The following is a 72,089-nucleotide window of genomic DNA, read 5'->3' on the forward strand; positions in this document are numbered from 1 at the left end:
GAAGGCAGAGGCACCTTCCTCTGATAGTGACCTTCACATTGAGGATTAACGCTGGTCCTGACCTCCAGACTAAAACACCATGATACCTGCGTCACATTCAACATGGCTAACACTAACCATGACCAGCAGACCAGAAACGAAACAGAAACGATGGGAAGGAGAGGGATGGTGAGAAATGGGTGATATACGACAGACCTCAATAAGAGGAAGAGAAAACGCTTAGATTCCAGCCAACTGCAAGAATTGACCTTTTAAAAAGCCACAAAAAAAATGCAGCTTGTTTGCTTCTCTCTGTCCCCTCCTCCGTCTCAAACCACTATCCACTTCCTCTGTGTCCTTTCCTCCTCTCTCCTCATCCTTCCATCAGTTTCTATTTTCCTTTGCGGTCTGCTCGGTTAAAACTCCTTCAAACCCGACAGAAATGATTCTCACCGCAGAATGAATAAGGAGCTAATGGTTGGATTGAGTTAAACACATACTGCAATGTTCAATTCTATTACATACGAAGAGCCTGGATTTCACACAGTCTGTTTTTCATCTTAAATAAGTAGTCGCTGCTGTACCCTTGAGTCATGCAGATCCCACCATCAGAGAGCTGAAAATGATCATTGTTAGGATTGTTTTGCATAATCTATTCAGCGTGACCGTGTACTGCACCATACAGTAGGTAAGATGTATGCTATGGGAGTGATGTATAGCATCAGTCATTCACACACAAGACTCCCATGATTAAAATGCTTGTTGATGTTTTTTACTTACCTGGATTACTGCACATCTACAGATCCAGAGATAGATACAAGGAATACATGCAGACTCACAAGGGCATACTGAAGACGCATGCACAAGAAGCAACCCGCAAACTAATTTAAAATGATATGTTTAAATACACACATATGGATATGCACAGCACATACGGTATATGCAAAGCAGGCCACTGGTTTTTAGCTATTCGTCTTCTCACACAAACACGCACCCTTGGGTTAGCCAGGAATTGTAACCCTGAGTCCGTAGCATTCAGAAGCTGACCCTTTGGCTAACCTCCAGTCCAGCTAGCACGAGAGCAGTGTATACCGCAGGCTAAAAACTGTGACACACACAGACTCACACACACACGACTCGCACACACACAGACTCACATATACACACACAGACAGATGTCAGGCGGGCGCAGGCGGTGGTCAGTCATTAGGGTCAAAATACACACCCCGCAGCCAGCCAGTCCACAGCCATACTGTAGTGTCAAATCAGCTTTAACACACTGACATAACACCTTGCCTTTTAAACACACACACACACACACACACGCACTATGGTAGACACACACACACAATGGTACACACTAAAAAAACACATGCACTCAAAAGGAAAACAACAAATATTTGACATATGCATTGAAGAATTACATAGTTCAAACAAAAAGCCCACACATATTTAAATCTTACATTTCAAATTTCTATACACTGAAATTATACACACACAATCAGATACAGCTGAAGCTGGAAGTTTACATACACCTTAGCCAAATACATTTAAACTCTGTTTTTCTACAATTCCTGACATTTAATCCTAGTAAAAATTCCCTGTCTTAGGTCAGTTTTATTTTAAGAATGTGAAATGTCAGAATAATAATAATAATAGTATTTCAGCTTTTATTTCTTTCATCACATTCCCAGTGGGTCAGAAGTTTACATACACTCAATTAGTATTTGGTAGCATTGCCTTTAAATGGTTTAACTTGGGTCAAACATTTTGGGTAGCCTTCCACAAGCTTTCCACAATAGGTTGGTTGAATTTTGTCCCATTCCTCCTGACAGAGCTGGTGTAATATGAGTCAGGTTTGTAGGCCTCCTTGCTCGCAACACGCTTTTTCAGCTCTGCCCACAAATTTTCTATAGGATTGAGATCAGGGCTTTGTGATGGCCACTCCAATACCTTGACTTTGTTGTCCTTAAGCCATTTTGCCACAACTTTGGAAGTTGTTTGTACTTTGCTTGAACTTTGCTTGTGGTCATTGTTCATTTGGAAGACACATTTGCGACCAAGCTTTAACTTCCTGACTGATGTCTTGAGATGTTGCTTCAATATATCCACATAATTTTCCTATCTCATGATGCCATCTATTTTGTGAAGTGCGCCAGTCCCTCCTGCAGCAAAGCACCCCCACAACATGATGCTACCACCCCCGTGCTTCAAGGTTGGGATGGTGTTCTTCGGCTTGCAAACCTCCCCCTTTTTCCTCCAAACATAACAACGGTCATTATGGCCAAACAGTTCTATTTTTGTTTCATCAGACCAGAGAACGTTTCTCCAAAAAGTATGACCGTTGTCCCCATGTGCAGTTGCAAACCGTAGTCTGGCTTTTTTTATGGCTGTTTTGGAGCAGTGGCTTCTTCCTCGCTGAGCAGCCTTTCAGGTTATGTTGATATAGAACTATGGATATAGATACTTTTGTACCTGTATCTTCACAAGGTCCTTTGCTGTTGTTCTGTGATTGATTTGCACTTTTCGCAGCAAAGTACGTTCATCTCTAGGAGACAGAACACATCTCCTTCCTGAGCGGTATGACGGCTGGGTGGTCCCATGGTGTTTATACTTGCGTACTAAGGACGAACCAGACCTGCAGGTCTTGGCTGTTTTATTTGGATTTTCCCATGATGTCAAGCAAAGAGGCACTGAGTTTGAAGTTAGGACTTGAAATACTTCCACATGTACACCTCCAATTGACTCAAATAATGTCAATTAGCCTATCAGAAGCTTCTAAAGCCATGAGATAATTTTCTGGAATTTTCCAAGCTGTTTAAAGGCACAGTCAACTTAGTGTATGTAAACTTCTGACCCACTGGAATTGTGATACAGTGAATTATAAGTTACATAATCTGTCTGTCAACAATTGTTTGAAAAATTACTTGTGTCATGCACAAAGTAGATGTCCTAAACGACTTACCAAAACTATAGTTTGTTAACAAGAAATTTGTGGAGTGGTTGAAAAACAAGTTTTAATGACTCCAACCTAAGTGTATGTAAACTTCCGACTTCAATTGTACTCTCTCTGAGACATTCAAACTTCACTTGTCACTCAAAATAACGACCAGCATCTCAATGGGGATTATGTGAAAAAACAATGTATTTTTTATTCCATAAATGTCTCAGTATGGCACATGAACAGAGGTTGAATGGTCTGAAAAAAGATTTGGCACGGAACCTTTAAGCAGAACAAATGACCCCTCCTCCACACACACGTGACATGTTTCCAGTGTTAATACACACACCCATGGTTAGAACAGGCTAGAACAGAGTCATAAGAAACAATCACGAGAACAACCATAGTCAATATTGCAGAAGAAAAGAAGAAGCGAACCAAAAGAGCAGATGGAGTCTATGTTTAATTAAACAGAGGGAAGGAAATATCTCAAGTGTTGGCTTGTTGTAGTGTTCATTTTCCCTTCTTTCCTGAGAGAGGGTTAGGGTTGAAGTAACGCATGTGTGTGTGTGTGTGTGTGTGTGTGTGTGTGTGTGTGAGACTCAGAGCAAGGCAGGGACAGGCAGGGACTGATGCTTTATCTACATTTCTGAGGGACAGGGTGAGAAAAGGGAGACAAGGAGAAAGGGGGTAAGTCAGCCATGCTCCTTCACTTCCTGTGGGTGAGGATTGGAGTCATCGGCCCTTCCAGCACTGGTTGACATATAAGCACCGCAGCGTTCCTCCTCATGTCCCTCTCTCTTCTTCACACACACACACACACACACACACACACACACACACACACACACACACACACACACACACACACACACACACTCTCTTACACACGCTGCACACACATCCTCTTATACCCAAGCACACCGCACACACTCATAAACACACAACTGTGCACAAGCACATGCATGCACACATATAGACAGGCACACACACTCGTACACACACAGATATACACAAATACAGTGTATATACACACAGATACAGTGTAGCATACCCAGGCCAGTACCCAGACAGGATAAGGAGTGACAGGAAGTCTCAGTGTCCTCTGACAATCAACCTCATCGCTCATTCCTCCTGCTTCTCTGTCTCTGTCTCTCTGTGAGAGGGAGTTGTCTGCCTGAGGGGAAAGGGTTGTTCTGTGGTGAGTGAGGTATACACTGTGGGTGACCATGTTGGATATATGAGGTAAAGCACAGGAAGTTGCTGAGGGGAGGACGACTCATAATAATGGCTGGAACGGAGCAAATGGAATGGCATCAAACACATGGAAACCACGTGTTTGATGTATTTGATACCAATTCCCTGATTCCGCTCCAGCCATTACCATGAGCCAGTCCTCCCCATTTAAGATGCCACCAACCTCCTGTGAGGTAAATGTATGGTAAACACGAGGTAAACGTGTTAAGTAACACCAGGGTTTGAGCGCATTAGAAGCCACACTCTGCCAGCTGGTGGCTGATGGTGTGGAGCGGGGTAAAAATAAAGGATCAAAGGGGGGGGTGTCAGAGACGGAGGTTGAAGGAGACCCGCCGGAATAAATACATCAGCACCAATGAGGACAGCAGCACACCTCCAAAACTGACAGGGGGAGACAATAAGGTTTTAAAAAATGTTAAAGTTAAAAGACAAAATCAATATCTCCAGTTAAAGGGCCTTATAAATTTATGTTGAAAGACCCCAAACACCAAATGACCTCAGGTTGCATCACTGATGATGTGTCCATGAGCATCAATAGATGTATTCATTCAATATACTGAGAGTGGTTATATTGCCTATGAATTTGAGAGTGGTTACATTGCCTATGAATTTGAGAGTGGTTACATTGCCTATGAATTTGAGAGTGGTTACATTGCCTATGAATTTGAGAGTGGTTACATTGCCTATGAATTTGAGAGTGGTTACATTGCCTATGAATTTGAGAGTGGTTACATTGCCTATGAATTTGAGAGTGGTTATATTGCCTATGAATTTGAGAGTGGTTACATTGCCTATGAATTTGAGAGTGGTTACATTGCCTATGAATTTGAGAGTGGTTACATTGCCCAATCCCTCCGCCTTTTACCGAAACAATGGCGGGGAGGTGCTTTGTTAGAACTGAGGGTTGCCCCATTAAACATGATTTCATATTGATGAATGTTTACTGCTACTCTGCCTCTCCCTTTCAAGTTGGTTCATTGTATTGATTCTGGAGGTAATATAATAGAACAATTCTGTGCCATTTAGCAAACGCTTTTAAGCGACTTAGTCAGGTCAGCCCTCAGAGCCCTGACTCCTCCTCCTGCTCTACTCTGCTGCCTGGCTGACTAGGGAGGTTCTGACCACCAGTGTTGGGGTATGGATTGAACTTGACCCTGCATCACACTGGGTTGCTGGCACCGCTCTATCCCCACACAAGGAAAGGACTATCAACACATGATCCCCTGGCTGCGTATTCCTCTCACACCGTGGTTATTCTACACTGGCCCTCCATAGGGTGCAGCGGAGCAGACCGCCATTTGCACTTCAAAGCTTTCGAATGTGCGCTATGGCCGCAGCCCAGCTTCAAACAAACATCCGACACAGTAGAGTGTGAATATGATGGCGAGCCAAGGCGCCCATAAACTGTAAATCTGTAGGCTGTGTTGCTGTGGAGGAGAGGAGAGCAGAGTAGCAGAGGGGGGTGAATGTGTGTTGCTGTTGAGACTTGACTGGGAGCTTGTCCTCTGAGAGGAGAGGAGCACAGCTGCTGGCTCAGCACATCCTTTAATAGTCGCCGATGGTTCAGGACATTCCGATATGAATCCAACAACTCCACAACACATCCCCGAACAACAGGGAAGGTTCCCGAGCATTGCAGGGGACGTCAGAGTGTTCTACAACATCTGTCATAAACGGTTCCAATTATCAAGTCTGGAACACTTTGGATTAGAGGAGTCAATTTCTCTAATCTAGAACTTCCAAAAACAAGGATCTTAATGTTCTAGAACCTTCAGAATGAAGTGTTCCATAATGTTCCTTCTCAGAACAGGGTGTTCAAAGACATGAAGAACAGTGTCCCAGCTGAATACCACAGCTACGGTGTGCTCAGGAAGGCCTAGCCTGATGACCAGATCCATTATGTTGGACCCCACAATTAGAGGCTTTTCAGCATGTCCCATTAGAGTTGGAGTAACAGTGATGGCTGCTCCATGTTAAAGGAGAATTTAGCTTTTTTGCCACCAAATCTCTATTTTTGATGTAAATGGCATGTTATAGAAGTTTGCGGAAACGGATAAGGTCTCAAAATAGTGATGCAGGTCTTTAGATGTTATATACTGAGAGCTTTGCCGTTCCTAAAAGAACATATATGGGTGTTTTTGGAGAATTTGTTCATGCTTTTTCAGAGCCCCCTTACGGGGATGAGGAAGTAAATCACTGGTTGGGGTAAGTTTTCCAAAGACAAGTGAAATCTAAATAATAGTAGATTTAGTTAAAAATAAAACTTCCCCTCATATGAACCTCTCCACCTGAGGTTGCCTGACCTCTAGCACAGCACAGTCATCGACAGAAGATGAAGTCATCCACGATGAGACACCGCTAATCTCCCCAGGGTCACGGCACGCTAACACTCTCATGTCAGCCGCCCAAGTCAACCAAAACGGACATCTTGTGACAGAGGACATGGTTGCCAAGGAAACAATGAAATATGCCATATGTTAAAGTCTCTCTGTTCTCAAATGAAGGACACCTTCACAGAACACAAAGCCCCAGCCTCTGAACCGCAGTCCTGCTGGGAGCTGGCGAAAGGTTTGTGTTAAGCCCACCGCACAAAGACACACATCATTAAGAAAGCCCCTTTCAATCAATCATTCACAATCAATCAGTCAGTCAATGTCAGTAAGTCAGTCAATCCGCAAATGTGTGTGCGCTCATGCCTATATGTGCTTGTGCGTGTGTATGTGCGCTCCTACGTATGTGCATAGGCAACAGGGAGGCCTGTTTGATAAGTGGCTGCAGGCTCTTGTACAAATCACACGGATGGCGCAGACTGACGTCCATGAGCATCTGATCTCAACCTCCACAAAACCTCACAGGGAGAATATGGACAGGAAATACTGAGCCAGCACCACACGCACAAGCAGAATAACCAAGAGAGCATCCAAACACCATCCTCGTAGAAGTAGACGTGCTTAAAACCCATCTAAAGGCCGACTGGCGTCATAGTAATAAAATCACCCACTGACTATTAGTCTGACAATGACGTAAAGTTAAACAAGGAGACTAGACTACAGACACACAGATCTGCATCTGAACGTACCGCCATCTCAGTCGCCATCATCCTCATCATCATCATCATGATGTGTGACAATAGAAGCCGCACGGTTTCTCTGGGTCTGTATTCATAGGCCATCTGATGGCCGTTAAAAAATATGATAGCAATAATAATGCTTATAAATTACAGCGGTTTGACACTTCTGGCCTTGACAACTGGGAGGAGCATTTGCATTTGGCGCTGGAGCGGCTCCACTGTCGTTTCACAACTATTTTTAAATGGTTGGGTAAATGAAACTCTACGAGGGAAGTTAACAACAACTTACTAATTCTATGGCTTACATCTGTTCACCACCCACATATGGGACCAGCTCCAATGGTGGACCTGGCTGGTTCCCTAAAGGTGTTGTCTCACCTAAACAAGGCTATGCTCACCTCAAGCACAAATAAGGCCCCTGAAACATGACTATCTAAACACACAAAGATCCCCACCCAACTCTTTAGCTCTTTGTGTCGCACTGCTTTGCTTTATCTTGGCCAGGTCGCAGTTGTAAATGAGAACTTGTTCTCAACTGGCCTACCTGGTTAAATAAAGGTGACATAAAAAAAGCTGCTCTGATCAGAACACAGCAGGTTCTACCAATTAAGATAATTAAGATCACATCCTAAATATATCAAAAGCCTGATTAATATTGTCTCATTAGACCAGGACCTGAGCTAGAACAGCCAAACATGTCAAGATAACCGAGGCCATCGGCCCCTGTCCAATTAGGAAACACTATAGCCTTGATTGGCTGGTTTAACAGTGAGGATAACTAGGGCAGTGTGCCACGCGACTTGACCACAAGCTCGTAACCTCAGATTGACTATGAGTTGAGAGAGGCAGAGGCCAGTGGAATGCTAAAGAGACTGGCCGTGATAGAGCAGACCTTTGATCTCTTGGGCTTATCCCAATAGGCGGAGGGGAGAGGGGGGGAAACCCTGCTTAACTAGAAATCCCGTTTTTACTTAAAGTGTCAGTGAGAGGATGATAAACCAGCCTGGAGCAGAGGGAAACAGACAGAGAACTGCTTTAAACTGGGGATTTAAAATAGAGGTCTGACTGGCCCCCTCCCTCCCTCCCTCTCACCCTCTCTCTGCATCCTCCTTACACAACCCACACATTACATACACTCACCTAGCAGGCGCATGCACACACACACTGATATAGCTGCAATCTAAATAATGGAAACAATATCAAGTTGCCATAGTAATTGAAAATACTACTGTAGGTACCGTAACTGAACGCACACACATGACTTATTCCCTGAATGGTTGAGCGAGCGGGTCTCTTCCTGCACAGTAAACACAGTGTTTCCATTAGTGTTAAGTGTGTGTTCAGTGCTGTGTGACTCAGTCACTGCAGTGATGTTCCTGGGACTGTGGGGCACTGGCAAAACTTGTTCTGCCACTAAGCCTTTCTAGCTTGGCTCTTCTCTGTGACACTTCATAAGAGCTTCATAAGGCTTCATAATGCTTTCTGAGGTGACAAGACAGACAGGGAGTCACATCCAGAGTACTGGGGGAATAGTTGTTGTCAGAACCACTGAACACACACACACACATATGTAAATAACTAGTGAGGGGATTAAAAATCCCTGGTGGGAAAATAAACATGTTAATAACTGGTGCATGGGATATGAGTGTTAATAACTGGTGCATGGGATATGAGTGTTAATAACTGGTGCATGGGATATGAGTGTTAATAACTGGTGCATGGGATATGAGTGTTAATAACTGGTACATGGGATATGAGTGTTAATAACTGGTGCATGGGACATGAGTGTTAATAACTGGTGCATGGGATATGAGTGTTAATAACTGGTGCATGGGATATGAGTGTTAATAACTGGTACATGGGATATGAGTGTTAATAACTGGTACATGGGATATGAGTGTTAATAACTGGTGCATGGGATATGAGTGTTAATAACTGGTGCATGGGATATGAGTGTTAATAACTGGTGCATGGGATATGAGTGTTAATAACTGGTGCATGGGATATGAGTGTTAATAACTGGTGCATGGGATATGAGTGTTAATAACTGGTGCATGGGATATGAGTGTTAATAACTGGTACATGGGATATGAGTGTTAATAACTGGTGCATGGGATATGAGTGTTAATAACTGGTACATGGGATATGAGTGTTAATAACTGGTGCATGGGATATGAGTGTTAATAACTGGTGCATGGGACATGAGTGTTAATAACTGGTGCATGGGATATGAGTGTTAATAACTGGTGCATGGGATATGAGTGTTAATAACTGGTACATGGGATATGAGTGTTAATAACTGGTACATGGGATATGAGTGTTAATAACTGGTGCATGGGATATGAGTGTTAATAACTGGTGCATGGGATATGAGTGTTAATAACTGGTGCATGGGATATGAGTGTTAATAACTGGTGCATGGGATATGAGTGTTAATAACTGGTACATGGGATATGAGTGTTAATAACTGGTGCATGGGATATGAGTGTTAATAACTGGTGCATGGGATATGAGTGTTAATAACTGGTGCATGGGATATGAGTGTTAATAACTGGTGCATGGGATATGAGTGTTAATAACTGGTGCATGGGATATGAGTGTTAATAACTGGTACATGGGATATGAGTGTTAATAACTGGTACATGGGATATGAGTGTTAATAACTGGTACATGGGATATGAGTGTTAATAACTGGTGCATGGGATATGAGTGTTAATAACTGGTGCATGGGATATGAGTGTTAATAACTGGTGCATGGGATATGAGTGTTAATAACTGGTGCATGGGATATGAATACGTTCAGCACTGGTGTAGGAATATGCAACTGACATGTAGAAGTGATATAGACGATGTAAATCACTGCATTAGTAAATCAAAAGTGTGTGTAGATGATATAGATACAGGATGTAAGTCACTGGAATAAGCCAATGGAATATGTTCATTATTTCCATGAGCAACATGAATGTGTAAATCACTTGCGTAAGCGCCGTGAAAAAATATAAATATCTATTGTGAGGACCATGGATATGTTAATAGCCTTCTATACTGTCTGCTCCCTCCTATTTGCATCAGAAACCCAAATCAAGATGCTATGATGAGGACTGTCGCAGCTGCAACAGTTGCCAGGGAAACCTGGTGGCAGGAACCTGTAGGGACATTGTGTTAGGATATGGGCACACTGTGAAAGGTGATGTGCTACTGTTGGAAGAACACTGGCCGGCTTGTAGAGGGATATGTTGTCTTCAAGGAACATGATTGACAGGGGGCATCGGGCACCATATGAGGTGCAAGCTGTGACGCTGTTTGGCGCATTATTCTGAGGGTAGGTAGTCATGGAAACAGGGTGTTGACTTAGCGAAATCACACACGGAGCACTGATAGCTATGACATTCTAAAAATCACAGAGTGAGAGAAGAGCGTGAGCAAGCTTGTAAATCAAAGCAGGATCTATCCTGTCCTCCTTGTGCAGGAAAAGACCCCTCGCCGGCCATTTCACATTCTGTGTGTCTCTTCTCAAGCACAGCTGTATTAGCCAAAGGGATACACACAAACAGTGATATTTCAATTAAATGGAGAAAAAAAAAACACAACAAAAACTAATGCCACCAAGTTTCACAGAGTTCAACCGCCATTTTGTGTGCCAGGTATTTTAATTTTTCAGTGTGACTTCTGCTGACAGAACATCTTTCAGAATTATAACCAGTGTAATTAGCGAATTATAACAACAATAACAATATTACAATTGAGATAACACTTGATTTAAAAAAAGATAAAAAGGAAATAATCAAACTAGATAAAAAAACAAAATGAAAAAACACTTATAATAGCTTTTTTTTAAGAGATCTATACGTTTCTATATTTTTCATTTATTTGTCCTTTTCCTTAAAAAAACAAAATCACCCATCACCATATGATTCATCTAGGCTTTCTCTCTCTTTCATTGAATAGGTTTCTCTTACCTTTCAAACGCTTCAAAATGCTGTCCTCCTTTAGTTCCCTGCTGCCATGAATTCCATTCACACAGGAGAACACTGAGTTCTGATATAATCCTCTGCAAACGAGCAGTCTTCGTCAAAGGTTCATGTCCTGTCTTTTACACAACAGAATAAAACGAAGGGTCCTGATCGGCTGAGACTGGTGTTGTTGTACAAAACAGAGGAGTTTCTGAGGAGGCATGGGCTGTGAGGATGCCATGTGGGAGCAGCCATTTTGAGGACCATGTATTTCCTGTTTCTGCAGGTTGGTGTTTGGTGGAACACAGACCATCCCCTGTTGTTGGAGTCAATATGGTGGTTGAAGGGATCATCATCGTTCCATGTGTAATCAAATCATTCCCCACTGAATCAATTATAAACATAACTTTCATAAGGATGTACTAGGCTGCTCTGCCACCTATACACTGACTGTACAAAACATTAGGAACACCTGCTTTTTCCATGACAGACTGACCAGGTATAGACTATGATCCCTTATTGATGTCACCTGTTAAATCCACTTCAATCAGTGTAGATGAAGGGGAGGAGTCAGTTTAAAGACAGATTTTTAAGCCTCAAGACAATTGACACATGGATTGTGTATGTGTGCCATTCAGAGGGTGAATTTGAACGGGGTATGGTAGCAGGTGCCAGGCGCTAGTGTGTCAATAGCTGCAAATAGCTGAGTGTGTCAATAGCTGCAAATAGCTGAGTGTGTCAATAGCTGCAAATAGCTGAGTGTGTCAATAGCTGCAAATAGCTGAGTGTGTCAATAGCTGCAACACTGCCGGGTTTTTCAAGCTCAACAGTTTCCCGTATGTATCAAGAATGGTCCACCACCCAAAGGACATCCACCCAACCTGACAACTGTGGGATGCAATGTAGTCAACATGGCCCAGCATCCCTGTGGAACGCTTTTAACACCTTGTAGTCCATTCCCCGACCAATTGAGGCTGTTCTGAGGGCAAAATGGGGTTCAACTCAATATTAGGAAGGTGTTCCTAATGTTTTGTACACTCAGTGTATGATAATAATAACAATAATAATAGTAATAATGATGATAATTTTAATAATCATTTTTCAATATCATAATATATTGCATACAGACATACTGAATGCATGAAGTTGAAACCGATCACATTGAAATTTTAGATATTACCACTTGAATCAGAGCATGCTAAACCTATATCTGCTTTTAAGAGCTATCTACAGTATACGGTTGATAAGCATTTACTGAATTACTTTAATTATCATCATTATCATCATTACAATATCCATATTGTTTGTATCAAAGGGTGATGTTTTGTAATCATATTTCATATGTTCTCATTAAATGGAGAATAAAGGTCCCCCTTCTCCAATGACCCTGTTTATGTGGCATGAGAGGGAATGCTTTGTGATGCTACAAAAATTGAAGCCAAAATAAATTCAATCAAACACTGTGCCCGTTTCCAATTTTAGCGCTTGCTCATCCACAGCCTCCACTACAATATGTCCCTTTCCAGCACAGAATGTCGGCCATCTTGTTTCTAGCCAAACAAAGTTTTCATAGTGATGACCGCTATGACAGCAGTTCATATATTCTTCAGAAGCTGTGGCTATTTAGTCAGAAACTTGGTAAAGATTCTTCATAATTTATTTATTCGAATGAAAATATATTTATATATAATATGTACTTTCACAGTTTATTTGTATCTTTCGTAGTCCTTTTTGCTATTACATAATTTTTTTACGACGATTCACTCCATATACCTTCCTCTCCTTTAAAGAGAGTAGCCAGTCAGGTGTGAAAGAGGGGAGAAAGTGAGATTGAGCCACTAAGTAAAACACAACCGTTGTTGATGTTGTTTCCTCTTCCTACACATTGCTTGTTGTCCGACACTAAACTGTGTTCTGCTCAATGGTTTACTTTCTGTCCTGTTCCACAGAGTGCGTCTGGGCAGCCCTGTACTGCTCTGACACAGTCCCAAACACTTATCCGCCTACTTCAACATAGTGACGCAGATCTTATCTCTATATATACATGGTGACTTGGAGAGTATCTGATAATATACGAGGTCATCTGTATTTAGTTATAACCGTTGTGATTCTTATTGTGTCTGGGTATTGAACCTGGTCACCTGATTCAGTCTGGGAATGCTGCGGATGGATATATAGATTGCGAGGGCTTTTACTTTGGCACAGAAATGCGCAAGTTTGGCACATCAATCTCATAATGCACTGTGTATGTGTTAGCTGATAGAATGTTCCTGTCCTTGTGTCTGGCTGTGTGTCTGTGTGTGTCTTGGAGTGTCTCAGAAGATGTTAACGCTTGGACGGGTGTTGAGCAGACACAGTAGAGGTGTGAGAACAATCTCTCCTCTCTCGCGCTATCTCTCTCTATGCACTAACCATACAAAGCAGTGTCTATGTAATATTTCATATTCTGCCTGCCTACACTTTCTATCCAAATATGGCCATGGGGATAGTACAATCAGACTCCTCTCTCTCCCTCCATCTCCCTGTTTTCTGTCTCTTCATCTCTCTCTCTTTTTCCATCTGTTTCTCTCTTTCTCTCAGATCTGAGTCTCTTGCACATTCTCCTTGGAGCCACTCTTGAAGAGCAGAGGCTCGATCTGAGGGTTCTGGCCTTTCCCCATGAGCCCCTTCAGAGAGCTGTGGATGCCCAGCTGGGGCAGGGGCACAGGGGAGGGCAGCGAGCCACCCGTGGGGGTGCCACCACTGGTGGAGGTGGGCCCCTGTGCGCAGGAGTTGGGGGTGCTCTGGTTCTGGGAACAGGGGGAGAGGGAGGGGTTGTTGTTGTTGTTGAGGCCCATGCCCAGGCCCATCATGTTGTTGTTGAAGTGATGGGCCTTGTAGTAGTGGTTGAGGTGCTCCTGTCTGGCCAGGTTGGGCAGGTTGACCATCTCCGGGTGATGCATCCTCAGGCTCTGCCCTCCTCCTACTCCTCCCCCTCCGCCTCCATCCCGAGAGACGGTGCCGCCCCCTGAGATGCCGCTCCCGCGTCCACCAGCACCTGCGCCAATCTCGTCCTCTACGTTGATGATCTCGATGGCGCGGGCGGGGCCGTGGTGCTTGTGCAGCTGGTGCTGCTTCCTCAGCTTGTAGAAGACCACCAGCATCACGGCTGCCATGAAGGTAATGGCCACGAAGCAGCCAATGATGATCTTGGTGGTCTTCATCACGTCATCGAGGCCAGAATAGCCCGTCTCGGCAGTGATGGGCACAGTAAAGGTGGGCCGGGTGGCCCGGGACGAGGACAAGGACCAGGCTGACAGGGAGGAGGCGGTAGTAGGGAGCCCCCCCCTCCACTGGTGGCCAGACGGGGTAATGACGTATGACTCGTTGTGGCTATTCATGACGCCCGCGTAGACTGTCGGGCCCTCGTTGGGCTCCACCGTCTCCACGGTGACAGTAGTGAAGTAGCTGACGCCAACGTCGGCGGCAGTGACATTAAGCACGGCGGTTGCCGTGGTGTTGCCAGCCGAGTTGGTCACCATGCAGGTGTACTGACCCGTGTCCCTCAGTGTGACGTTGGTAAAGTTGAGCGTACCGTCGTGCAGCACGGAGATCCGGACCCGGTAGGAGCCGTGGGTCATCAGGGTGCCGTTGGGCGTGAGCCAGTTGACCGAGGTCATGGTGGTGCCCGTGCGACACTTCAGCTCTGCAGCCATGCCCTCGGTAACGTTGAGGTCGGTGGGCGGCTCCACAATGACGGGAGCGTAGCAGGTGAAGTGGCTCTGGTCCAGCTCCCCGATGTACCTGCCCTTCAGGCCAGGGGGAGCGTGGCAGCGGGCGCAGCACGTAGTGTTACTGGGCACCGTCTCCTTCAGCCACCAGCTGAGCCACAGCACGTCACAGTTGCACACCCAGGGGTTGTGGTTGAGGTGCACCCGCTCCAGCTGGTGCAGCGGGGTGAAGAGGTCATGGGGCAGCGAGTGCAGGGAGTTGTGTGAAAGGTTGAGCTCCTCCAGGTTCTTCAGGTCGTCGAAGGCGTTGCGCTCAATGACCTTCACTTGCGAGTGCATGAGCCACAGCTTACGGAGCGACACCAGGCCCTGGAAGGAGCCAGGCCGGATGATCTCCAGACGGTTCCCAGACAGCTCCAGCTCCTCCAGACGCACCAGGGCCGTCAGGTTGGGGATGTCCTTCAGACCACACATGCCCAGGTTCAGGTAGCGCAGGTTGACCAGGCCCACGAAGGCGGCATCTGAGATGTAGTCCAGCTTCTTGAGCTCTCCCAGGTCCAGCCGGCGCAGCGAGGGCACGCGGTGGAAGGCGTAGCCCGGCAGCGTCTCGATGGGGTTGTTCCGTAACCACAGCTCCCGCAGCTTGCTGAGGTACTCGAAGGCCTGTGAGGGGACCAGGGTGAGGCGGTTGTCGAACAGCTCCAGCGTATTGAGGTTGGGCAGGCCATTGAATGCTCCCACCTCAATCTGACTGATTTTGTTCTTAGACAGCTGCAGGATCTCAAGGTGCCTCAAGTGCTTGAAGGTGTCTGACTTGATAACCTGGTGGGGAGAGAGAGAGAGGAGAATGTGAATATCTCACAACATGAAGAGTGACTAGACTGTGTAAACAGGGTGCAGCTCCAGTGGCTGTGACAGCTGGGTAGAGTGTGAAAGCAATAGCACAGGTGTGAATGCAGGGACACTATCGGAACATTACCCTAATGTTTTACAAACATGAACATCAACTCAAATCTTACAGCGAGAGAAAACAAAAATCACTGATATGAGCCAAATGAAAATTTACAACACTACAAAAAAATTATGAACACAGAAGCTGAAATGATTAATTGTGGTGTATCCGTTTTGGTAAATGAACAGACAACAGACGTGGTCGTTTTTCTCAAGGTGCACTTGGACTGGGTGGGCCCCTGGACACCCCACACCAGCATCTTGGCTGTCCAAACGGAGCTCATTTGGCCAGGCATCAGACACACAGCTAGTGAGCAGGACTAAAATCCCTTTAAATCTATTTTAATTGTTTTATTATTTTATTTAACCTTTATTTAAGTCATCTATGGCTGTGTGAGATATGTGTGGGCAATGCTCTCAGTGAGGGAGGCAGTGAGAAGCTCCTGGAGCCAGGCCACTGCATCCTCCTTATGTGGAGCAGGAGGGGGAGGGTGATAGGGAGGGTGGGGGTGTTTAAGAGGGGAGTGGGAGCTGTCAAAGCTTTACTCTCAGGGTACTTGGGGGAGAGAAGAGAAAAATATACCAGAGAATCTAGGATGCCTCCAGGTGTTACAATATTTTTAGATTTTTAATCATTTCAAGTGGGGCTTCGGGATACAACAAATCCAATCAGAATCCGTTGGCTAAGAGGGAAGTGTAATGAATAGTGTTAATATTTCTTTATTTCATATTTTAACAAGCTGCATCTCTGTAACTCGTAAGACCAAACCATGAGAGTTGATGTTCCCATTTCATTCTGTAGCCATCATGTACAGTTCAATCATCTGCCTGTCTGAGTGGGATAGAATGGCTGTCCACTTCCTCTCTCTGCAGTCACTTTACTGATTTGCCACAAACTTTGCCAAAACTAATGAGCATTAGCCTAAAACACTCTGTATCCAAATTCACAAATGGACTTAGTGTATTCAGCAACCTCGTGTCTGTGAAGTTGTCTAGACATTTCTAGAGTGCAGCACATTAGCGTATTCAGCAACCTCGTGTCTGTGAAGTTGTCTAGACATTTCTAGAGTGCAGCACATTAGTGTATTCAGCAACCTCGTGTCTGTGAAGTTGTCTAGACATTTCTAGAGTGCAGCACATTAGCGTATTCAGCAACCTCGTGTCTGTGAAGTTGTCTAGACATTTCTAGAGTGCAGCACATTAGCGTATTCAGCAACCTCGTGTCTGTGAAGTTGTCTAGACATTTCTAGAGTGCAGCACATTAGCGTATTCAGCAACCTCGTGTCTGTGAAGTTGTCTAGACATTTCTAGAGTGCAGCACATTAGAGTATTCAGCAACCTCGTATCTGTGAAGTTGTCTAGACATTTCTAGAGTGCAGCACATTAGCGTATTCAGCAACCTGTGTCTGTGAAGTTGTCTAGACATTTCTAGAGTGCAGCACATTTCTGAGCACAAAGTTCCTAAATACATCAACTGAAAACAGCGGGAATATGTCTTCTATTACACGGCTGACATGCTGAGGACGTTCACATTGGGAAGCTGGGGTTAAATGGAGTGTCCCAGTGCAGCTGTAAAACCACAACAACTACCTTGGGGTTCTGACATACAATCTGCTAACACATGTGTTCCTGTTTCTTTGCTGTTTGCTGTGTTACTGTTTGATTTCCATATTAACATGACCTCCATTTGAATTGCAAAATGTTTGGGGAACACTTGTAGAACATAGGCATTATTCCATGGTAATTATAAGTGAATGACAGGTAATTACATTGAAACAAGTAAATAAAAACAGGCATTTACATAATGCTTACCAACATACAGTACACGCACACACTCATGCATGGGCATGCACGCACACAAACACACAGACACACACACACAGTCAAACAAAAGAAATTAACATAGTGGATAATGCTCAGTACAGTCCATATTTACCTCTATTGAATTCTCCTGCAGGTTGAGGTATCGTGTGTTGACTGATATGCTCTCAGGCACCCCATCCAGACTCTGTCTTGTACAGATGACTCGACTGGCCTGATTGGAGCAGCTGCAGTGGGTGGGGCAGGGGGAGGCGGCCTCTACAAATTCTGGCCCATAGAGGAGGAGCCGCAGTAGCAGCTGGACCAATAGGAGGAGGAGGGGAGAGGGGCAGGGAAGGCAGGTCACCGTGGTGATGCGCATGGCAACTGGGACATGACCCTGCCCTTTCTCCGAAGATGTTGATCCCAAGATGATGGATTCCTCAACCAGGTTGACTTTGCTTAGTTTCTCCAGTGGCAATTTGTTCCTTTTAATGTTTCATTTTTAAAGGTGTTTTATCTTCCGTCTATCTCTGTTTTTTCCAGGGGGGTTTAACAGAAATATGTGCATAAACAGATGTTACTCCTTTTTTTCTGTCGTCTAGGGATTTGAGTGGGGCCTTTGAGAAGAATCCACGAGTTACTGAGAGAGAGAGAGAGAGAACACAGACATTAGAAATAGTACAGTATACTATGCTCCTCCAATTGTTTAGAAACATTTACACTGAGCAGAACTGATGGAAAAGTCAATATCCAGGTATAAGTTATTCTGAAAGGACTGTGGATCCTGTGCATAACTTGAGAAGCCTTAAAAGGTGTGTGTCATTGCTCATTAGTGAAGGTCAAGTTTTACAGCAAATCACTGTAGTGAACAGCAGTGTCATCATACAATAGACATCTTTACAATATTGCAACTCTGGATCATGCATTTCAGGTTACTGTCCGCCCTTGGAATGAAAAGTAATATTGTAATCCTAACACTCATGACTATGTTATTCATGAAATGGTTCTACAGTATATGCACTCACGCGTTCAAGACAACAGTTCTCAGGACGACAGTACAATACCAATAATATTGTTTAGAGATTCTCTGATACTTTTGAATACTTTTTAGCCAGTAGTTCTGAAAGTAAAGCTCACGATCTAAACGAGGTCCCTGAAAATTGTGTACTACATCACGTACTGTTTGAGCAGATATGTGCACCATGTCACTCTCTTTCTCTCTCTCTCTCTCTCTCTCTCTCTCTCTCTGCCTCTCTCTGCCTCTCTCTGCCTCTCTCTGCCTCTCTCTGCCTCTCTCTGCCTCTTGCTAGCTGTCACTCAAATGGCGAGGGGCTGAAGCTCATTGGCTAGAACTGAAATTGCTAGGGGGCTGGCCCACAAGGGGGAAAATGTAGGAAATGGTGCAGCACAGCTTTCAAACTAGGGATTTCGTAGCTAATTGAGGTAAGAAAAAGAAAAAAACTTAGTATTCGCCAAAGTTCCGGAGCATGTCTTTAAATCCCAGTGTCCAAACACTGAGTTGTGACTTCAACCCAAATCCTCTCTCTATTAGCATTGCACGGGTATTGGGTTGACAGTACTAATTCTTTTTCCATACTGGCTCTGCATTACATGCTCTAGGGGCCACAGAATGGTGGTGAAGGGTGCAGTCTTCCTTAACACTGATAGATGGTTAACTCTACCCAGGCTCCTGGAGCCAGCGAAGGAGAATTGCTCTCCCTCTGCAGGTCATTTAGACCTGAATAACCTTAAATAAGGGCATACATTCCACTATTATTAATGATGATGGCTGTAATGATGGGACTCTGACACGCAAATACATTTCACATGCTTGGCATTCACACATGGCTCAGGGAAAAAACAAGGGGAGAGATTGAGAGAGAGAAAGGGAGAGAGAGGGATTATTAATCTGATAGATGACTGTACAGCTGAAGGGAGAGAGAGGGATTATTAATCTGATAGAGGACTGTACAGCTGAAGGAAGAGAAGGGAATTATCAACACTACAGTAATAGATGAAAACTGAACAGTTGCAGAGAGGCAATGGGAGAGCGAAGGAGGGGGGGAAGTGAAAGAGCGAAAGAGAGAGAAGAGAGAGAGGGAGAGAGAAAGAAAGAACAAGAGGTTGGGCAAAGTGGGAGAGAGAGATAGTGAAACAGAGAGAGAGATGAGAGAGAGGGGTAGAGAAAGAACAAGATATTGGGGAGAGAAGTTAAGAGAGAGTGAGAGAGCAAGAAATTGGGGATAGAGGGAGAAAGAGAGGGAGATAAAGATAGATGGATGGAGTAGAGGGAGTGAGAGGGATGCTATAGAGGGACAGAAGCAGAGGAGAGAGAGAAATAGTTGGGGGAATGAAAAAGAGAATGGTCGTAGAGAGAGAAAAAGATGGAGTAATAAAGATTAGATAGGAGAGAGGTAGGGGAAAGACTCAATAGAGAGATGAATATAAAGTAGACAGAGATGGAGGGAAGGGAACGACACAGAGATGCATATACAACAGAGAGAGCAATGGAGAGATGGAGGGGAAAGCCAATACAGAAGGATGAATTTTAAAAAGATGGAGATAGGTGCTCAGAAGAGATTTCTCTGACTGAAAGGTAGATGAGTAAGGAAAGAGAGAGGGAGAAAGAGAGAGGGAGCAAAAGAGGGGTGAGATTGATCAATAATTTGTACGCAGAGTGGAATGACATTAAAACACAAACAAGGACACCGTGATAAATCATATCCAGCACCATCTCTGTGTGATAGAAGTGAACAGGACACAGTGATAAATCATATCTTCAGCACCATCTCTGTGTGATAGAAGTGAACAGGACACAGTGATAAATCATATCCAGCACCATCTCTGTGTGATAGAAGTGAACAGGACACAGTGATAAATCATATCTTCAGCACCATCTCTGTGTGATAGAAGTGAACAGGACACAGTGATAAATCATATCCAGCACCATCTCTGTGTGATAGAAGTGAACAGGACACCGAGATAAATCATATCTTCAGCACCATCTCTGTGTGATAGAAGTGAACAGGACACAGTGATAAATCATATCTTCAGCACCATCTCTGTGTGATAGAAGTGAACAGGACACAGTGATAAATCATATCCAGCACCATCTCTGTGTGATAGAAGTGAACAGGACACAGTGATAAATCATATCCAGCACCATCTCTGTGTGATAGAAGTGAACAGGACACAGTGATAAATCATATCCAGCACCATCTCTGTGTGATAGAAGTGAACAGGACACAGTGATAAATCATATCCAGCACCATCTCTGTGTGATAGAAGTGAACAGGACACAGTGATAAATCATATCTTCAGCACCATCTCTGTGTGATAGAAGTGAACAGGACACAGTGATAAATCATATCCAGCACCATCTCTGTGTGATAGAAGTGAACAGGACACAGTGATAAATCATATCTTCAGCACCATCTCTGTGTGATAGAAGTGAACAGGACACAGTGATAAATCATATCCAGCACCATCTCTGTGTGATAGAAGTGAACAGGACACAGTGATAAATCATATCCAGCACCATCTCTGTGTGATAGAAGTGAACAGGACACAGTGATAAATCATATCCAGCACCATCTCTGTGTGATAGAAGTGAACAGGACACAGTGATAAATCATATCCAGCACCATCTCTGTGTGATATAAGTGAACAGGACACTGTGATAAATCATATCCAGCACCATCTCTGTGTGATAGAAGTGAACAGGACACTGTGATAAATCATATCCAGCACCATCTCTGTGTGATAGAAGTGAACAGGACACAGTGATAAATCATATCTTCAGCACCATCTCTGTGTGATAGAAGTGAACAGGACACTGTGATAAATCATATCTTCAGCACCATCTCTGTGTGATAGAAGTGAACAGGACACAGTGATAAATCATATCCAGCACCATCTCTGTGTGATATGAACAGGACACAGTGATAAATCAGCACCATCTCTGTGTGATAGAAGTGAGAAGTGAACAGGACACTGTGATAAATCATCAGCACCATCTCTGTGTGATAGTGACCGTGATAAATCATATCTTCAGCACCATCTCTGTGTGATAGAAGTGAACAGGACACAGTGATAAATCATATCTTCAGCACCATCTCTGTGTGATAGAAGTGAACAGGACACAGTGATAAATCATATCCAGCACCATCTCTGTGTGATAGAAGTGAACAGGACACAGTGATAAATCATATCCAGCACCATCTCTGTGTGATAGAAGTGAACAGGACACCGTGATAAATCATATCTTCAGCACCATCTCTGTGTGATAGAAGTGAACAGGACACCGTGATAAATCATATCTTCAGCACCATCTCTGTGTGATAGAAGTGAACAGGACACAGTGATAAATCATATCCAGCACCATCTCTGTGTGATAGAAGTGAACAGGACACAGTGATAAATCATATCCAGCACCATCTCTGTGTGATAGAAGTGAACAGGACACAGTGATAAATCATATCTTCAGCACCATCTCTGTGTGATAGAAGTGAACAGGACACAGTGATAAATCATATCTTCAGCACCATCTCTGTGTGATAGAAGTGAACAGGACACAGGTCCGGTTCTGACCTGCTGCTGCTGGGACCGTCACAGCTCTAGAACCAGATACTGTGTACTGGAACCATCAGTCACAGCTCTAGACCAGAACCAGTAGGATACTGGGACAGTCACAGCTCTAAACCAGAACCAGTAGGGTACTGGGGCAGTCACAGTTCTAGACCAGAACCAATAGGGTACTGGGACAGCCACAGTTCTAGACCAGAACCAGTAGAATACTGGGACAGTCACAGCTCTAGACCAGAACCAGTAGAATACTGGGACAGTCACAGCTCTAGACCAGAACCAGTAGGATACTGGGACAGTCACAGCTCTAGACCAGAACCAGTAGGATACTGGGACAGTCACAGCTCTAGACCAGAACCAATAGGATACTGGGACCGTCACAGCTCTAGATCCAGATACTGTGTACTGGAACCGTCAGTCACAGCTCTAGACCAGAACCAGTAGGATACTGGGTCAGTCACAGCTCTAGACCAGAACCAGTAGGATACTGGGTCAGTCACAGCTCTAGACCAGAACCAGTAGGTTACTGGGACAGTCACAGCTCTAGACCAGAACCAGTAGGATACTGGGACAGTCACAGCTCTAGACCAGAACCAATAGGATACTGGGACCGTCACAGCTCTAGAACCAGATACTGTGTACTGGAACCGTCAGTCACAGCTCTAGACCAGAACCAGTAGGATACTGGGTCAGTCACAGCTCTAGACCAGAACCAGTAGGATAGTGGGACAGTCACAGCTCTAGACCAGAACCAATAGGATACTGGGACAGTCAAAATCAAATCAAATCAAATTTGATTTGTCACATACACATGGTTAGCAGATGTTAATGCGAGTGTAGCGAAATGCTTGTGCTTCTAGTTCCGACAATGCAGTAATAACCAACAAGTAATCTAGCTAACAATTCCAAAACTACTACCTTATAGACACAAGTGTAAGGGGATAAAGAATATGTACATAAAGATATATGAGTGAGTGATGGTACAGAGCGGCATAGGCAAGATACAGTAGATGGTATTGAGTGCAGTATATACATATGAGATGAGTATGTAAACAAAGTGGCATAGTTAAAGTGGCTAGTGATACATGTATTACATAAAGATGCAGTAGATGATATAGAGTACAGTATATACATATACATATGAGATGAATAATGTAGGGTATGTAAACATTATATTAGGTAGCATTGTTTAAAGTGGCTAGTGATATATTTTACATCATTTCCCATCAATTCCTATTATTAAAGTGGCTGGAGTTGAGTCAGTGTGTTGGCAGCAGCCACTCAATGTTAGTGGTGGCTGTTTAACAGTCTGATGGCCTTGAGATAGAAGCTGTTTTTCAGTCTCTCGGTCCCAGCTTTGATGCACCTGTACTGACCTCGCCTTCTGGATGATAGCGGGGTGAACAGGCAGTGGCTCGGGTGGTTGTTGTCCTTGATGATCTTTATGGCCTTCCTGTGACATCGGGTGGTGTAGGTGTCCTGGAGGGCAGGTAGTTTTCCCCCGGTGACGCGTTGTGCAGACCTCACTACCCTCTGGAGAGCCTTACGGTTGTGGGCGGAGCAGTTGCCGTACCAGGCGGTGATACAGCCCGACAGGATGCTCTCGATTGTGCATCTGTAGAAGTTTGTGAGTGCTTTTGGTGACAAGCCAAATTTCTTCAGCCTCCTGAGGTTGAAGAGGCGCTGCTGCGCCTTCTTCACGATGCTGTCTGTCTGGGTGGACCAATTCAGTTTGTCTGTGATGTGTACGCCGAGGAACTTAAAACTTACTACCCTCTCCACTACTGTTCCATCAATGTGGATAGGGGGGTGTTCCCTCTGCTGTTTCCTGAAGTCCACAATCATCTCCTTAGTTTTGTTGACGTTGAGTGTGAGGTTATTTTCCTGACACCACACTCCGAGGGCCCTCACCTCCTCCCTGTAGGCCGTCTCGTCGTTGTTGGTAATCAAGCCTACCACTGTTGTGTCGTCCGCTAACTTGATGATTGAGTTGGAGGCGTGCGTGGCCACGCAGTCGTGGGTGAACAGGGAGTACAGGAGAGGGCTCAGTACGCACCCTTGTGGGGCCCCAGTGTTGAGGATCAGCGGGGTGGAAATGTTGTTGCCTACCCTCACCACCTGGGGGCGGCCCGTCAGGAAGTCCAGTACCCAGTTGCACAGGGCGGGGTCGAGACCCAGGGTCTCGAGCTTGATGACGAGCTTGGAGGGCACTATGGTGTTAAATGCCGAGCTGTAGTCGATGAACAGCATTCTCACATAGGTATTCCTCTTGTCCAGATGGGTTAGGGCAGTGTGCAGTGTGGTTGAGATTGCATCGTCTGTGGACCTATTTTGGTGGTAAGCAAATTGGAGTGGGTCTAGGGTGTCAGGTAGGGTGGAGGTGATATGGTCCTTGACTAGTCTCTCAAAGCACTTCATGATGACGGAAGTGAGTGGTACGGGGCGGTAGTCGTTTAGCTCAGTTACCTTAGCTTTCTTGGGAACAGGAACAACGGTGGCCCTCTTGAAGCATGTGGGAACAACAGACTGGGATAGGGATTGATTGAATATGTCCGTAAACACACCAGCCAGCTGGTCTGCGCATGCTCTGAGTCGCGGCTGGGGCGGCCGTCTGGGCCTGCAGCCTTGCGAGGGTTGACACGTTTAAATGTTTTCCTCACGTCGGCTGCAGTGAAGGAGAGTCCGCATGTTTTAGTTGCGGGCCGTGTCAGTGGCACTGTATTGTCCTCAAAGCGGGCAAAAAAGTTATTTAGTCTGCCTGGGAGCAAGACATCCTGGTCCGTGACTGGGCTGGTTTTCTTTTTGTAATCCGTGATTTGACTGTAGACCCTGCCACATACCTCTTGTGTCTGAGCCGTTGAATTGAGATTCTACTTTGTCTCTATACTGACGCTTAGCTTGTTTGATTGCCTTGCGGAGGGAATAGTTACACTGTTTGTATTCGGTCATGTTTCCGGTCACCTTGCCCTGATTAAAAGCAGTGGTTCGGGCTTTCAGTTTCACGCGAATGCTGCCATCAATCCACGGTTTCTGGTTTGGGAATGTTTTAATCGTTGCTATGGGAACGACATCTTCAACGCACGTTCTAATGAACTCGCTCACCGAATCAGCGTATTCGTCAATGTTGTTGTCTGACGCAATACGAAACAGCTCTAGACCAGAACCAGTAGGATACTGGGACAGTCACAGCTCTAGACCAGAACCAGTAGAATACTGGGACAGTCACAGCTCTAGACCAGAACTAATAGGATACTGGGACAGTCACAGCTCTACACCAGAACCAGTAGGATACTGGGACAGTGACAGCTCTAGACCAGAACCAGTAGGGTACTGGGACAGTGATAGCTCTAGACCAGAACCAATAGGATACTGGGACAGTAACAGCTCTAGACCAGAACCAGTAGGGTACTGGGACAGTGACAGCTCTAGACCAGACCCAGTAGGGTACTGGGACAGTCACAGCTCTAGACCAGAACCAGTAGGGTACTGGGACAGTCACAGCTCTAGACCAGAACCAGTAGGATACTGGGACAGTCACAGCTCTAGACCAGAACCAGTAGGGTACTGGGACAGTCACAGCTCTAGACCAGAGCCAGTAGGGTACTGGGACAGTCACAGCTCTAGACCAGAACCAGTAGGGTACTGGGACAGTCACAGCTCTAGACCAGAACCAGTAGGGTACTGGGACAGTCACAGCTCTAGACCAGAGCCAGTAGGGTACTGGGACAGTCACAGCTCTAGACCAGAACCAGTAGGGTACTGGGACAGTCACAGCTCTAGACCAGAACCAGTAGGGTACTGGGACAGTCACAGCTCTAGACCAGAACCAGTAGGGTACTGGGACAGTCACAGCTCTAGACCAGAACCAGTAGGGTACTGGGACAGTCACAGCTCTAGACCAGAACCAGTAGGGTACTGGGACAGTCACAGCTCTAGACCAGAACCAGTAGGGTACTGGGACAGTCACAGCTCTAGACCAGAGCCAGTAGGGTACTGGAACAGTCACAGCTCTAGACCAGAACCAGTAGGGTACTGGGACAGTCACAGCTCTAGACCAGAACCAGTAGGGTACTGGGACAGTCACAGCTCTAGACCAGAACCAGTAGGGTACTGGGACAGTCACAGCTCTAGACCAGAACCAGTAGTCACTATAGACATAACACTGGACCCTTATACGGCAAGCTTCTCACAATGTTAAATACAGATAAAACGACACTCCTTGTCGTGACAAAAACATTTTTGGCAAGACAAGGAATGGCAAGGAGTGGGATGTTAGCGCAAACAGACTGATATACCAAGGCTACCTCAGATTTCTTACCTCCCTGCGTTTGCGTGAAACTTTGAGGCAAATCTCTTAGAAGCATACCTTCACATTATATGCTGTGACATCATCATATACATCATCCCCATGACAGTTTAATTTAAATATTGTCTTTCAGTGCCAATCTCACAGGGGGAAAGAATCATTTAAATCTGCATTTAATGTTCTGAAAAACGAATCCCTGGTGTTTCTCTTCTCTATAGTGGCTATTATGTGCATCCCAGCATATGTAACATAACAACAGACTGCAGGCATTACCCTTGAAATGACAGCCACCTCTATGTTTAATTTTAGCCACCATTAGGACTGATGTGTAAGTACGGCAGTTATTTTGGGGAGACGACAGCTGATCCAAATCAAAGGGAGCCAAGGGAGATGGGATGAGATGTGAGGCTGAGAGAGAGATGCAGGCTGAGATAGTTTGGTTGGTTAGTGGGGAGTGGAGTGGAGTCCATCGAGGAACTGGAAGTAGTTAGAGTCTGCTTCACTGTTGTCGAATCGCTGTCACCATCAACATTTTAGTGGCCTCTGCCTGTCTCCATCTCTCTCTAGGTCACTCTCTTTCTGCTCTTTCTGCTCTCTCTCTCTCTCTCTCTCCTCCCCTCCTATTTTTCTCTCCTCTCTCCCCATGTGTTGCTGCTGTGTCCAGTGGCTGTGGAAATACTGCATTGACCTCTCAGTTTGATGAACGATTAACCTGCTACACTGACACATATTAACCCCTTGATCTCGGTTCTCAGTCGGCCTCGCAGGAGATCAATCCCCCCCGTTTTCTCACTCTCTCTCAATTCAAATCTTAGCCAAGAGAGTAACCATGGTTACCTATTCATCACACTCTGCCCCTTTCTCCCTCTTCAGCTGTATCCCACCCTTCCCACATGTCCCTCCCTTCTGCCACTCATTAAAAAGCAGCATTTTTTGAAGGTATACACAGGCACACCCATAATCACATATTCAGAAAGAAAGATACTAACACCCACCCAGCCAGCCAGCCAGCCAGCCAGCCAGCCAGACAGACAGACATCTCCAGTGGTGCTCTGCCATCCTAACAGTTTGGAACTGGGAGCCAGCCATCAATAATGAGTGTGCAGACACCACGATGTCAGCTCAGTAGACAGAGCCCAGGCACCCAGTAGACAGACAGAGCTCCTATCTATTCTACTATCTGGATGTAGAGAGGAGACCCCTGACCTATCTGATCAGACTGACACCTAGGGCTCCGTTCAGTCCCGATCACTGAAGCGTTACAGATTGCGCCATAGAAATGTTAAGGCCATTTTGATTGAGCCGACACATGCAGCGTTTACCATGAATGCAGTCTCTGTTAACGCGGGAACATTGCCTTTACATTTCAATCACGCTGTAACGCTGTCCGCGATACAGATTGAATAGAGTCCCTGGCCAGGGTTAGAACATAACACCCAAGATGGTGACAGATCACAGGCCTTCTTCTTCTTGACCTCTCCTGTTACCAACAATAAGTTCATTGCTAATGTTTACAAACTCATTTTTCAAGAGCTCGAGTGTCATGAAACTGTTGAAAGTTACTGCAGAGAGGTCTATCATTTCCCCGCCCTCCCGCCTAACTTCTACAGTGAGCCCTCTCTCTGTTATCATTTGATCTATACTGAACAGCTCACAGCGAAGTGTAAGATATGATAAATCAGCACTAATATGATTACCCCGTGTGTCTGCTGGTTAACATTGGCTGTTTTTTACTCTCCCCAGCCCACAATCTCTCTCTGTTTATCCCTTCTAGTGGAAAAGCAGCTCATGCAGGATAATACTCAGAAGCCAACCCCAAAATAAAACCATGCCACCGAAGAAAAACGAAATCCCTTGATACAGTATTTATTTGAAACAACTATGTAGAGAACATTTCAAATGCGGTAACTTTAAGCTACTGGTTTGTTGGCAGATATTAGCAGCAGTCTTCTTGTTTTGTCTCTACAGTAGTTCTCAGCCATAGAGGTGCTTGGTTCACGTTATTCTACATATTCAACTTCTGTGTAATCCAATAGAACGACTACACACAATCTAGCCTAAAATGTTGGACTGATGTACTCATCCTACTTCATTTTACTCTCACATTCAGAGCCACTTGTAAATGTTTAAAGCATTTGAATAACAGCCAAGTGAAATTTACTCTGGGACCAAAGACCAGGAGCTTTTACATAAATGAAAAGGAGAATACTGCATCATGACACAGTCCCCGATTTAATGGAAAACAAAAAAATAGTTTTATTCTGCAGGAGGAACACAGTCACGCACAGACTAGTGGAGGGAAACCAACGGAAAACACACACACACGTCTATTATTTTCTACTGAGCCAGTTACTCTATGATCACATTCCTATCTATTATTATTTCTTATTGTTGTTGCATTGTCCAGAAGGAACCTGCAAGTCAGCATTTTGTTAGACGGTGGAGGTGTACATGTGTATCCTAATACATCTTCAAACTTGAAAAAACACACACATTCACACAGACAGACACAGACACACACACACATATAAACACACACATACAAAGCTACACCTGTATGCCACTGCCTTGCTGACCGAGGTACACTGAGAGGAAGCCTATAGGAAGCCTCCTCCACCTTCACCCCTACCGTGACACGCCTCCACCTGCATCCCAACCCTACCCCTCCTTCACCCCTACCCTGACACGCCTCCACCTGCATCCCAACCCTACCACTCCTCCACCCCTCCTTCACCCCTACCCTGATACGCCTCCACCTGCATCCCAAACCTACCACTCCTCCACCCCTCCTTCACCCCTACCCTGTACGCCTCCACCTGCACCCCAATCCTACCACTCCTCCACCCCTCCTTCACCCCTACCCTGATACACCTCCACCTGCATCCCAAACCTACCACTCCTCCACCCCTCCTTCACCCCTACCCTGATACACCTCCACCTGCATCCCAATCCTACCACTCCTCCTTCACCCCTACCCTGACACACCTCCACCTGCATCCCAACCCTACCACTCCTCCACCCCTCCTTCACCCCTACCCTGATATGCCTCCACCTGCACCCCAACCCTACTACTCCTCCACCCCTCCTTCACCCCTACCCTGATACACTTCCTCCTGCATCCCAACCACTCCTCCATCCCTCCTTCACCCCTACCCTGATACACCTCCACCTGCATCCCAAACCTACCACTCCTCCACCCCTCCTTCACCCCCTACCCTGATACACCTCCACCTGTATCCCAATCCTACCACTCCTCCTTCACCCCTACCCTAATACACCTCCACCTGCATCCCAACCCTACCACTCCTCCACCCCTCCTTCATCCCTACCCTGATACACCTCCACCTGCATCCCAATCCTACCACTCCTCCTTCACCCCTACCCTAATACACCTCCACCTGCATCCCAACCCTACCACTCCTCCACCCCTCCTTCACCCCTACCCTGATATGCCTCCACCTGCACCCCAACCCTACCACTCCTCCACCCCTCCTTCACCCCTACCCTGATACACCTCCACCTGCATCCCAACCCTACCACTCCTCCACCCTCCTTCACCCCTACCCCGATACACCTCCACCTGCATCCCAACCACTCCTCCATCCCTCCTTCACCCCTACCCTGATACACCTCCACCTGCATCCCAAACCTACCACTCCTCCACCCCTCCTTCACCCCTACCCTGATACACCTCCACCTGCATCCCAAACCTACCACTCCTCCTTCACCCCTACCCTAATACACCTCCACCTGCATCCCAACCCTACCACTCCTCCACCCCTCCTTCACCCCTACCCTGATATGCCTCCACCTGCACCCCAACCCTACCACTCCTCCACCCCTCCTTCACCCCTACCCTGATACACCTCCACCTGCATCCCAACCCTACCACTCCTCCACCCCTCCTTCACCCCTACCCCGATACACCTCCACCTGCATCCCAACCACTCCTCCATCCCTCCTTCACCCCTACCCTGATACACCTCCACCTGCATCCCAAACCTACCACTCCTCCACCCCTCCTTCACCCCTACCCTGATACACCTCCACCTGCATCCCAAACCTACCACTCCTCCACCCCTCCTTCACCCCTACCCTGATACACCTCCACCTGCATCCCAATCCTACCACTCCTCCTTCACCCCTACCCTGACACACCTCCACCTGCATCCCAACCCTACCACTCCTCCACCCCTCCTTCACCCCTACCCTGATATGCCTCCACCTGCACCCCAACCCTACCACTCCTCCTCCCCTCCTTCACCCCTACCCTGATACACCTCCTCCTGCATCCCAACCACTCCTCCATCCCTCCTTCACCCCTACCCTGATACACCTCCACCTGCATCCCAAACCTACCACTCCTCCACCCCTCCTTCACCCCTACCCTGATACACCTCCACCTGTATCCCAATCCTACCACTCCTCCTTCACCCCTACCCTAATACACCTCCACCTGCATCCCAACCCTACCACTCCTCCACCCCTCCTTCATCCCTACCCTGATACACCTCCACCTGCATCCCAATCCTACCACTCCTCCTTCACCCCTACCCTAATACACCTCCACCTGCATCCCAACCCTACCACTCCTCCACCCCTCCTTCACCCCTACCCTGATATGCCTCCACCTGCACCCCAACCCTACCACTCCTCCACCCCTCCTTCACCCCTACCCTGATACACCTCCACCTGCATCCCAACCCTACCACTCCTCCACCCCTCCTTCACCCCTACCCCGATACACCTCCACCTGCATCCCAACCCTTCCACCCCTCCTTCACCCCTACCCTAATAACCCTCCACCTGCATCCCAACCCTACCACTCCTCCACCCCTCCTTCACCCCTACCCTGACACGCCTCCACCTGCATCCCAACCACTCCTCCACCGCTCCTTCACCCCTACCCTGATACGCCTCCACCTGCATCCCAACGATACAACACCAGGCTGCTTGTTAGGGCGCACACCTGTCACCAGCGTTACGCGCATAATGACAGTCACCTGGACTCCATCACCTCCTTGATTACCTGCCCTTTATATGTCACGCCCTTTGGTTTCTTCCCCAGTCGTCATTGATTCTGTTTCATGTTGGTACGCTGTTTGCGTTTCTTGTTTTGTTCATTTATTAATTAAATGTATTCACTCCCTGAATTTGCTTCCCGACTCTCAGTGTACATCATTACTCTCCACCCCAACTCTCCTCCATCCCTACCCTGATACACCTCCACCCCTACCCGTATACACCTCCACCTCAACTCTCCTCCACCCCTACCCTGATACACCTCCACCCCTACCCTGATACGCCTCCATCTCCACTCCAACTCTCCTCCACCCCTACCCTGATACACCTCCATCCCTACCCTGATACACCTCCACCTCAACTCTCCTCCAACCCTACCCTGATACGCCTCCACCTCAACTCTCCTCCACCCCTACCCTGATACACCTCCACCTCTACCCTGATACACCTCCATCTCAACTTTCTTCCACCCCTACCCTGATACGCCTCCATCTCCACTCCAACTCTCCTCCACCCCTACCCTGATACACCTCCACCCCTACCCTGATACACCTCCACCTCAACTCTCCTCCAACCCTACCCTGATATACCTCCACCAACCCTACCCTGATACGCCTCCACCCCTACCCCAACTCTCCTCCACCCCTACCCCAACTCTTCTCCACCCCTACCCTGATACACCTCCACCTCTACCCTGATACGCCTCCACCTCTACCCTGATACGCCTCCACCTCTACCCCAACTCTCCTCCACCCCTACCCTGATACACCTCCACCAACCCTACCCTGATACACATCCACCCCTACCATAACTCTCCTCCACCCCTACCCCAACTCTTCTCCAACCCTACCCTGATTCTCCTCCACCTCACCTCAACTCTGCTCTAGCCCTACCCTGATACCCATCTTCCAGTGTAATCAGCAGGAGGAGCACTGGCCTTGTTGTTGAATGACAGCTGACATCACATGCCCACACACACACACACACACACACACACACACACACACACACACACACACACTAACAGTGTGCTAACTTCCTGCTTTGTGTTGGCTCCGTAATACCTGATTTATGTGGATCTCAGGGGAGGAAGCCCCCAGGTTATTGAAATATTGTGCACAGGGTTTGAGTGGGGATGTTAGTACAGGTAAATCAATGGTGGCAGTCAATACCCTACCTGGGCTAAAGGCACAGGAGGTCAGGGGAGGATTGTGCCAGTCAGCTACCAGATTCAGCTGAAAACACTACTATTGTGCTGCATATTGATTTCAACCATCATCCCACATTTTTTACACACACAGGTTTCTATAAAGCACATTTTTGTATGTCAGAGGCAACATCCGTTTTTGACGGTTGGTAATCCATATTTATGCAAATTACGATACAACATAATGTATCATAAGTCATAAGTCAAGCCGGGATAAATTGTAAAGCAAGACTTTATTTGTTGAGACACATTCACTGGACACACACACACATTCACTCTATACGTAGACACATCAAGCAGTCTCTCTCAATGCACACACAGTCTGTGGGCTTCATTAGAATTCAGGATGCAAAGTGAAGGCCTGATCTATTCAGAATTGCTCATACAGGACAAAGACAGAGAGAGACAGAGAGAGCGAGAGACAGAGAGAGAGAGAGAGAGCCCTCCTCTCCTTCAGAGAGAAGGCCATGAGCAGCAGATTAAAAGTCAGTGTGTTCATCACCCTTCTAAAGCACTCCCATTAGCACACATTACATTACCTTCCCCACATGTTCAAATCCCTCACTGCAAGCTTCATACGACTGATCATTGCATGCCGGGATGAAAGACCTTTCAATGTTAACATCTTAACTCTAACATTCACTAGATGCCTTCAAAAAGTATTCATACCCCTTAGTTTATTCCACATTCTGTTGTGTTGCTGCCGGAATTCAAAAATAAAAAAAATCTCACCCACCTACACACACTAATCCATAATGACTAGTGTGAAAACATGTTTTTAGAAATTTTTGCAAATGTATTGAAAATGAAATACAGACATATCTAATTTACAAAAGTGTTCATACCCCTGAGTCAATGAAGAAGCACCAAATAAAGCTTCGAGTCATCTTGGGTATGTCTGTATCAGCTTTGAGTCATCTTGGGTAAGTCTGTATCAGCTTTGAGTGATATTGGGTATGTCTGTATCAGCTTTGAGTCATCTTGGGTATGTCTGTATCAGCTTTGAGTCATCTTGGGTAAGTCTGTATCAGCTTTGAGTCATCTTGGGTAAGTCTGTATCAGCTTTGAGTCATATTGGGTATGTCTGTATCAGCTTTGAGTCATATTGGGTATGTCTGTATCAGCTTTGAGTCATCTTGGGTATGTCTGTATCAGCTTCGAGTCATCTTGGGTATGTCTGTATCAGCTTCGAGTCATCTTGGGTATGTCTGTATCAGCTTCGAGTCATCTTGGGTATGTCTGTATCAGCTTCGAGTCATCTTGGGTATGTCTGTATCAGCTTCGAGTCATCTTGGGTATGTCTGTATCAGCTTCGAGTCATCTTGGGTATGTCTGTATCAGCTTCGAGTCATCTTGGGTATGTCTGTATCAGCTTTGAGTCATCTTGGGTATGTCTGTATCAGCTTTGAGTCATCTTGGGTATGTCTGTATCAGCTTTGAATCATATTGGGTATGTCTGTATCAGCTTCGAGTCATCTTGGGTATGTCTGTATCAGCTTTGAATCATATTGGGTATGTCTGTATCAGCTTTGAGTCATCTTGGGTATGTCTGTATCAGCTTTGAATCATATTGGGTATGTCTGTATCAGCTTCGAGTCATCTTGGGTATGTCTGTATCAGCTTCGAGTCATCTTGGGTATGTCTGTATCAGCTTCGAGTCATCTTGGGTATGTCTGTATCAGCTTCGAGTCATCTTGGGTATGTCTGTATCAGCTTCGAGTCATCTTGGGTATGTCTGTATCAGCTTTGCACATCTGGATTTGGGGATTTTCACCCAGTCTTCCTTGCAGATGTCTTTCCACAGATGTTCAATGGGATTCAAGTCTGGGCTTTGGCTGGGCCACTCAAGGACTTTCAGATTCTTGTTCTGAAGCCATTCCAGCGTTGCTTTGGTTGTATGCTTGGGGTCCTTCTCCTGTTGGAACATAAATCTTCGCCCCAGTCTATGGTTGTTTGCACTCTGAAGCATGCTAGAAATTGTTTTATACCCTTCCCCAGATATATACCTCATCACAATTCTATTTTGGAGAAGTACGGACAGTTCCTTGGACTTCATGGTGTTAAGGATTGGCCTGTATTTGGCTCCATTCATTGTTCCCTCTATCCTTACCAGTCTCCCTGGCGATGAAAAGCATCCCCATAGCATGATGCTGCCACCACCATGCTTCAAGGTAGGAATGGTGAGCAGTGCCTGGCTTTCTCCAGACATAGCAGCTTTGCATTCAGGCTAAAGAGTTAGTCACGCCCTGACCATAGAGAGCTGTTTATTCTCTGTTGGTTGGGGCGTGATATTGACTAGGGTGGGTCATCTAGGTGATTAATGGTTTATGTTGGCCTGGTATGGTTCCCAATCAGAGACAGCTGTTTATCGTTGTCTCTGATTGGGGATCATATTTAGTCAGCCATTTCCTCATTGTGCTTTGTGGGATCTTGTCTACAGTAAGTTGCCTGTGTGCACACCAGTAGCTTCACGTTTCGTTTGGTAGTTTGTTGTTTTTGTTCGGTGTTAATTTATTAAAGGATAATGTACGCCTACCATGCTGCACCTTGGTCCATTCCTAATAACGATCGTGACAGAAGATCCCACCACCAAAGGACCAAGCAGCGTGGCTAGGAGGAGCAGGGATCCTGGGCCTGGGAGAAAAGGGAGTGGAGGACATCATGGACATGGGAGGAGGTTATGGCAGCGGACAAGACCCTGCCATGGAAGCAGGCAGAGGCAGCGAAGGAGGATCAACGTTCACGACCACGACGGAAGCCCGAGAGGCAGCCCCCCATAAAATGTGTGGATGTTTTGGTGTCTGGAGCAAGACAGTCGCCGTGAGGAGCGTGGGACCAGTCTGGCACCATGTTTTGCGGAGATACGCAATGTGTCTCCAGTGCGCATCCACAGCCCGGTGCGTTCTGTGCCAGCTCCTCACACTTGCCGTGCGAAAGGGAGCATCCAGCCAGGATGAGTTGTGACGGTTCAGAGCTCCTGGTCTCCAGTGCATCTCCTCGGTCCAGGATATCCTGCGCCGGCTCTACGCACTGTATCGCCAGTGTGCCTTCACAGCCCAGTGCGTCCTGTGCCAGCGCCCCACACTTGCCGGGCTAAAGTGAGCATCCAGCCAGGACGTGTTGTGCCAGCTCTACGCTCCAGACCTCCAGTGCGCCTCCACGGCCCAGTATATCCTGCGCCGGCCATATATACTGTGTTTCCAGTGCGCCTTCACAGTCGAGTACATCCTGTGCCTCTTCCCCTCACTTGCCCTGAGATGCGTGTCATCAGCCCAGTGCCACCTGTACCGGTCCCACGCATCAGGCCTCCAGTGCGCCTCCACAGTCCAGAGCTTCCGGCGACAGTTCCCAGTCCGGAGCTTCCGGCGACGTTTCCCAGTCCGGAGCTTCCGGCGACGTTTCCCAGTCCGGAGCTTCCGCCGACGTTTCGCAGCCTCCTAAGACGGTCCGTGGTCCAGAGCCTCCTGAGACGGTCGGCAGTCCGGAACCTCCTGAGACGCTCCGTGGTCCAGAGCCTCCTGAGACGGTCTGCAGTCCGGAACCTCCTGAGACGGTCCGCGGTCCAGAGCGGACCGTCTCAGGAGATTGGTTCCCAATCAGAGACAGCTGTTTATTGTTGTCTCTGATGGGGGATCATATTTAGGCAGCCATTTCCTCATTGTGCTTTGTGGGATCTTGTCTACAGTTAGTTTCCTGTGTGCACACCAGTAGCTTCACGTTTCATTTGGTAGTTTGTTGTTTTTGTTCGGTGTTAATTTATTAAAGGATAATGTACGCCTACCACGCTGCTGTCCATTCCTTATAACGATTGTGACAGTTACATTTTTCTCTTATTAGATCACACAATCTTTTGCCTTATGTTATCAGTGTTTCACATGCCTTTTTGCAAATCCAGGCATGCTGTCATGTGCCTTTCTCTCAGAAGTGGCTTCCGTCTGGCCACTCTCCCATAAAGCCCAGATTGGTGAAGTGCTGTAAAGACTGTTGTCCTTCTGGCAGGTTCTCAGCCAAGAAACTCTGTAGTTCTGTCAGAGAGGTCCTTCTGGTCCGGTTGCTCAGTTTGGTCAGACGGCCAGCTATAAGAAGCCCCCCTCCCACCCAATGATGGAGACCACTGTGCTCTTGGAAACGTTCAACACTCTACAAATTGTGGTATACTCTTCCCCAGATATGTGCCTCATCACAATCTTGGAGATGTACAGACAGTTCCTTGGACTTTATGGTATATATTCTGCTCTGACATGCACTGTCAACTGTGGGACCTTAGAGAGGTGTGTTTCTTTATAAATCATGTCCAAACAATTGAATTGGCCACAGGTGGACTCCAAGTTGTCGTGACATCTCAAGGACATCTCAAGGATGATCAAAGGACATTGGATGCACCTGAACTCAATTTGGAGTGTCATAGCAAAAGGGTGTGAATGCTTGAAATGAGATATTTCTGTATTTCATTTTCAATAAATTTGCTTACATATCTAAAAACATGTTTTCACTTTGTCATTATGGGGTATTGTGGGTATTTAATCCATTTTGAATTCAGGCTGTAACACAACAAAATGTGGAATACATCAAGAGCTATGAATAATTTCTGAAGGCACTGTAGGTGAACCAACGTTCCTCTTCAAATGATCACTGTCCCCTCTGTTCCGGAGCCTTAGTTGCGAGATGCCGATTTTGTGAACAATTAATCCATATTTAAGGGTGTTAAGCATGTTGATACACTCAATTCCTGTGCACTGAGCGGGAAGCCGGAGTCAGCCGTTAATCAAAATGTCTCTCAGCCATTTACAGAGCCATGTAAACGACACCCTTTCACCGGCTCTGTTCAAAGCCCCTCCGCACAGAGCATAGCTCAGCACTGCTTGTTGCTCCAAGCTATTTTTGTGAGAACTTGCTTCAGCATTTTTCCAGTCAAACATTGTTTGTCAAGTTGCCTTTTCCACTGCAGGGGAAAGGCACGCAAGCATGCGTGTAGGATTGTTTTTGTGGGGTTAAAAGATGTGTTTTACAGAATGCATAGAATGTGTTTGTGTGAGTGTTTGTGCATTTATCCTCACTTGTTCTATGTGTGTCACATTCTATGTGTGTCACATTCTATGTGTCACATTCTATGTGTGTCACATTCTATGTGTGTCACATTATATGTGTCACATTCTATGTGTGTAACATTATATGTGTGTCACATTCTATGCGTGTCACATTATATGTGTCACATTCAATGTGTGTAACATTCTGTGTGTCACATTCTGTGTAACATTCTATGTGTGTCACATTATATGTGTCACATTCTATGTGTGTCACATTATATGTGTGTCACATTCTGTGTGTAACATTCTGTGTGTGTAACATTCTATGTGTGTAACATTCTGTGTGTGTAACATTCTATGTGTGTAACATTCTGTGTGTGTAACATTCTATGTGTGTAACATTCTGTGTGTGTAACATTCTATGTGGGTCACATTATATGTGTGTAACATTCTATGTGTGTAACATTCTGTGTGTCTACAGTGCTATATGTGCATTTTTAAATGTATGTCCTTATGTGTGACGGCATTGTGTGTGTGTTTGGGAGTGTGTGGCATGTGAATGTTTGTGTATGTGTCATAACACATTTCATATGTGTGTGCGTTAAGATCCTACAGTGCTGTGTGAGATTGTGCGCATTTTTGGCAAATAAGCATAGTGTGTGTATTTGTGTGTGTGTATATGTTTTGTGTGATAAGTAGCACTCCCCCATCCATCCAGGCCTTGCCCCAGCATGCTCTATGACTGACACACTGACTAATACACAGACAGATAAACACACTCACTGACAAACACGATAAGGATTCGCCTAGGAAACACTGACACAAACTGACTGATGGACGTCCATGGAGACCAGTCACCAAGACTGACACCATGTCAGTCTTTATCACAGCAGAGTGCCGTGCCAACCAAATCATTACGAGAGTTAGAGACAGATACAGAGAGGAGAGAGAGAGAGAGAGAGAGAGAGAGAGAGAGAGAGAGAGAGAGAGAGAGAGAGAGATGGATGAATTGAGGGACAGTGAGAGAGAGAAACATGGAAAACGTACTTTATATGGAGTGAAAAAGGTATTGGCTGAGAATATGGAGGAGTAAACAGGAAAGAAACAAGCTTGTAATACCTGACAGCAGGGCACCTCTTTATCACTGGACACGTCCCTGTCATCCCTTCCTTCTGCTTTACTGTTCTATCATGCCTTCTTGGTCTCACCCCATCATTCACCTCTCACTTAGTTTTACAACATCCACTCCCTCTATCATCCCTCTTCTTTTCCTCTGTGATCCTTCAAATCCTCTCTTCATATAATGCTTGTGTCTCTCTCTCCTCACCCCTTTCAGTCCGACTGCTCTTTCCACACCTCGCCTCTCTCCTCCGCTGGTTTCTACACCATTCCCCTCTCCACGATCTCTCTCCACCCCTCTCTCCCACGCTGTGCGAAATAGAAGCGCTCGCGCAGACTCGGGTTACCATAGTGACCTGCTCACTCACCATCTTGCGTGTCTCCGTCACATCAGCAGCAGGGGTGTCCATCGCCTGGCTCTGCAGTTCCCAACACGGGGCAGCTCCATCACTCCACACTGAGGACTGGGGCCTGGCCTGGGGGCTGGGGCTCTCACTCACTGGTGCTGCTGCACCCAGTAAAAAACTAGGAGAGAAAAAAATGCAAGAGTAGCAAAATATATAAATAAATGAGTACAACTGAGTCAACAGTCTCCATATAACCCCATCCAGCAGACCTCTGAGAAGAGATACCACCTTCCGGAGACACCTGAAACCCCACCTCTTTCAGGAATACCTAGGATAGGATAAAGTAATCCTTCTCACCCCCCCCTTAAAAGATTTAGATGCACTATTGTAAAGTGGCTGTTCCACTGGATGTCTTAAGGTGAACGCACCAATTTGTAAGTCGCTCTGGATAAGAGCGTCTGCTAAATGACTTAAATGTAATGTAAATGTAGATAAAATAATAAAGGCGTGTGTGTTGTTCACCATGGCACTCAGAATAATCATCCTTCCTAACCATAGGGCAGAATCAGTGATTTATCGCAGTAATCATGTATGACGTCACTAACTGCAGCCTGCCTGCTCCTCTCTGGCCTTCAGAGAGCTCTACTAGGAGACTGGGGGCTGCTCTCCCCCACTGTCACATTCTCCCTGTGACATCACCAGCCTGGATGTGTAGCCCTCTGCCTATGTGTCCTTCTCAGCTTGTTGAGCATTGTTGGAGTGACCTCACCAAACAGTGACCTCACCAAACAGTGACATTACCAAACGGTCAACCAAAAATACCACTTGGTAAAATACCACACATTTTAGTCATTTAGCAGATGCTCTTATCCAGAGCAATTAGGGTTAAGTGCCTTGCTCAAGAGCACATCAACAGATTTTTTAACTGGTTGGCTCAGGGATTTGAACCAGTGACCTTTTGGTTACTGGCCCAATGCTGTTAACCGTTAGGCTACCTGCCACCCCATGATGCTTTGTGGTCATCATAATCATGGCAAGATCATTGCAATGTCTAGTTGCTGCATTACTACCATTATCATCATCACCATTACACTGTAATAAACATCATCATCAACATCCTCGCAGGCATGCAGGCGCTAACTGTAGTGCTCTCTGATCACACACAGCCAGTCAAGCAGACAGAGGAAAAGCCCCTAGCCTCAGTTTGTCTGACTTTGCATGGCTGTATTGAGCTCTTATGTTGCCACTGACCCGAAACAAACTCCCTCAAGATATTGTGCCTTGATGCAGCCAAGCTGCCATGGCTCCAAAGAAGAGAGGTCACTGAAAGCTTGACCGCTTTCATTACCCACCACATTTACTAACACGTGATCTAACCAAAGTCCCCCACCTCACTACCATCATCCAACCGGCTTAGCCAATATACGACCAAACCATGTAAAACTGACCGCTTTCATTACCCAACCAATTTTTAATAACACAATCCAACCGTAACCCTCCCGCTTCCAGTCACCCATGTGACACATGAGTGAGCAGCAGCATGATCGCGTTCCATTATGCGACCGGCTTTACTAACACATGGTCGAACCTTATAGTATAGCCGACCACTCTCACTCCCATGGAGCACATGAAGGAAAACCACCTATGGCCCCCGGTCCCCATCCAGCGGTCCCTACCCAGTGGGCCCTACCCAGCGGTCCGTACCCAGCGGTCCCTACCCAGCGTTCCCTACCCAGCGGGCCCTACCCAGCGGTCCGTACCCAGCGGTCCCTACCCAGCGTTCCCTACCCAGCGGTCCCTACCCAGCGGTCCCTACCCAGCGGTCCCTACCCAGCTTTCCCTACCCAGCGGTCCCTACCCAGCGGGCCCTACCCAGCGGGCCCTACCCAGCGGTCGCTACCCAGCGGTCGCTACCCAGCGGGCCCTACCCAGCAGGCCATACCCAGCGGTCTCTACCCAGCAGTCCCTACCCAGCAGGCCCTACCCAGCAGGTCTCTACCCAGCGGTCGCTGGGTGGTCCTTACTCAGCGGGCCCTACCCAGCGGTCTAGTTGAGCCGACCACCGTCACTCCCAAAGTACTTTTCATTAACACAAGAAGGTAACCCATCTATGGCTCCCAGTCTGTACCCAGACTTCCCTGCTGTAAGGGACATAGACATGAGCACATCCCCCCCAGGGGAAATTCCACTATTTCTAATGATGTCAACTCAATGGATTATGGTATTCATTTGATATCATTAACCATTGTCATTCTCCCCAACTATTATTCAATTATTAATGCCAGTCATCATGGCCCCAGAAGGGCCGACACCCAGGCCTAGGCTGGACACTGAATCAAACCAATCACAGCTAATTATATCTGCTCTGTCATCAGTGGCAGGCGGCTTAGCAGCTCTGCTGAGAATGGGTCAGTCAGTGCTCATGCAATATCCAGACTCTGGTTATTAAGATTGAAGTGATGCCAGATCATGCAAAAGGAAACCTAGATCTTTGTCCTTCCCTCCTGTGGTTAGGACAATGTATAGGCACATGAGGGGAGAAACGCTGATATGTGTGACATGATAACAGAGGCTGTAATGCCATGCAGTTCATCACACTGCATTATTCAGGGACAGCCCTAGGTTGTTCCCACAAATTCAGCCTATCAGAGCTGATCAGCAAGTCTCTCCAGCATGCTAGCAGTCAACTTCACCCTCCATCCTGTCGACACCAGCAAGTTGGGCTGCTATCAATCAATCCCAGCCTATATAGAGATCAGCCAACTTCTTGCCCTATTGAGAATAGTACCAGTCTTATCTATATCCCCCTCTTGTTTTCTTTTAAAAAGTCAAAAGTTTCTCTCTCACACACACACACAACCACACCCATACACACAACCACATTATACAGTAAAAGACACGTCTTACTGTGGTATTTACTCTCTAACGTAACACTCCAAAATGGTGAACAGAGCTGTGCAGATTGACAATGCTCAAGTCTGATTTGAACTTGATTCAGGTGACAAGAGCCCTGAGAGGTTTAGTCCCAGACAGCTTTGCTCTTGGCAAGGTGTGCAGGTGTAATCTCCCCTGTTCCTGTTTGCTTGTTTTCATCTGCCTCATCAGTTATGCAGTGATGTGACTCTGAAATGAAAGTGCAGGCTGGCCTGATTTCTCATATGACTGAGATCTCCCATCCCACACTTAATTTGTGACAACAACAAAGTTATGACTCTCAGCTTGGTTTTGGCAGTTCAAATTAGTCTGCCAACTGGGCATAGTTGACCTGTCCGCTCTTCTCTTCCTGAGGCAAACAGCCGACCAGGGGCTTGTGTGGATTCTGTGGGCTTGCTAACACAGTGATGTTCCTTTATTCTTTACTGTATAACTAAAATCTAGCGAGCTATATATTAAAATCTAGTTAGCTCCATATCAAAATCGAGTGATCTCTATATTAAAATCTAGTAAGCTCTATATTAAAGTCTAGTGAGTTCTATATTAAAATCTATTGAGCTCTATATCAAAATCTAGTGAGCTCTATAATAAAATCTTGTGAACTCTGTATTAAAATCTAGCAAGCTCTATAATTCAAATCTATATTAAAATTTAGCTGAGCCCTATATTAAAATCTAGCAATCTGTATATTAAATTCTAGTGAGCTCTATAGTAAAATCTAGCTGAGCTAGATTTTAAAATATAGATTGCTAGATTTTAAAATATAGCAATATCTATATTAAAATCTAGTGAGATCTATATTAAAATCTAGCAAGCTCTATATAAAAATCTAGCGAACTCCATATTAAAATCTAGCGAGCTCTATATTCAAATCTAGTGAGCTCTATATTAACATTTACTGAGATCTATATTAAAATCTTGTGAGCTCTATATTAAAGTCTAGTGAGTTCTATATTAAAATCTAGTGAGCGCTATAATAAAATCTAGTGAGCTCTATATTAAAATCTAGCAAGCTCTATATAAAAATCTAGCGAACTCCATATTAAAATCTAACAAGCTCTATATTCAAATCTATATTCAAATCTAGATGAGTGCCATATTAAAATCTAGCAATCTGTATATTAAAATCTAGTGAGCTCTATATTAAAATTTAGTGAGTTCTATATTCAAATCTACTGAGATCTATATTAAAATCTAGTGAGCTCTATATTAAAATCTAGTAAGCTCTATATTAAAGTCTAGTGAGTTCTATATTAAAATCAAATGAGTTCTATATCAAAATCTTGTGAACTCTGTATTAAAATCTAGCGAGCTCTATATTAAAATCTAGCGAGCTCTATATTCAAATCTAGTGAGCTCTATATTAACATTTACTGAGATCTATATTAAAATCGTGTGAGCTCTATATTAAAGTCTAGTGAGTTCTATATTAAAATCTAGTGAGCGCTATAATAAAATCTATTGAGCTCTATAATAAAATCTTGTGAACTCTGTATTAAAATCTAACAAGCTCTATATTCAAATCTATATTCAAATCTAGATGAGTGCCATATTAAAATCTAGCAATCTGTATATTAAAATCTAGTGAGCTCTATATTAATATCTACTGAGATCTATATTAAAATCTTGTGAGCTCTATATTAAAATCTAGTGAGCTCTATATCAAAATCTAGTGAGCTCTATCAAAATCTATTGACTTCAATATTCAAATCTAGTGAGCTCTATATTAAAATCTAGTAAGCTCTATATTAAAGTCTAGTGAGTTCTATATTAAAATCTATTGAGCTCTATATCAAAATCTTGTGAACTCTGTATTAAAATCTAGCAAGCTCTATATTCAAATCTATATTCAAATCTAGCTGAGCCCTATATTAAAATCTAGTGAGCTCTAAATTAAAATCTAGTACGCTCTATATTAAAATCTAGTGAGATCTATATTAAAAGCTAGCTGACTGTAACAAGCAAAAGTATGTCAATTCTGAGCAGTGCTCCTTAACAACAACAACTCAGTTTGGGTGAATGGGGTAAGAGTTCAAATTCATGGGATGTCCTACAGCAGGTCAGCTATGTCTTGAATAAAATATTCAATTTGCACGCTATTAAGTAATCTGAGTTAACCTTTCCTTGTGAATCATGACATTGTTTAATTTTAATAACACGCATATTAGGTAAAGAGGTGCCAATGGCTGTGCACTGTCAAGACTGAAAAGGATTATGGGGCAGCCTGGGCCACAGCTACATGACAGATCCCTAACAGTTCCAAGGCCTTTACTAATTCAGTGTAGCATGCTTCTGGATTTGCTTGGAGTGTGAAGCCCGAGGAAATGATGTCTAAACCCTTCAATCCATAGAGGACAATGCTTAATAAATAATGTTCTTGTTTTCCTCTGACTGTCCACCACTTAATATTGGTCAACTTTTGACCCAGTCTGATTTTAATCCATTTCAATTCATCTCAAGGACATTTTTAGGGAATATCTTTGGTGGGGGGATGGGAGGGAAGGAATGAATGAAGGAAGGAAGGGAAAGAACCACTTGTGTGTGTTTGAAGAGCTAGATTTATCCTTGTCTTTACAACTACGAGATGTCTTGATCTTTTTAAAACCCTGCCCTTGGCTAAAATGCCTTGTCTCTAATGTGATATTTAAAGTGACATTCTTCTCCTCCTCCCAGGGCCACTCTGTGACTTGTACTGGTCCTATGAGTGGAGAGGAGAGGGATGTGCACTTCGATTACCCACACGGCTCCATCTCACATGTACTAACAGGCCCCGTTTGATCTGAGCACTTTAAACATCTGCTATAAGAGAAACATTAAAAACTTAACGTCATCTTAAATGTTTACATCTGTAGTTACAAGCCAAATGGTTAAGAATAAGCACAGAGGCTTGTAGTTATAATGGCATACATCACAGTCGTTCACTGAGCAATTAAGAGTGAAGCAGTGATACACTAGGTACTAACAAGCATCACATCTGACATGGTGCCAATGTTTAATGAAAACAATTTCCACTATCTCCACAGATGTAAGAGCAGTGAAACTGGTTTATGGGGTCTATGTTTAAGACCAGCAGTGGATGAGGTTTGGACGATTGAGTGGACCAGAAATGAGAGTAAAGTCAGACACATGTAGAAAATGTTTTTTCATTTTTTTTCCCTTTGTGCTCACTACTTAGTTTCTTGGGGAAAATATTCTCTATAAAGTTGTGTATTTATTGGTTTATTAACTTTTTCTGTCCATTGCTCTCTATTTCATATATCTAACCCTTAAATCCAACTCCACAATTCATAATTAAATAACTTTTCATTCTCAGAATGGCAGCTTTCCCCCAGTCATATCTCAAACAGAAATGCCTCGGAGCACTGCTCCAACATTAGCTTGGAGCTGAAATCCAACTTCAGCCATCCACCACCAGCTGAGGCAGAACTGGCCCATGACCAGTGCTTGAAGGGCCTCTTTTAAAGCACTCTCCTCTCCCCCATTCTAGCCTAACCACCCATCGCACAACACACTTCACCCTCAATCTAATCCTGCCCAGTGCTCCACTTTGCCCCCTAACGCCCCATTAATAATTTAGCCCCTATCATAAACTCACGAAATCAAACTGTGCCCACTGACTGCTGTGCCAGGCAGCAATCTCATTCTGCCAGACTGCCCACCCAAAACACACTGCTGCACATCAGCATTTCAATCCGCTCGTAACCGTATCGTTGTGTTGCAGATAGAGGCGGTGGATCTTCATTCATCAACCCTAATCAATCTGTTCCTTGTTCTCAATCAGAGGGGCTCCTCTGTGGGCCACAGTTATAGTGTCTTTTAACCGGCATGCCTCAGTCATGTGCCGCACACGGTGCCTCCGCATTATTCACACTATTTGGGGACCTAATCATTGTCAAGAGAGAATAAACAAACGAAACAGATGACCGCAAATAATGTGGCTTAATAGTACCCACTGTGCACACACTGGTTGACTCAACGTTGTTTTCACGTTATTTCAGTGAAATTACGTTGAACCAACGTGGAATAGACGTTGAATTGACGTCTATACCCAGTGGGTAAAGCCTAATAACTTTTTCTCAGAACTATTGGCCTATTGAATAGGAAATATTTAATAAGCCACGCATTCGGCTACTCAGCAGAACTGTGAAATACGAGCCATAACAATACAATTATTTTAATTAAAGGCAATATTTAAAATAAAAAATTAGGCTACTGCCCTGTGCATTTATCAATTGTTATCAATGCCATTTGCCAAAGACACGACACCAATGTCAGAAACAGGCAATTTAACGAGACGCGCATATGTCTTCTTATGAATTAAGTATGAAGTACACGAATCACTTGACTTTCCTGTTTCATTCGTACGCACTCTCACCAAATTAAATGTATCGTCTCGCCACAATTCATGGTTAAAGGCGCCGAAACCCCTCACATTTCAGGACGATAATGTAGACTATCCGCTTGTTTCTTTCCGGAAACATGGTTGATATTCCGTCCTATCAATTCTGAAACGCGGTCCTTATTAAAGCAATAACCTTAACATTCATCAGTTTACATTGATGCGCGTCGCTGCGTGCACGCAGACGAACGCGCGCCCAAACGCACGCAACTCCACACATACAGACACCGCCGCATTAATTCGTTAAACGATAACCGCAAATGAAATATATTGGAACAGCGAAAACTATTTAGCAGATAAAGAATAGGCTTGTCATACCCCAACGCTGCTTTATGAAAGCTGAGAATCCAAAGTCAAACAACGGGATTTGTTTAACATGCGACACACGAATAACGTCCCTTATACTGATACCATTTAATGAATCTTACCTTTCGTTTTAATATATTCCTTAAACTGCAGAGGCGTAGCCTATAGTCAGCGTCTTCTCTCCCCTGTCCCTCTCTCGTCCTTTCTCTCTCTCTCCAACCCGCCCTCTCTCTCTCGCTCTCAAATTAATTCACCCTTTTTCGGCGCTTGTACCACAGTGCCGTGTTTTCCCGACCTAAGAAAGCAGAGCCCGTTCATCTTACATGGCCAGATGGAAAAATACAACCACCGAAAGTGGGTGATGGAAAAATCATGACGAAACATAGGCCTGGTAAACTATTTCGTGTAAATACGAATCGTTGAGGATAAATATAGACATCTAATAGAAACATGTCCGTTTCTCCAGGCATGCGTAGGTCACTAATAAACACGCGCGCACGGCTGGAAGGGATGAGAATTTACAACAAACGACAACAAAACATGCACCTTTTCCCATTGATTGAGACCAGTCTGGTTGAATAGGATTATATTCCCTTGTCTCAGAGGCAGGACAGGCAGGACGATTAATAATTTACATAACTTTATTCAATATGTAGGCTAGTCTTTCATATTATGTTATACAATTAAGTACTGCACCTCTCTTGTGTAGATGCACCTTGACATTCCCTGTATCCGACGCGTAGGTGTTTACTATTGTCCGTATTGCGCTTTGGAAGTGCACATCCCAGTCCTCTCATTGCGATGTAACGAGGACGCAATGCCTATTGCTATATAGATTCATACACCAGTAGCGTCCCTAACACGTTTTGTTATTGTGCTGAATAGTTTACTTTCTCAAAGTTGGGGCAACAATATCAATCAATATAATTAAATTAATCCCAAAGTTGTTGCGCAAATGAAAGTCACACACTCCAAGACGCAGCAAATGGAGTTTTTGAAAAGGTGGCCATATTATCCAAGCTTTATGGTGCAGGTGTGTGAAGGTGAACACACATTTGTCACATGTCACAAATAGCAGATCATGCAAGACACATATTCTCACTACTTCACTTGGTTTAATGGACTACCGGCTCCGATGTGGCAGGGCCTGCAAACTATTACAGACTACAAAGGGAAGCACAGCCAAGAGCTGCCCAGTGACAGAGCCTACCAGACAAGGTAAATAACTTCTATGCTTGCTTCCAGGCAAGTAACACTGAAACATGCACGAGAGCATCAGCTGTCCCGAGGACTGTGTGATGATGTGAGTAAGACCTTTAAACAGGTCAACATTCACAAGGCCAGATGGATTACCAGTACGTGTACTCCGAGCATGAGCTGACCAACTGGCAAGTGTCTTCACTGACATTTTCAACCTCTCCCTGTCTGAGTCTGTAATACCAACATGTTTCAAGCAGACCACCATAGTCCTTGTGCCCAAGAACACTAAGGTAACCTGCCTAAATGACTACCAACCTGTAACACTCACGTCCGTAGCCATGAAATGCTTTGAAAGGCTGGACATGGCTCAACACCATTATCCCAGAAACCCTAGACCCACTCCAATTTGCATACCGCACCAACAGATCCACAGATGATGCAATCACTATTGTGCTCCACACTGCCCTTTCACACCTGGACAAAAGGAACACCTATGTGAGAATGCTATTCATTGATTACACCTCAGCGTTCAACACCATAGTGCCCTCAAAGCTCATCACTAAGCTAAGGTCCCTGGAACTAAACACCTCCCTCTGCAACTGGATCTTGGACTTCCTGACGGGGCGCCCGCAGGTGGTAAGGGTAGGTAACAACACATCTGCCACGCTGATCCTCAACACAGGAGCCCCTCAGGGGTCCGTGCTCAGTCCCCTCCTGTACTCCCTGTTCACTCATGACTGCACGGCCAGGCACGACTCCAACACCATCATTAAGTTTGCTGATGACACAACAGTAGGTTGTGGTAGGCCTATCACCGACAACGATGAGACAGCCTATAGGGAGGAGGTCAGAGACCTGACCGTGTGGTGCAAGGACAACAACCTCTCCCTCAACGTGATCAAGACAAAGGAGATGATTGTGGACTACAGAAAATGGAGGACCGAGCACGCCCCCATTCTCATCAACGGGGCTGTAGTGGAGCAGGTTGAGAGCTTCAAGTTCCTTGGCGTCCACATCACCAACAAACTAACATGGTCCAAGCACACCAAGACAGTCGCGAAGAGGGCACGACAAAACCTATCCCCCTCAGGAGACTGAAAAGATTTGGCATGGGTCCTCCGATCCTCAAAAGGTTTTACAACTGCACCATCGAGAGCAACCTGATGGGTTGCATCACTGCCTGGTATGGCAACTGCTTGGCCTCTGACCGCAAGGCACTACAGTGGGTAGTGCGTATGGCCCAGTACATCACCGGGGCCAAGCTTCCTGCCATCCAGGACCTCTATACCTCTATACCGTGCTTCTACACCTGGATTGCTTGCTGTTTGGGGTTTTAGGCTGGGTTTCTGTACAGCACTTTGGGATATCAGCTGATGTACGAAGGGCTATATAACTCAATTTGAAATTGTCACGCCCTGGTCTAAGTATTTTGTGTTTATCTTTATGTATTGGGTCAGGCCAGGGTGTGGCATGGGTTTTTTGTATTGTGGTGTGTTTTGTCTGGGGGTTTTGGTGTGTATGTATTGGGATTGTAGCTAGTGGGGTTATCTAGCAAAGTCTATGGCTGTTTGGAGTGGTTCTCAATCAGAGGCAGGTGTTTATCGTTGTCTCTGATTGGGAACCATATTTAGGCAGCCATATTCTTTGAGTTTGTCGTGGGTGATTGTCCTTAGTGTCTTTGTTCTGTGTTAGTTGACACATGTATAGGCTGTTTTCGTTACGTTTATTGTTTTTGTAGTGTTTTGTATTGATTCGTGTTTACGTGTGTTTTTTCCATTAAGCATGGATCGAAATCTACACGCTGCGTTTTGGTCCGACTCTCCTTCACCACACCTAGAAAACCGTTACAGAAATGTGATATACCAGGCGGTGTCAGAGGAAGACCCTAAAAATTGTCAAATACTCCAGCCACCCTAGTCATAGACTGTTCTCTCTGCTACCGCACGGCAAGCGGTACCGGAGCGCCAAGTCGAGGCCCAAGAGGCTCCTAAATAGCTTCCACCCCCAAGCCATAAGACTCCTGAACAGCTAATCAAATGGCCACCCCCCCTACACACACACTGGAATGCTGCTGCTACTGTCTGTTATTATCTATGCATAGTCACTTTAATAACTCTACCTACATGTACAACATATTACCTCAATTACCTCGATACCAGTGAACCCACACATTGACTCTGTACCGGGACCTCCTGTATACAGCCCCGCTATTGTTATTTACTGCTGCTCTTTAATCATTTGTTATTCTTAACTCTTACGTTCTTTTTGTATTTTCTTAAAACTGAATTGTTGGTTAAGGGCTTGTAAGTAAGCATTTCACTGTAAGGTCTACACCTGTTGTATTGTGCGCATGTGACAAATACAATTTACTTTGATTTGATTTAGATTGAAAAGCGTCTGCTGTTGTGAACAGTGGAGGCTGCTAAGGGGAGGACGGATATAGTAATGGCTGGAATGGAGTCAATGGAATGGTATCAAACGCATGGTTTCCATGTGGTTGATACCACTCCATTGAATCCATTCCAGACATTATTATGAGCCGTCCTCCCCTCAGCAGCCTCCAGTGAAATACATATAATCCTGACAGAAAGCTGATGAAGATAAATGTGCATCTGTGTGTTTTTACTTGTTACTCTACAGGTTATACTCAGGGTTTGAAGTTGAGTAGGTAGAGATAGAGAGAGGGAGAGAGAGAGAGAGGAGAGAGGAGAGGAGAGAGAGAGGGAGGAGGAGGAGCAAGAGGGAGAGAGGGAGTGTGTGAGAGAGAGAGTGAGAGAGAGAGGGATAGAGTGAAAGGGATATATATAGAAAGAGCATATGAGTGTGTGTGAGAGAGAGAAAGTGAGGGGGATAGAGAGAAAAATAGTATTTGGGTGTATGTGTGTGAGAGAGAGTTAGAGAGAGGAGGGGATAGAGAGATTGGGAGAGAGAGAACGAGTGTGTGTGAGAGACACGGATAGAGAGAGTTTGTGTGTAAGGGGGGAGGTAGAGATGCACGTGTGCTTTTATTAGGGAACGTTCTCTGCTGTTTGGCTCTGACAAGTTCCCTTGGCAACGATCAAGCACATACAGTACCTAGAGCCCCACCCCTCAGCACACACATTCACTTATTGCTATGAATCTTTCAGAACGGGTCTGTGTTCTCTCTATTCAGTATGATTTCTCTCAAATATGAGATCAATATTGTGATACTCAGGGATGGGAGGGGGCGTGTCAGTGGGAGACAGCGATTGGGGGACTGAGAGAGGAAGGAGAGGTCATTGCAATGAGAGACTGTGTCTGAGAGAGAGAGAGAGAGAGAGAGAGAGAGAGAGAGAGAGAGAGAGAGAGAGAGAGAAGGGGATAATCAGATGGGTGATTAGTGGTGAATTGATAACGTTCTATATTCAGACATGGTGAATCAGTCTTTTTCACAGTGTCTCTCTCTCTCTCTGACAAACACACACTTCACCGTCATTATCATGTCCTATCTCCCTATACCTTCCTTGTCATTCCATGTGAGTAACAGACCATTTCATGAAAGTCAGTACATTACATGTGATTGGGGCTCCCTCTAAGGTCTGTGTTTGGAATGGTGCCCACTCAATGCCCCCATTATGTACATGGCCTAAGCTGCCCCCCCCAACCCCTTACCCCCCACCGTCTCTCTTCCATTTACCCCACCAGTCCCACTCGCTGCAGTACACAATAGAGCACTCACTCCACTGACATATCTAGACGATTAGCTTTCTTTCTCCCTCTCCTCCCTGTCCCCTACCATCTCTCTATGCAGTAACAGTGTGTCATTGTTCACAGCCTATAGAAGTCCCCTGGAATTCCATACCAATGTGCAGTGCTTTTGCATTGTATCGCTCTACCCTCCTCCTCCTCCCCTCCCCTGCATGCCTCCCTCCATCCCTTTCTCTATTAAATTTCCAGTCACACAACAGTGCAGTGGATATCCCCCCCTCTCTCTAACTCACACACACCACATCCCTCCCTCCTCCTCTCCCTCTCTCTAACTCACACACACCCCTCCCTCCTCCTCTCTCTCACACAGAGCTGTTGTCTGTCTGCCTGGATCTCTATCACTGCCTCTTGATATTGACTGTTCTTTCTCCACTTTGAACCTCTCAATCTCTCTCACCCTTGATATAGACCGCTCTCTTTTCACCTCCAATCTCTTCATCTCTCCACCCTCATCATTTAAAAGAGCCACACACACATCCACTCCTCCTCTCTCTCTCTCTCCCTGTTTGTGTCCCTGTACCGCAGTGTCTGCTCAGGCTGTATGATCAGGAGTGACCCCCCCCCCGCCGCTGGGGGGGTTCTGTTCTGGCCGTCAGGGCAGCCTATAAGTGACTGATTGAGTGGACACCACAAGCCGTTAAATGAAGAGAGACGGGAGCCGCTGGAAGGATGCAGTTCATATGGAGGTGGAGCACTTGCAACCTAGTATCTGCGGCTCTGCGTTTTGGTTAAAGCTCTGTCCTGCTACGCTGGGTTGATGTTCCTGTTCCTCTCTGTCTTGGGCTGTGTTAGCACATTGAGATGTGCTTGGCTGCTGCAGCTCCCTCTGCAATGTTCAGATCTCATGGCTGCTGTGGTGTGGATATTGCTGTGTACGTGAGTTAAGTGTCTGTTAGCGTTAACTGCGTTAGCGGTTAGCGTTGGGAGCTGTGCCACCTTAGCACTCTGCTGGGTCGCAGCAACAAGGAGACTGTATGGTATGAAGTGAGCCAGACACACCGGCTGTGCGGGAGGCACCCCGTTCCCCTTCTCAGAATCTCAGAGCTGAACTATCTGCATCATCTGGGGGCCTTGAGAGACCTTTGATCTTTATCTGATGGGTTAACAGCATGGACCCCAGCAGTAGACAACAACCTATTCTCTGTGATACATACTAAATTCAACATTCATCTCTTGTGACTAGCCAGGCTAGGATCCATCCATGCTCTGAAGCTTAGCTTTACACTCTGAAAGAGGAGCTGCACTCTGACACAGAGTTAACCAAGCCTGCATCTCCACTACTGAGTCGATAGACCTCCTCCATCACAAACAACACCATCTGGCACCCCACATCCATTAGGCAGCATTGACCTCCACCACCAGGCCCAGTGTAGCTCCACCACCAGGCCCAGTGTAGCTCCACCACCAGGCCCTAAAAAGTAAAGACCAATTCAATTTAAGGCATGATATCATCCCCTCTTCAAGCTAAATGTAGCTGTACCAGAAGGCTGTAAAAATGCATCCACTCACCACTAGGCCTGATAACACTCCTCCAGCATGCCATAAAATAAACTCTGCCCCCAGGCCCATAAACCCCATCAGGCCCAACAACACTTCTGCCACCAGGCCAATAAACTCCATCTCCAGGCCCTATAAACACCCAGGCTCACACAATGGCCCACTGTCCCCTTGAAAACCAGGACAGACAGACCACAGCTAGAGAAACAGTGTCAACAGTCCAATTCAATAACATAGGAAAAATAGCCTGTCACATCTGCTCTATCAACTCAATATATATCACAACAAAATCATCATACTTTACTTTTAGTCTCATGCGTACTATTCTGCTACTTCCCTGCTCATATGATAGAAGCATCATTTCAGAGACGTGTAGCTGGCATTAAAGGACACGCAGTGATGTCGAAATAGAGAGATTAACTCAGCCCATTAGAAAGACAGAAGAGAGAGAGAGAATGTCAGCTCACAGGGTCGACCAGTGATGTAAGGAGGGAGGCAGGTGAGAGATACACGCCAGCCACTGGGGGACTAGTCAGTGTCTCTGTCTTTCCGTCTGTGTGAGTACGTGAGGGAGAGGTGGAGAAAAAAAAGCTTAGAAACAAGGACCCAGTGTCATGGTATCTAAGCAACCATCTCAGTCTCCCTGGTGACAGGGACTGACATCATTTCCCGTCTGTGCATCTGCACAGGGCTAACAATGTGTTGGTCTGTGGGGTAATAAGGTTCAAGTGTACATAATGTTTAGTTTTGCAGCATGTGTATACAGCTCACTGGACTGTGTGCAGTTAGTACAGGTGTCTGTGTATAATACACGCTACAGGATTTATTGCCAACAATATTTAATGGACGAGTTGAGTTATGTGAGTGTCTGCAACGTGTATGTGTGTTTAGTCTGTTTTTAGCCGTGTGAAGCTCATTTTGGGCACATATGTGGACACTGCCATGTGCGCATGCGGTCAGCCTGATTGTGCATTATGCCAGGGAAAACATGGCCAAGCGACGCCATCTGGTATAACTACTTGGCACAGGAGGCCTCGGTATGGTTCCACAACATATTGGAGTAGTTAGAATTAACACTGACACCATTTGGCAGAAACACACTTCAAACTATATATCGGTGTGTCTATTTTAGTCATTCTCACTCACTGCTGTAGTGTTAATACACACATTCAGACAGACTACTGTCAGAAAGAGTTGGATAACAGGCATTCAGACACAGATCTATCTATGTCAGGACTCTCAAACCCTGTTCCTGGAGAGCTATAGTCTTGCAAGTTTTTGCTCCAGCTAATTATTAGAATGAGGTGCGCTAGATTAGGACTGTAGTGAAAACCTACAGGACAGTAGCTCTCCAGGAACAAGACTGTAATGAAAACCTACAGGACAGTAGCTCTCCAGGAACAGGACTGTAGTGAAAACCTACAGGACAGTAGCTCTCCAGGAACAGGACTGTAGTGAAAACCTACAGGACAGTAGCTCTCCAGGAACAAGACTAATGAAAACCTACAGGACAGTAGCTCTCCAGGAACAGGACTGTAGTGAAAACCTACAGGACTGTAGTGAAAACCTACAGGACAGTAGCCCTCCAGGAACAAGACTGTAATGAAAACCTACAGGACAGTAGTTCTCCAGGAACAGGACTGTAGTGAAAACCTACAGGACAGTAGCTCTCCAGGAACAGGACTGTAGTGAAAACCTACAGGACAGTAGCTCTCCAGGAACAGGACTGTAGTGAAAACCTACAGGACAGTAGCTCTCCAGGAACAGGACTGAGTGAAAACCTACAGGACAGTAGCTCTCCAGGAACAGGACAGTAGCTCTCCAGGAACAGGACTGAGTGAAAACCTACAGGACAGTAGCTCTCCAGGAACAGGACTGTAGTGAAAACCTACAGGACTGTAGTGAAAACCTACAGGACAGTAGCTCTCCAGGAACAGGACTGTAATGAAAACCTACAGGACAGTAGCTCTCCAGGAACAAGACTGTAATGAAAACCTACAGGACAGTGTAGGAACAAGACTGAAAACCTACAGGACAGTAGCCCTCCAGGAACAAGACTGTAATGAAAACCTACAGGACAGTAGCTCTCCAGGAACAAGACTGTAATGAAAACCTACAGGACAGTAGTTCTCCAGGAACAGGACTGTAGTGAAAACCTACAGGACAGTAGCTCTCCAGGAACAGGACTGTAGTGAAAACCTACAGGAGGGTAGCTCTCCAGGAACAGGACTGTAGTGAAAACCTACAGGACAGTAGCAGGAACAGGACCAGGAACAGGGACTGTAGTGAAAACCTACAGGACAGTAGCTCTCCAGGAACAGGACTGTAGTGAAAACCTACAGGACAGTAGCTCTCCAGGAACAGGACTGTAGTAGCTCTCCAGTAGCTCTCCAGGAACAGGACTGTAGTGAAAACCTACAGGACAGTAGCTCTCCAGGAACAGGACTGTAGTGAAAACCTACAGGACTGCTCTCCAGGAACAGGACTGTAGTGAAAACCTACAGGACAGTAGCTCTCCAGGAACAGGACTGTAATGAAAACCTACAGGACAGTAGCTCTCCAGGAACAGGACTGTAATGAAAACCTACAGGACAGTAGCCCTCCAGGAACAAGACTGTAATGAAAACCTACAGGACAGTAGCTCTCCAGGAACAAGACTGTAATGAAAACCTACAGGACAGTAGTTCTCCAGGAACAGGACTGTAGTGAAAACCTACAGGACAGTAGCTCTCCAGGAACAGGACTGTAGTGAAAACCTACAGGAGGGTAGCTCTCCAGGAACAGGACTGTAGTGAAAACCTACAGGACAGTAGCTCTCCAGGAACAGGACTGAGTGAAAACCTACAGGACAGTAGCTCTCCAGGAACAGGACTGAGTGAAAACCTACAGGACAGTAGCTCTCCAGGAACAGGACTGAGTGAAAACCTACAGGACGGTAGCTCTCCAGGAACAGGACTGTAGTGAAAACCTACAGGACAGTAGCTCTCCAGGAACAGGACTGAGTGAAAACCTACAGGACAGTAGCTCTCCAGGAACAGGACAGTAGCTCTCCAGGAACAGGACTGAGTGAAAACCTACAGGACAGTAGCTCTCCAGGAACAGGACTGAGTGAAAACCTACAGGACAGTAGCTCTCCAGGAACAGGACTGAGTGAAAACCTACAGGACAGTAGCTCTCCAGGAACAGGACTGTAGTGAAAACCTACAGGACAGTAGCTCTCCAGGAACAGGACTGTACTGAAAACCTACAGGACAGTAGCTCTCCAGGAACAGGACTGTAGTGAAAACCTACAGGACAGTAGCTCTCCAGGAACAGGACTGAGTGAAAACCTACAGGACAGTAGCTCTCCAGGAACAGGACTGAGTAAAAACCTACAGGACGGTAGCTCTCCAGGAACAGGACTGTAGTGAAAACCTACAGGACAGTAGCTCTCCAGGAACAGGACTGAGTAAAAACCTACAGGACGGTAGCTCTCCAGGAACAGGACTGTAGTGAAAACCTACAGGACAGTAGCTCTCCAGGAACAGGACTGAGTAAAAACCTACAGGACGGTAGCTCTCCAGGAACAGGACTGTAGTGAAAACCTACAGGACAGTAGCTCTCCAGGAACAGGACAGTAGCACTCCAGGAACAGGACTGAGTGAAAACCTACAGGACAGTAGCTCTCCAGGAACAGGACTGTAATGAAAACCTACAGGACAGTAGCTCTCCAGGAACAGGGTTGGAGAGTTATGTGTATACTCACTTTTAAAAAGGACTCTACACATTGGTTGGCTCCTTGACAAAATGTATCTATTTCATCTCAATAAAACAATGTAATATAGCTCAAAAACACAACTTCAGAAAAAGTTAAACCTCAATAAAAAATACATTTCATATAAACAATTAAATGAATGTAAAACAGGTTTCCATACAAGCACACAACAGTGTAATGAACAGTCCTCCCATTGCGTTGGCTTCATTAGGTGTGTGATAGGGTGTGTGTGCATATGCATGAGAGTGGGTGCTTGCATGTCCTCCCCTCATCTCCAATAACTCTACAGTACAAACTTTTGATATAAAAAAAGAAAAAAAAAAGAAAAAAAGCCAGAGTAGAAACTAGGAAAACTACATCTCCCAGTCTGCCCCCATGATGAAACTGAAAATGCTGGTTGCTGGGGGATGTAGTCTTTGTGGGTCCAAACTCAAATAAGGTCCATGAGAATCTCATCCTCCATGACGGAAGACACCTGGGGCATCCCGGGGGGCTGGGCTCCAGGGCCCCTCTGACCAGCAGCCATCATCATCTGACCTGAGAGAGAGAGAGAGAGAGAGAGTTAACCTGGGACAGCAACAGGTACATTGATGACATTATCATAAACACAGTGGTAATAAACTACAGACTAACTACTGTTGAGTTACAGGTAGAGTCAGCGACGCACGAAGTAAACAGCATTATCGAGCAGACTTGAGCAAAAACCAAGAATGTGAAGTGCGAGTCTAAACTGTTCAGCTATCAGGTTGCAGCAAAGTGAAAGGCACCATGCACATACTCTATGAGACAGCATCACTCTAAACTGTGACATCCTCAATTCATCCTGCTGCTGGTGTCAACGCCATATAGCCCAGTCTCAGTCTGATAACCATAGGCACGGATGGGAGAGATATGTTCAATCACCCTCCCTTTTGAATTTAGCAGTTTACACACAAAAGCTCAATCATTAGGAAACGATGGCTTCGTAATGACAGATTGCATTGTAAAGCCAATCCTTGCACTGATGTCTCGCTCCAAACTGTCTTTACAGTGTGTGATGTGAGTGAAAGGGTCCACGGCTGTAGCTAACCTGCCAGGGGCTGTCTCCACTGGGCCTGCATTTGGGGGCCCACTCCTGGAGTAGGGTGGACCAGCTGCCCTCCCAGCCCCTGGTGAGGCATCATGCCCTGCATGTGACCAACACCCCCCTGCTGAGAGACAGGAACACAACACCTAGGTTACCATCAATCATACAGTAGGTAGGACCTTCATTATCATTAACCAATAGAGACAAGTATTACATATTTAGAAGCCTTTCTAGAGTGTGCAGTGGTGATCTAGCCCTGGCTACAAGACGATGCACTATAACAACAAATGTATTTCATGAATGACGGTCAAGGCTGGTAGAGTTAACTGTTGTGTTCTTACTGGCTGCTGTTGGCTGAGGAGGAGACTGCGCAGCTGTGGATTGGCTCCTGGGTTTGGAAGGCGGAGCATGGCACCCTGGGGCGGGGCCTGTCCACCCTGAGCGACCTGGTTGGGCGGAGCACCGGTGACAGGTGGCTGCTGATTAGGTGCGCCGGATGCTCTCATCGTCATCTGGATGAGAAGCAGAGAGTCAGAGGTTTAGAAGAAGGTTGGAGAGATAAGAGCACTAAGTAGAGTGAGACTTTAAATACAGTGCCTTCAAAAAGTACACACCCCTTCCCACTTTTTCATATTTTGTTGTGTTACAGCCTGATTTTAGATTTTGTGTCACTGATCTACACATAAAATAGAATTTTGTTTGTATAAAATTTTAGAAAAATAAATACATCTAAACTGAAAAGTATTGAGTCAATAAGTATTCTACCCCTTTTTTAGGGCAAGCCTAAATAAGTTCAGGAGTAAAACTTGGCTTAACAAATCACATAATAAGTTGCATGGACTCACTGTGTGCAATAAGTGTTTAACATGATTTACGAATTACTAGACCATCTTTGTACCCCACACATACAGTTCAACCATCTGTAAGGTCCCTCAATCGAGGAGTGAATTTCAAGCACAGATTCAACCACAAAGACCAAGGAGGTTGTTCAATGCCTCACAAAGAAAGGCACCGATTAGTAGATGTGTAAAAACATTTATTTTTAATTTTTAAAGCAGACGCTGAATATCCATTTGAGCATGGTGAAGTTATTAAATAGGCTTTGGAAGGTGCATCAATACACCCAGTCACTACGAAGATACAGGCGTCCTTCCTAACTCAGTTGCCGGAGAGGAAGGAAACTGCAAAGGGATTTCACGATGAGGCCAATGGTGACTTTAAAACCGTTACAAAGTTGAATGGTAGTGATAGGAGAACGGAAACCTGTACAGCAGGGATCAAACTAGATTCAGCCGCGGATTTTTTTCTTCAGCAGACGGTCAGGGGGCCAGAACATAATAACAAATCATTTGTAGACTTCAAATTAATCGCAAGAAGCCCGAACAGATATAGTATTTGACTCAAATATAATAATTTCAAACCTTGCTTACATTTATACACAATCACATATCTCTCTATTATACATTGGAATAGTTTGGAGATTTCAAAAATTAAAAACACGGAGCTGATTTGCTGGTGTTTTTTCAGTCTTATGTCCAACAGAATATATTCCAAAACATGCATCCTGTTTGCAACAAGTCACTTAAAATGTGACAAAAATGAACTTTTTGTCCTGAAAACAAAGTGGGGCAAATACAAATACAACACAACACGACTGAGTACCACTCTTCATATTTTAAAGCATGGTGGTGGCTGCATCATGTTATGTGTATGCTTGTCATCGGCAAGGAATACGGAGTTTTTTGGGATACAAATAAATGGAATACAGCTATAAGCACAGTCAAAATCATAAAGGAAAACCTGGTTGTCTTCTTTCCAACAGATACCGGGCGAGGAATTCATCTTTCAGCAGGACAATAACCTAAAACATAAGGGCAAATCTACACTGGAGTTGCTTACCAAGACAACAATGAATGTTCCTGAGTGGCCTAGTTACAGATTTTACTTAAATTGGCTTGAAAATCTATGGCAAGACTTGAAAATGACTGTCTAGCAATGATCAACAATGAACTTGACAGAGCTTGAATAATTTTAAGAAGAATAATGGGCAAATATAGTCCAATCCAGAAACTTACCCAGACAGTCTCAGCTGTAATCATTGCCAAAGGTGCTTCTACAAAGTATTAATCAGGGCTGTGAATACTAAGGTGAGAGATATTTCTGTACTTCATTTTCAATAAATGTGCATTTTTAAACACATTTTCACTTTGTCCTTATGGGGTATTTGTGTGTAGATGGGTGAGAAAAAGATTTAATCCATTTTGAATTCAGGCTGTAACAACACAATGTGAAATAAGTCAAAGGCTATGAATACTTTCTGAAGGCACTGTACATATGATTCATTGGAACGGTGTACCGGGTTCACTTTAAAAAGAGCCAGGCCGAATGTAACAATGTAACTCGCTGAACCCAGAACATGCTGGGCTGGCTATATTGGTAGCAGTGAGCACCCATTGAGACAGTGTGAGAGAGTAGCTAACACATGCAGAGTGGAGAGGAGCTGCTCACCAACCAGGCAGGTGCCAAAACGAGCACAGGGAGAGTTTGTGCCTGGTAAAGTTCAGTGCATTTTTTTAACATGCATTTTGGGTGAGAGTTTTTGTGTATATGTGTGTGAGTCTCACCAGGTTGGCCTGTCTCTGCTGTTCCTCCATCAGAGTGACCTGACTAACAGAGGGCATGCCCACCACCACAGACTGAACAGAGGAGAGAGAGAGAGGGGAGGAAGAGAAGGTGCAGAAGGGGAGGAGATGAAAGTCATTGCGGGACATGCAGTCATTGCGGGACAATAGAAACAGGAGATGCAGACAGGAGGAGTGTGTGAGGGGAGAGGGAGGAAACGAGGAGTGCACAAGCTGAGACACCACAGGACTAATCACAGTACCTGCTGCTGCACGTTGCCATGGGAGACAGGGATGGGCCCCTGCGGCCGGTTGAGGAAGTTCTGATTGGGTTGAACCTGGCCAGGTGGCCCTGGCATCGGCCCTCCTGAACCTATCTGGAGAAGAGAACCAACAAGGTTACTTTTCTAGTGTAAGGTGACAGACAAAATGAGAGAAAAAAAATCCAGAAAATCACATTGTAGGATTTTTAATGAATTTATTTGCAAATTATGGTGGAAAATAAGTATTTGGTCAATAACAAAAGTTTCTCAATACTTTGCTGGTATTTTGGCCCATTTCCTCCATGCAGATCTCCTCTAGAGCAGTGATGTTTTGGGGCTGTTGCTGGGCAACAGACTTTCAACTCCCTCCAAAGATTTTCTATGGGGTTGAGATCTGGAGACTGGCTAGCCCACTCCAGGACCTTAATGCTTCTTACGAAGCCACTCCTTTGTTGCCGGGGCGGTGTGTTTGGGATCATTGTCATGCTGAAAGACCCAGCCACGTTTCATCTTCAATGCCCTTGCTGATGGAAGGAGGTTTTCACTCAAAATCTCACGATACATGGCCCCATTCATTCTTTCCTTTACACGGATCAGTCGCCCTGGTCCCTTTGCAGAAAAACAGCCCCAAAGCATGTTTCCACCCCCATGCTTCACAGTAGGTATGGTGTTCTTTGGAAGCAACTCAGCATTCTTTGTCCTCCAAACACGACGAGTTGAGTTTTTACCAAAAAGTTATATTTTGGTTTCATCTGACCATATGACATTCTCCCAATCTTCTTCTGGATCATCCAAATACTCTCTAGCAAACTTCAGACGGGCCTGGACATGTACTGGCTTAAGCAGGGGGACACGTCTGGCACTGCAGGATTTGAGTCCCTGGCGGCGTAGTGTGTTACTGATGGTAGGCTTTGTTACTTTGGTCCCAGCTCTCTGCAGGTCATTCACTAGGTCCCCCCGTGTGGTTCTGGGATTTTTGCTCACCGTTCTTGTGATCATTTTGACCCCACGGGGTGAGATCTTGCGTGGAGCCCCAGATCGAGGGAGATTATCAGTGGTCTTGTATGTCTTCCATTTCCTAATAATTAATCCCACAGTTGATTTCTTCAAACCAAGCTGCTTACCTATTGCAGATTCAGTCTTCCCAGCCTGGTGCAGGTCTCCAATTTTGTTTCTGGTGTCCTTTGACAGCTTTTTGGTCTTGGCCATAGTAGAGTTTGGAGTGTGACTGTTTAAGGTTGTGGACAGGTGTCTTTTATACTGATAATAAGTTCAAACAGGTACCATTAATACAGGTAACGAGTGGAGGACAGAGGAGACTCTTAAAGAAGAAGTTACAGGTCTGTGAGAGCCAGAAATCTTGCTTGTTTGTAGGTGACCAAATACTTATTTTCCACCATAATTTGCAAATAAATTCATAAAAAATCCAACAATGTGATTTTCTCATTTTGTCTGTCATAGTTGAAGTGTACCTATGATGAAAATTACAGGCCTCTCATCTTTTTAAGTGGGAGAACTTGCACAATTGGTGGCTGACTAAATACTTTTTTGCCCCACTGTACTTACAATGGTATTCCTGCCTATCCTAACCTGTCTAATCGTGGCACTGGATGAGACAACACCACCATCTACGACCTGTGTCAAACTCAAGGCCACAAGACGATTCAATCCTGCCTGCAGTTTTTTTTTGCTATTTTTTTCCGGGCGAAAACCAATCTCAATTAACATTGCAATGACTAATACCAAATCAAAACTGTGTAGAAATTATAATTGATCTACATTTATAGTCTCTTCACTCTGTCCAGTGGGCTAACAGTCATCGAAAGCTAACAGTCAGGGAGCATCGAAAATTCCAAAAGTGATGGAGGAATATTTTTGCACATTTTGACGGAGAGGAATTATTACCCATTTGAAGTGCGGCCCTCCAGACCTCAGTGAAGACAGAATTTGGCCCGCGGGGTAAATTAGTTTGACACCCCTGATCTAGGATCAGGATAAAAGCTGTCCGTCTCCTCTATTTTCTCCTCTCTCTTCCCTGTGGACTTCCTATTTAACTCAGCAGCCTGCCTAAAAACACCCAGAGCACACATTAAAGGCCCAGTGCAGTCAAAACGTGATTTTACTGTGTTTTACACACTGAGGTTGGAATAGTACTATGAAAATAATGCTCTTTTAGTGTCAGAGCTGTTTTAAAAGACATTCTGAAATGGGTTGGCATTTTGGCCTACCTGGTGACATCACCAGGCGGTAAAAAGTTCCAAACCTCTCTGCCAATAAGAGCTAGTTAAGTTTTCCCCTCTTCACTCAGACCATGCCCAGACAGCTTAAGAAAATGCTCTTTGCTAAGAAGCTTCTTTTAAAAACAATTTTAACTAGGGATGTGCATGTATTCAAATACTTGTGAGTATTAATTTTATCAACAAAAAACATCATAAGCCTATTTTAACACTGAAAAAGCCCTTTCTAAATTAAATGTAACATTTCAAATAATTAATAAAACATTTTCTGTAGTTTTTAATAAAACAAACTTTACAATGTAGTTATGACGTGCTCCCCAGAAGAAAAAGAGGTATCCTTCTTGTGTAGCTTGTTATTTATGTTGGCCAATCAAAGCTGTGAAGAGTCTCAATGTGTAGAAAGTGGAGTGAGAGTTTACTAATACATGTGAGATGGAATAAAATGATGTAATTAAAAGTTAGCGAAATGAGAAGAGGTAGGCTACAACGAGCATCCAACAAGTAGGTTGTTGTTAGCCTAGCTAACTATAACCGTCTCTCTCGCCCTCCCTCCGGTCCCATCTCTGCAGCATAGTGCACCAGCCTCTCTCCTTCAGGCAGCAGTGCTCAGGTTAAAGTTTAAAAACCACATGCATTTAGAATATCCAGATATCTGACAAATATTCATGATGCTATTCGAATAGTGAAATTATTTCTAACCCCATCCATAATTATAATTGAATACAATCACAGTAAGGTACTTAATTGTTACCCAGAAATGATTTGATATTGAGAGAAAAACAGCTGCATTGGACCTTTAACATCAAGTCATCTATATGGTTCAGGGAAAATATTCAATTTGGGTCTTTCACGGTTATAAAATCATATCTAAATCCCCAGTAACACTATTCCAGAGCCACGTCTGGGGAAGAAAATACCCCAAACAACGATCAAATAATTGACATTTTAATTGTGTTGAGATTTCCATAGCAATTCTCCATTAGCAATGCAGCTTTGAATATGTAATGGGACACAAGGTCTCAGTCTTCTCTAAATACACACGGTCTAACATGTTTTTCACTTAAATTTGCAGCATTAGTAGACAGGCGGCATCAACTATAATGGGAGCAGAAAGGCTGTGAGGATATAAAGTCATGTAGACCACAGGCAGGTTGGATTTGTAACTGAGGCATTCCGTTTCTGTCACAAAATCTGCACGCTAAATGTTAACCTGAAGGAAAACACGGTATCTTAACGGTTGTTAGAATTGTGTTGACTGTAAACGAGATCAAACCAGAAATGACAAGGGGCGGTGCTCTCAAACAGGAAAACATTTTCCGCAGGTAGACTAGTGGTTAGAGCGTTGGACTAGTAACCGAAAGGTTGCAAGATCGAATCCCCGAGCTAACAAGGTAGAAATCTGTTGTTCTGCCCCTGAACAAGGCAGTTAACCCACCGTTCCTAGGCCGTCATTGAAAATAGGAATTTGTACTTAACTGACTTGTCTAGTTAAAAAAAAAAAGTTTTTTAAAATAAAATAAAAATGGACCACCTCATTGGCCCAAGACTGCTCTTGGGAAGCCCTTCCACTGTGCTGGCTAGTATAGCTCCAGTTACTAGCGCGTATACTACCCCCTTTCCTCCAGGTTGAATCCCTTCATTCCCTCCTAACTCACAGAGTGGTGCTGCTGGACCTGTCTGTCTGACAAACCGAGCATTGTTTGTGGTTGTTGATGACCCGTGTCTGTATGACTCACCGAGCGGTGCTGCTGGACCTGTCTGTCTGACAAACCGAGCGGTGCTGCTGGACCTGTCTGTCTGACAAACCGAGCAGTGTTTGTGGTTGTTGAAGACCCGTGTCTGTATGACTCACCGAGCGGTGCTGCTGGACCTGTCTGTCTGACAAACCGAGCAGTGTTTGTGGTTGTTGAAGACCCGTGTCTGTATGACTCACCGAGCGGTGCTGCTGGACCTGTTTGTGGTTGGTGATGACCTGTCGGATGCCGTTGACGAAGCCACTCTGGTCGTTGGGGATGAGGCCCATGAAAATCCTCTTCTTGGAGGAGTAGAGCAGCATGAGCACCCGCACCTCACAGGGGGCGCTGTGGGGGAAGTGGACGCACCCCGCCTGCAGCCAGAGGGGGGACATAGGTCAGAACTGTCTGTCAGTCTGTCACAGCCCTCGTCATAGTTCAAGTGACACAAAACCAGTCAACCTGACCTGAATTCAATCGGACCTGGGTAAATCTCACAGGCTGCATGCAGTTTTTCTATGACGCCCGACAGCTTTGAAAATCTCTGTAGCCGTTTACTAAATGATGAACATGGTGCCCCCTCTAGTGTTCTCAGAGTGTAACTGCAGCCTATTTATATCTGCCTAGTCCATCTAGTGCACAATGGAGGGAACTGCTGATGTCTATTGTTGAGACTCCACTGTATTGAATATTGAGACAGAAAAGGATAGGGACAAACGGCAGCAAAAATAGAGAATGTGAAGCAGAAGAGCTGGACTTACAAATCCAGTGGCCATGATACGATAAAGACCTTTTAGTGACTCTACATCTTTGTTGGTGAAGAGAAACTGAACCATTCTAGAGTTTCTGAAGAGGGGACCGAGTGTTGTCTGAGGAGGGAGAAAGACTTTATTTAGATGTCTGTATTCTCAATGTCATCAAGTAATTTCTGAACACACACACACACATACCACACACACCACACACACACACAGAGGGTTCTCTCACCAGTAGCTGTTGTGGGATCAATTGCATGATGAGCTTCTGTGGCCACTGGTCGGCATTTCTGCCATGAAGAACAGGGAACAAACCAATCAGAACTCTTCATACATATAGCAATACACACAAAGACCAATCAGTGCAGCTGACACTGGAATGATATCAAAGATAGTTGCAGTGAAACACTCACAGGTTCTCTCCTTGGTTGACTTGCACCTGGCAGGGCAGGGAGCGAGTGAGTTTGGTATTGGAATCCATAGACGAGGCTTTAGGCTTCTGAAGTGATGGGTGGGGGAGGTAGGGAGGGAGGAGAGGAATGGAGGGATGTTTGGAGAAACGGAAGGAGAGGTTTGGAAGTTAGCATACAGAGTGACCAGGGGGCTTCGATCCTACACCCAGGGGCACCGTTTGAATAAAAACCTCCATGTTAGAAATGACCCAACATGCAAAACAGTGCTGCCAGTGGAACATTGTGAAGAGGATGGATGGCGCCAATCCTACAGGAAAATAAGCAGCGTTCATCTTCAGGGGATCAATCCCAGATTGGTCCGCTCTGCTGCAGTCCCGGTTGACCATTACTACTGCATTGTGTTGGGATTAAAGACCAGATGTATGGGTTCTTTATATGTGTACTGTACAGCATTTGGGAGGACTCTGGTGGATTAGAGGAGACTAAGATATGATCCAGCAATATCCTAACCTGAACAAGGAAGATATACAAATCTAACCTGAATGCTGCATCTATTGATACGTGACTTCAGATGCACTTTAGTGACCTGTGGCAATACTATGTCTATTGTCTATGTGTTTGGGGATGTTGTGGTCTAACTGTGTGTTGGTTACAGTGTGTAGGCTTGCTGCACATTGTTGTGTGATAGAGTTTCATGGTCAACAGGTATCACAGAAGAAGTAGTGCAAATCAGTCAATACTTAGTGATTATTGACCAAGTCAGGTTTTGAAATGGCTTGGAAACACAAACATCTCCAGAGTTGATTAGTATTTTAGATCATTAAAATCCATGTTCTCCTACAACAGGTTCAACCATGTCAAGTAACTCCATCACTTTGACCTGAGGTGAAATCCATCACAAAGGTATAGTATGATTATTCACGTCACAATCAATGACAGTTGATTCAATCAGTTCCAAGCATAGCTTTGTTGCAGACCTTATAACATTCCTTTACAAGGTCAGAGGATGACTTGAAAACACAAATAGAAGACGTATAGACCTCTTCAGCAGAATGTTTAAACCAAGTTCTAGTTTCCCTCACCTCTTGCCACTCCAGTACCCCACTCCATGCTACAATCTTATTGGCAACGCCTTGCTGCTGTCCCCCAATCGGATTTGCCTGGGCTGCAGACACACCAGGCTATCAGAAGAAAATGAGAGAAAGAGAAAGCGTTAGATGGAGAGAAAGACAACTTGACTGGAGGCAGAGAAGTTGAATATTGATGTGGAGTATTGTGGGAAGATGATGCAACATATGGACAGGCCTCACCATGCCAGGCTGTGAGGATGGGGGCGTCTGCTGATTGGCTGTGGGCTGCTGCTGCTGAGGGGGCACCGACTGCTGCTGATTGGGCTGTGGTTGTCCCGGCGGCTGGACTTGTTGCTGCTGCGGGGGAGGGGCTTGTTGCTGAGGCAACATGGGTGTGGAAACTATGGTGACTGTGGATAGGCTGGGCTGACTGGAGGGAGCCAACTTCACTCCTGCTACAGATGGGAGAGTTGACTGACCGCTGAATGGGGGACCAGGATTGACCATGCCTGGGACTGGATGGGGGATGCCAAAAAAGACAAGGTAACAGATATAATAGACCCCTCATATTCAACTCTGGAATTCGAAGCCAGTTCAGTACTGTCCCTCCCCCCCATTCTAACCCTCTAATCAGGGACTGATTTTGACCTGGTGCATTTAATTATCAGGTAGAACAGAAAACCTGCAGGCTCCGGATCTCGTAGGGTAAGAGGTGAACACCCCTGTAATAGACTAACAATCAACCTGGGCTGATGATCAACCATACTGGTGACAGAGAATAGAAGAATACAGGCTATTGGTACTCACAGCGACTCTTCTGGTTGTTGGCTGCCTCTACAGCCATCTGTGCAGCTGCCTGGGCCGCGTTAAGGGAAGGTGGGGGCTGACAGGGCAGCAAGAGAGGGAGAGAGAACACTGTGTCAGCTAAGAGCCTGTCAATCCAATGTTGATGGGCTGGTAAAAGCTACCAAGTTAAAACATATCTTCAGTACCTGATATGGATGGGCCGTGCTTATTGGTGGAGGAGCCTGCGAGGCGGGACCAAGAGGAGGCTGACTGACAGGCAGGGGTTGAGGGGGTAGAATTGGTTTGAGAGGGCCCGATCCTCCCCCTGATGACACTGGAGAAAGAAACATTTTAGAATTTGATCGGCCGATACTGACTTCAATCAATCTGTTCTCTGTCAATTATTTTGAGTGCTGCTCCTCACCAGGAAGTGAGATACCCCTAACCAGGATCATGTGGAAGGGGTCTTGGCTGTAGTCTGGGTGGGGGTCGACCTGTCCCCCGACTGGTGACGCCCTGTCGAACAGCGCCCGTAACGCTGGCAGTTTCCGTGGCGACACCACAGAAAAATGAATCCCTCTCTGAGGAAGAGGCACAAGGTTATTATGGGATATCAGCAGCAATTAATAAGTACAGAAGTCACATCAATCCCCAAAATGGCCCAGCGGGTAATCTATACAGGCTATCTGATAGAGGTGCTATGTTACTTACATCTCTGATGATCTTGACCAGATTGTCTGCAGTGCAGCCCGTATAGCTGACACTCTCCACGGCAGGGAGCAGGTATGGCGGAGAGTTACACAGCAGCACACAGACTTTGTGTGTCTGACCTCTGATTAATAGAGACAAGAGACATATGCTAGTGTGTGTGTGTATCTACTAAACTCAGCAAAAAAAGAAAGGTCCCTTTTTCAGGACCCTGTCTTTCAAAGATCATTCGTAAAAATCAAAATAACTTCACAGATCTTCATTGTAAAGGGTTTAAACACTGTTTCCCATGCTTGTTCAATGAACCATAAACAATTCATGAACATGCACCTGTAGAACGGTCGTTAAGACTAACAGCATACAGACAGTAGGCAATTAAGGTCACAGTTATGAAAACTTAGTAGAAAGGCCTCTTAGTGTCCTGACTCTGAAAAACACCAAAAGAAAGATGCCCAGGGTCCCTGCTCATCTGCGTGAACGTGCCTTAGGCATGCTGCAAGGAGGCATGAGGACTGCAGATGTGGCCAGGGGAATAAATTGCAATGTCCGTACTGTGAGACGCCTAAGACAGCGCTACAGGGAGACAGGACGGACAGTTGATCGTCCTCGCAGTGGCAGACCACGTGTAACAACACCTGCACAGGATCGGTACATCCGAACATCACACCTGCGGGACAGGTACAGGATGGCAACAACAACTGCCGAGTTACACCAGGAAAGCACAATCCCTCCATCAGTGCTCAGACTGTCCACAATAGGCTGAGAGGCTGGACTGAGGGCTTATAGGCAGGGGGCTGTTGTAAGGCAGGTCCTCACCAGACATCACCGGCAACAACGTCGCCTATGGGCACAAACCCACCTTCGCTGGACCAGACAGGACTAGCAAAAAGTGCTCTTCACTGACGAGTTGCGGTTTTGTCTCACCAGGGGTGATGGTCGGATTCGCGTTTGTTCTCGAAGGATTGAGGGTTACATCGAGGCCTATTTTCTGGAGCGGGATCGATTTGGAGGGGGAGGGTCCGTCATGGTCTGGGGCAGTGTGTCACAGTATGTAACAGAGCTTGTCGTCATTGCAGGCAATCTCAACGCTGTGCGTTACAGGGAAGACATCCTCCTCCCTCATGTGGTACCCTTCCTGCAGGCTCATACTGACATGACCATCCAGCATGACAATGCCACCAGTCATACTGCTCATTCTGTGTGTGATTTCCTGCAAGACAGGGATGTCAGTGTTCTGCCATGGCCAGCAAAGAGAGGATCTGGGATCAGAGGGTGAGGGCTAGGGCCATTCCCCCCATAAATGTCAGGGAACTTGCAGGTGCATTGCTGGAAGAGTGGGGTAACATCTCACAGCAAGAACTGGCCAAATTGGTGCAGTCAAATGAGGAGATGCACTGCAGTACTTAATGCAGCTGGTGGCCACACCAGATACTGACGGTTACTTTTAATTTGGACTTCTCCCCCCACTCCCTTGTTCAGGGACACGTTATTCCATTTCTGTTAGTCACGTCTGTGGAACTTGTTCAGTTTATGTCTCAGTTGTTGAATCTGGTTATGTTCATACAAATCATACAAATAATATTTTCGCTAAAAATAAACGCAGTTGACAGTGAGGATGTTTCTTTTTTTTGCTGAGTTTAGTAATAAAAGAAGAACTCACATTTGCTCCCTCATCTTTTTGAAGTCATCAAAGAGCTGCAAGGCCACAGACAGACCCTCTGCGATGAGACTACAGCTCTCTGCTCCTCCTCCCATGAACCTGACAGAGACAAAGTTACACATTGATCAAGGAAGATTAATACTAACGCATCTTAACATGTCCTTCTAAATAGCATGACAAAAACAAATCTTACTGGATGCTGTCAATCCACGAGACAAACTCAAAGGCTGAGCTGGTTGGTGCGTGACACTGGACGTAGGATTCAGGAGCACAGTCCACTGTGTTGAACACAACAAGACCATACTGTGTGCCTCCATACTGAGAGAAGAGGAGAGAATTGGCATTGTTGTTCTCATACCTTCTTAAATAAAGAGTAAGTAAATAGTAACCGTAAGGAGAAAACAACATTGAATTAAGACTCACATCTCCTCCAAAGTCTGTCTCTGCTGGAGGGCCTCCATTGAAGTACCTGTGATGATGGGACAGGGACCAAGTCAGGACTCCACAGAGCGATATTGTACATACCCAATGAAGCAAAAAGTACAATTGAAGTCCACTTACTCGATTGCAGGTAGTATGTAATGTTTTCTGAGGGATTCAAAATAGGGGCCGAGGTTTGCAGTTCCTTCGATGACGAACACCACGTCTGCCACTTGATTGGCGCCAGGTTTAATGGGCAGGTCCATGATCTAGATGGAGAAAAAAGTTGACTAGTTGAATCAGTTACTGGGCCATAACAAAAGTTGCTCTCTCTGTGATCACTGGTTGTGACAGGTATGCATAACATACTGTGATACGTTACCTAGGTTTACGTTATGATAGCTAACTATTTAACAATACTTCACATCAACACTCGTCTTGATCAAACGAAATGCATGGAATAGCAGATGGAAAGTTGTCCATCAGTCCAGAATCAGTTGTCCATATTGAAAAATAACCAAATCCGGTATAGTGCTTTAGGCAGAAGATAAGAACTAGACAGGCATAACATTCATAATTAGCTACACTCCTTTGGTCGTTTTTAGCTGGACAACTATAAATAAACGTATACTGATGGAACACGGCTACTGATTATGCTCAGTCAAAGCATCCTAAAGTTACGTGTGTGTGTGTTCATTTACGCCTTGCAACGGAAACCGTTTAAGAACCAAACGGAAGCAAAAAAAAATTAAAACGGGGAGGGTCCTACCTGAATTCGCCGAATATAAACTATTGTTCGTGGCAAAACGTTTTCCGTTTGGAGTAAAAGGTAGAATCGGCGTAATGAACACACACCCCCAGTCAGCCAACGTTAGCTTAGCTCCTGCTAACTGTTGTACATCAATGACCAGCAACTCTTACATTCACTATAACGTTATACAGCTAACAGTAATGTGGTTAACATGTCAAACATTTTAATAGACTAATATAAAAGCTTTAGTAAGCGAAGTAGAAATTCAATTTATCGTGGGCATGTAGACATTATAGCATTAGCGAGGTGGCCACAAGCCAATGCTAGCAAAAGGATTTCATTAATTGCGTTCAGCTAGCTAGAGGGCTACTCACCTGGCGGTATATTAGCCGTCGGCCAAATAATTGTGTTTTAGACGAGGCCAAATACTTAAATTGTACAGTTAATAAAACGAAACCATTGTCATTTTGACACACAAAGTAGGCCGTGCCGAAAACAAACCACTAGTCAA

At 45.4% G+C, this 72,089-nt stretch overlaps 2 protein-coding genes across 5 annotated transcripts; both read right to left on the reverse strand.

The window, feature by feature from the left end:
* Positions 1-10,865: 10,865 nt before the first annotated feature.
* LOC115118544 (leucine-rich repeat-containing protein 4B-like) lies at positions 10,866-47,333 on the reverse strand. Its single transcript, XM_065006685.1, has 4 exons — positions 47,038-47,333; positions 39,298-39,454; positions 17,798-18,304; positions 10,866-15,732 (listed from the first exon to the last, which is right to left on the reverse strand). The coding sequence occupies exons 3-4, from the start codon at positions 18,041-18,043 to the stop codon at positions 13,777-13,779; spliced, it is 2,202 nt and encodes a 733-aa protein (XP_064862757.1). The 5' UTR covers positions 18,044-18,304; positions 39,298-39,454; positions 47,038-47,333; the 3' UTR covers positions 10,866-13,776.
* Positions 47,334-57,111: 9,778 nt separating this feature from the next.
* Positions 57,112-71,096, reverse strand: LOC115126078 (mediator of RNA polymerase II transcription subunit 25-like). 4 transcript variants are annotated; one of them, XM_065006688.1, is made up of 19 exons: positions 70,969-71,096; positions 70,831-70,876; positions 70,601-70,725; positions 70,408-70,506; positions 68,751-68,871; positions 68,464-68,620; positions 68,246-68,373; positions 68,061-68,109; positions 67,494-67,768; positions 67,266-67,364; positions 66,184-66,269; positions 66,003-66,060; positions 65,777-65,884; positions 65,216-65,389; positions 61,046-61,159; positions 60,786-60,857; positions 58,503-58,673; positions 58,165-58,285; positions 57,112-57,632 (listed from the first exon to the last, which is right to left on the reverse strand). In XM_065006688.1, exons 1-19 carry the CDS (start codon positions 71,091-71,093, stop codon positions 57,526-57,528), a joined length of 2,235 nt encoding a protein of 744 aa, XP_064862760.1. In that variant the 5' UTR covers positions 71,094-71,096; the 3' UTR covers positions 57,112-57,525. The 4 variants fall into 4 exon arrangements, with proteins under 4 accessions (XP_064862760.1, XP_064862759.1, XP_064862758.1 ...); XM_065006687.1 differs by having other exon boundaries at positions 66,184-66,266; positions 68,061-68,136; XM_065006686.1 differs by having other exon boundaries at positions 68,061-68,136.
* Between the last annotated feature and the right edge of the window lie 993 nt (positions 71,097-72,089).

Source organism: Oncorhynchus nerka, linkage group LG21, assembly GCF_034236695.1.
Source record: "Oncorhynchus nerka isolate Pitt River linkage group LG21, Oner_Uvic_2.0, whole genome shotgun sequence".
NCBI lineage: Eukaryota > Metazoa > Chordata > Actinopteri > Salmoniformes > Salmonidae > Oncorhynchus > Oncorhynchus nerka.

Bases quoted from the DNA above. Each gene is read 5' to 3' on its own strand.
- LOC115126078 (XM_065006686.1), bottom strand. From the start codon at position 71,093: ATGGACCTGCCCATTAAACCTGGCGCCAATCAAGTGGCAGACGTGGTG. The intron at 65,390-65,776 runs GTAAGTCCAGCT...CTCTGGCTGCAG, and splicing joins GTATCATGGCCACTGGATTT to GCGGGGTGCGTCCACTTCCC. The intron at 61,160-65,215 runs GTGAGTCATACA...TCTCTTCTCCAG, and splicing joins AGGTCCAGCAGCACCGCTCG to ATAGGTTCAGGAGGGCCGAT.
- LOC115118544 (XM_065006685.1), bottom strand. From the start codon at position 18,043: ATGCGCATCACCACGGTGACCTGCCTTCCCTGCCCCTCTCCCCTCCTC. The intron at 15,733-17,797 runs GTAAATATGGAC...TCTCCCCACCAG, and splicing joins TGCAGGAGAATTCAATAGAG to GTTATCAAGTCAGACACCTT.